Source organism: Canis lupus, chromosome 19, assembly GCF_048164855.1.
Source record: "Canis lupus baileyi chromosome 19, mCanLup2.hap1, whole genome shotgun sequence".
NCBI lineage: Eukaryota > Metazoa > Chordata > Mammalia > Carnivora > Canidae > Canis > Canis lupus.
Window position 1 is genome coordinate 18,909,845 of NC_132856.1, and position 72,089 is coordinate 18,981,933.

At 35.0% G+C, this 72,089-nt stretch overlaps 1 long non-coding RNA gene across 1 annotated transcript; it reads left to right on the forward strand.

Annotated features, from left to right (window-relative positions):
• Positions 1–14,777: 14,777 nt before the first annotated feature.
• Positions 14,778–35,530, forward strand: LOC140609959 (uncharacterized). The gene is made up of 4 exons (XR_012011730.1): positions 14,778–14,858; positions 25,300–25,417; positions 35,117–35,275; positions 35,366–35,530. It is a non-coding gene; the product is annotated as an uncharacterized lncRNA (long non-coding RNA).
• The last annotated feature ends 36,559 nt before the right edge of the window (positions 35,531–72,089 follow it).

Here is a 72,089-nt window from a genome sequence, read left to right on the forward strand (position 1 = left end):
CTTTGAATGACACACACCAGGTGGATTTAACAGATAGACTCAAACATTCTTTTCAAGGGCACATGAAACATTCTCCAGAATAATAACATATTAGGCTTCAAAACAAGTCTCAACAAATTAAAAAAGATCAAAGTCATACAGTGCATATTTTCCAACCATAACACTATGAAACTAGAAATTAATCACAAGGAAAACTCTGGAAAGACCACAAATACACATAGATTAAATAACATGTCACCAAGCAATTAATATGTCAAATAAGAAATCAAAAAGAAATAAAAATTACATGCAAACAAATGAAAATAAAAACACAGTGGTCCAAAATCTATGGGATGCAGCAAACATGGTTTTAAGAGAGAAGGCTATAGCAATATAGGGCTACCTCAAGAAGCAAGAAAAGTCTCAAATAACCTAGCCTTACACCTAAAGGAGCTACAAAAAGAAGAACAAATAAAATCCATAACCAGCAGAAGGAAGGATATAATAAAGATTAGAGCAGAAATAAAAACAATAAAACAGATCAATGAAACCAAGGAGCTGGTTCTTTGAAAAGAACAAAAAAAAAAGATAAACCTCTAAGCCAAACTCATTTGAAAAAAAAGAAGAAGAAAGAAAAGACTCAAATAAATGAAATCACAAATGAATGGGAGAAATTACAAACAATACCACAGAAATAAAGACAACTTTAAGGGAATATTATTAAAACTATATGCCAACATATTAGACAGCCTAGATGAAATGGATACATTCCTAGAAACATATAACCTACCAAAACTGAAATAGCAAGAAACAGAAAAATTTGAACAGACTGATTACCAGCAAGGAGATTGAATCAACAATTAAAAAAGTCTTAACAAACAAAAGTTCAGGATGAGACAGCTTCACAGGTGAATTGTACCAAATATTTAAAGAAGAGTTAATCCCTACTCTTCTCAAACTATTCCAAGAAATATAACATGAAGAAATACTTCCAAATTCATTCTATGAGGCCAATATTACTCTGATACCAAAACCAGATAAATACATCAACAAAAAATAGAACTACAACCCAATAATGTTGATGAACATAGATGGCAAAAATCAATCAAGTACTAGCAAAATGAATCGAACAATACATCAAAAAGATCATTCACCATGATTAAGTGGAATTTATTTTTTATTTATCTTTCCCCTAAGGTTAGGAACAAGACAAGGATGTCCACTCTCACCACCTTTGTTCAATAGAGCATTGGAAGTTCTAGCCACAGCAATCAGACAACTAAAGAAATGAAAGGCATCCGAATGGATAAGTAAGGACTAAAACTTTCACTATTTGCATATATCGTGATACTATATATAGAAAACCCTAAAGACTACATCAAAAAACTGCTAGAACTGATCAATGAATTCAGTAAGGTATCAGGATACAAAATCAATGTGCAAAAATACATTGCACTTCTACACAGTAATAATGAAGCAGCATAAAGAGAAATTAAGAAAACATTCCCATTTACAATTGCACCAAAAAGAAGAAAATACCTAGGAATAAACTTAACCAAAGAGGTGAAATACCCGTACTCTGAAAACTGTAAAATACTGATGAAAGACATTGAAGATAACACAAAAGAAATGGAAAGACATTCTATGTTTATGTATTGGAAGAACAAATATTGTTAAAATGTCTATACCACTCTAAGTAATCTATACATGTAATGCAATCCCTACCAAAATATCACTAGCATTTTTCACAGAACTAGAACAAACAATTCTAAAATTTATATGGAACCACAAAGGACCTCAACTACACCCAAGTAATCTTGTAAAAGAAAATGAAAGAAACTGGAGGTGTCACATTTCCAGACTTCAAGTTATATTACAAAGCTGTAGTAATCAAAATGGTATGGTTCTGGCACAATAACAGACACACAGATCAATAGAGCAGAACAGAAAACCCAGAAATAAACCCACAATTATATGGTCAGTTAAGCTTCGACAAAGGAGGTAAGAATATGCAATGGGAACAAGATAGTCTCTTTAACAAACAAAAACTAGAGAGCTACATGCAAAACTGGCCCACTTATACTACACACAGAAATAAACTCAAAATGGATCAAGGACTTAATTGTGAGCCATGAAACCATAAAAATCCTAGAAAAGAGCACAGGCAGGAATTTACAACAAAAGTTATAGAAACATTTTTCTAGATAGGTCTTCTGAGACAATAAAACAAATGCAAATATAAGCTATTGGGACTACATCAAAATAAAGTGCCCAGTGAAGGAAACAATTGACAAAACACTTGACAAAACTAAAAGACGACCTATGAAATGGGAGAAGATATTTGCAAATGACATATCTGATAAGGGGTTAATATCCAAAAGGCATAAAGAACTTACACAATTCAATACCAAAAAACCCCAAAATAATCCAACTAAAAATGAGCAGAGGGCATAAATAGACATTTCTCCAAAGAAGTCCTAGAGAAGGCCAGCAGACACATTAAAAGATGCTCAACATAATCTATCATCAGGGAAATGCAAATCAAAATCACAATGACATATCACTTCACACCTGTCAGAATGGCTAAAATCAAAAACAACAGAAATAAGAAGTGTTGGTGAGGATATAGAGAAAAAGGAACTCTCTCGCACTTTTGATGGGAACGCAAACTGGTGCAGCCACTGTGAAAATGGTATGGAGGTTCCCAAAAAGTTAAAAGTAGGGGATCCCTGGGTGGCTCAGCAGTTTAGCACCTGCCTTTGGCCCAGGGCATGATCCTGGAGTCCCGGGATGGAGTCCCACATCAGGTTCCCTGCATGGAGCCTGCTTCTCCCTCTGCCTGCGTCTCTGCCTCTCTATAGAGAAGAGACATAGAAATAGAAATACCCTATGATCCAATAGTTGCAACATGAGGTATTTTCCCCCCAAATACAAAAATACTAAATCAAAGTGACACATGCATGCCTATCTTTACAACAATGTTAATTATAATAACCAAAATATGGAAGCAGCCCAAGTGTCCACCAATAGATGAATGGATAAAAAAAAATGGTACACACACACACACACACACACACACAGGGATATTATTCATCCATAAAAAAGAATGAAATATTACCATTTCAATGACATGGATGGAGCTAAGGGGTATAGAATGCTAAGTGAAATATATCAGAGAAAGACAAATACCATGTGATTTTACTCATGTGAAATTTTAACAAAGCAAATAAGCAAGGAATAAAAGAGAGAGAAAGAGAAACACAAACCAAGAAACAGACTCTTAACTATAGAGAACAAACTGATGGTTCCTGGAGAGGAGGTGGGTGAGGGGATGGGTGAAACAGGTGATAGGAATTAAGAGTACACTTACCATGATGAACGCTGAGCAATGTACAGAATTGCTGACTCATTGCATTCTATGCCTGAAACTAATATAACACTGTATGTTAACTCTAGGGAAGTAAAATAAAAAAACTTCATAATTAAAAAAAGATTTCTGTAGGCTGACAGCTATTCAAGTTGTGTGATGGTTACTTGGGGGTTTGTTATACTGTTTACTCTTGTATATGTTTAAACGTTCCCCCCATAAAACTTTTATATGTCATAAAAAAAAGTCATACAAATTAAAGGGGAATATATTTTTTCTCAGTAGAAAAAAATCACTTTAAAAATGAAATTATCATGGGTACTCACCCCAATTTTTTTACACAAACTCTTATTTTTTTTTCCTTAAGAGAAACCACAGAAGAGGTTGATGACATTTTATGCCCAATTGCTTACGCTAGAATATTATTTTTAATATATTATAAAAAATCTTTAGTATTTTGTGTAAATATTACATATTTAAAATCTTAGGGTTTTTTTTAGTCTTCACCTACATCAGTGGATTTTTTTCTCACCTCCTCCTACTCTCCTCGTTAGAACTCATTTTTAATGATCACAGTGTTCTTAGTATTTCTAAATCTTATAAAGTTATTTAGACAAAAGCAATGAAGTTCTGACTTAAAAATCATAACAAATAAGTTTGAGAGAGGTGTATGTGTGCATATGTATTTCTGTTTTTTCCCTTAAATAAGAGTCCAGATACTACTGATAACAGGGGTGGAAAGGGTCCTATTTGGGAGTAAAACCTTTGACCTTTGACCTTTGAGATTGAAATAGTATCATTTATCTTTCTAGGAAAAATATGGAATCTGATATTTACAGAAAACCTCACATACGTCAAGCATTTCATTTATCTTTACGTCCCTTGGGTCCATTTTTTTTTTAAATTATCCTCTATTTTGAAAGATAAGTAGAGAATTTTCAGTCCTAGAAAATAAAGTCCTACCTTCTTTATTCCTTGTTGATTTAAGGCAACTGATTGGCTAGTTTCTCTAGACAACTCATTGATGAATAGCAGCTACCTAGGACATAATGATGAAAAAGCTACTGAGGTTCAAGCAGGTTCTACAGAAGGGAGCTGATTGCTGATGTATCTGTTCCTTAGAGGAGCAGACCACATGAGTGTGTATTTATTGTTTCTGACTTAGAACTGCAAACAAAGCAGAGTATCTGTTTCTTATGCTTCTTAATTCCATACAGTAAGTCCAATGAGCAGATGACATATACTTTGTGAACAATATAAGGTTTCACAAACATACAATTTCATGTTACTGTTTCTCCACATGCCCACTCTTATCTATGTATTTAGTACTTTACTGTGGCATTTCGAAGATGTGTTTTAAAAAATATAGAGAGAAATAAATAGGAAAAAGGCAGATGCAAAAATTATTCAATAAGGAATGAGAGACCTAAAAATTAAAAATCAATATTTAATCAACTTACTACGTTACCGACAGGTAAGGCCGGGTTTACTATTTCTGAGGGCTTTCCATAGGACAAAAAGAGGCTCATAATGGACTCAGATTCATGATTTATCATAGATCACAAGAACCCATAACTTGTTTCAGCCTCTATATTCCTACTAACATGAGCACTTGTAAAATACCGGACAACTTCTGGCCATTATGGTCACTTAAATTATACGGATATGAGAACTTAGGGAGCTCACATCCTAAACTCTAAATTTTTGTTGGAAATTACATACAACCAAAGAAAAATAGGTCTCTAACATAAAACTGTTACTTCCACTGCCTCTCATTCTGAAGTAACCGAGAATAAACCCAAACACCTTATCATAGCATTCAAGGCCTTACTGGAGCCAGTCTTGCCCGCCACCCTGATGTCAGCACCCACCATTCTGCCCTTTCTCCCTCTATGCTCTACAAGCTTTGAAGTCACCTCATGTGTCTTGGCTCCTGGCAGCTTTTTCCAGCTTTAAGGCCTGTGAACTTCTTACTTCAGCTGCCTGGATGGCTCTTCACCCAAATTTCCATGAGACACCATATCTTGTCATCTAGTGTTCAGCTCAAATCACACATCCTTTGAGATCTAAACTGACTTCCTCTTGTCTGCAATCACTCTCGATCTTATTCTCTTGTTAACTTTAACCACAGTCTAAGCCTCTTCATTTTTTGGGATGGCTGGGTGGCTCAGCAGTTGAGCACCTGCCTTCAGCCCAGGGCGTGATCCTGGAGTCTCAGGACCGAGCCCCACATTGGGCTGCCTGCAAGGAGCCTGCTTCTCTCTCTGCTTATGTCTCTGCCTCTCTCTCTGTGTGTCTCTCATGAAAAATAAAATCTTTAAAAAAATAAACCTCCTCATTTTTCAATTATTTTGGTTATCATTTGCCCTCTTCCCTAAGAGAAGAAGTTCCAGGCAGGCATGATTTTCATCAATGTTGCTTATTCCTGTACCATCAGAAGAGGAGAGACTCCTGCCTGGACTAGGGGCTTGGAAAATATTTATCCAAGGTTAGAATTAGCAAATAAGAGAAAGAACCACCCAACAGGAATATTTTTTCCATCTCGGTTTACAACAAGGTTTTCATTTATTCTGAGAAAGTGATGCAGCAGACAACATTTCCAAGACAAAAGGAACACTGGGTTGTACAGGTTCGGTTTTTAAATAACTTTATGATGCATTTTCTTCTCTTGTTTGGCATTTTAGCTCTGTATCACTGATACCTTTTGTTGGAAGGCAATTGTAGACAGGCTTCCCTCTTGATTTGGTTTGTACTAACTTTCAGAAGATTCCCTTTGTAATGCTGTGTCACAATAACCTCAATTAATTGAACAGGAGTGTGCATGACTATTAGAATCTGGATTTGTATAGTAATTGCTGACATGTTCTTTTACTATAATAATACCAGTTAGGGTTGCTGTAATAAGAGATGACATTAATTCAGGAAGGAGACCTTTCTTTAAGGAAGCTTTTTCTTTTCTGTCAGCATTGGGACTGTGCCCAGCAATGTATGTATAAAATAGCATCTTAAATCAACTCTATTATGTGTTAACATGGAAGAAGTGACTAAAATGGCCACAAAATAAACCTTGGCCTGATAAACTATCCATCTGAGGGTTTAAAGTATACTACAGTTTTGGATTTATGTATAATAGATGTAGAGTGATCTTCATGATTTTAGGCCTGGGAACATATTTGGAAATCTATAATCACCATGAAGCAATCTGATGTTTGTTAAGTACTTTTTAAATGTTTGGAATACTTATACTTACGAAGACTCTCTGCCCTCCAAAAGTATATAAGGTAGGATTACATTGGATTTAAGAGAATAAATGTCCAAAATAACAAAAATATGAATACAATAGAAATTTAGTTCTCTGAAGTAAAATAAGCCTGCAAAGAGCTGGTTTAGGGCTATTGAGTGAAGCACAGTGTCAAGGAGCCAGGGTCCTTTTCACTGCTTTTCTACTATCCTTAGCATGTGGCTTCCATATCATATTCTGAGATGACTGGTTCAGAGCCAGTCCCTGGACACCAAACTCTCTGGGAGAGTAAAGAAAGGATCATGGATGACATACTCTTCTCCTTTTTAAGGAGAATTTTCATCAGCAACTCATTAGACAGGCTTAATCAGACAGATGCATGGGAAATTTAGGATACAGGATTCTTATTCTTGACAGCCATGTGCCTAGCCAAACTTTACAGATTCTAATTCTGAGGACAAAAGAAAGAAAATATAATTGGGGGAAAGAACTCTCAACTACAAAGACAAAACACAGAAAAGTTCAAAGTTAAAAATATAATATTTCAATGGTAATATTGGGTAGCAAAGCATAGGTATTAAGTAATTATAATGTTGGAGTTAGGCTGCATGAATTTAAAATCTGGGTCTATTTTTTATTTGCAGTATAAACTTGGGTAAGTTTTTAAACTTTCCAAGCCTCAGTTTCTCATCTACAAATAGAGGATAATAGCATGTATCTTACAGAGGTCTATTGAGATGATCACTCATAGAGCGTAGAGCTTGCTCACTTTCAGCGCTCAGTAAATATTGATGATGAAGAAGATGATAATATTGATGTTAATGGCCAATAGTAAAAATAATGGTATTAGTAGTAATATAGGAACTACCAAAACATTATGATTACTATGATTGGTGTCAGAGAATTCTTGGAAGGCCCACAGAGCAGGGAGTGCTAGAGACAGACCAGGTGAATAGGCTGGATTTAGAGTTAGAAAGAAAAAAACCTTTCCAGATGAGCATATTAGTAAATCATGACCAAGTAAAACAGCAACCTCTGCACTCTTCAAACCTCTATAACTTCATTGTGAATAGATTTAAAGCAGTTGGGAATTGGAAGTTTACTGAACTTTGGTATAACCAATATGTAATTATTTAGTTATTAATACACACAATATTCTATTAGAGACCAGTATATGAGTTGCTTCTTAGGAAAATACGAATTATTAAGTGTATTTGCTAGAATCCAGCTAAGTGAAATACTTAGATAGCACCTTTGAATGAAAAAATTATTACCCTGATAGTAGACATCTCAATGTTACAAAAAAGAAAGAAAAAACAGAAATCTTAAATATCCTACTGATGGTAAACCACTGAGCAAAAGTAAAATCATCGTATCTATTTTCTACCCAGAAGTTGGGAATACACACACACACACACACACACACACACACACAATTTTTTAATATGAGGAGTTGTGGGTATACCTTCAATTACTATAATTAATTTATTCTCGCCTGAAACACTCAAACATTCACCTGAGCATAAATGCTTCATTTTTCACCATTGGAAATCACCTGAAAAGTTCTACCCCCATTAGAAAACCTAATTTAAAATTAATATGTATGCATTTTCTTTCATCTTTTAAATATGCAAAAATAAGCTGCATCTCAGTGATGAAGAACTAAACAGTGGTTTGAAATGCCACTTACTTGAATTTCATAAGTCAATCTTCCCCTATATCCTTTTTTCTTCCTTTAGCTGTCACTCAGAGAACTGTAGGCAAACAGTTGAGAACTAAGCAATGTTCTCTACAGGGTATGAATCTCAGAAAGCTAATTCTTTTACCACTTTTTATCGGTTTACTCAACTTATGTTATTTAACTATTATTTTTTTTTAGCCTTTACTATGTGCCAAGCACTCTTCTAAGATCCTTTTTTTCTTCATTTAATCCTCACAAGAACTAGATTAGGTGAACACTATTATTGTACCCATTTCAGAGCCCAAACAACTGAGACACAGAGGGGTTAAGTACTTTGGCTGAGGTTGTACAGGTGATAAACAGTGGAGACAGGGTTAGAACTCTAGTCTGCCTCTACACAGAAACACTTAATTCCCTGTATTATTTTTTCTCTTATGTAGATAGGTCCCCTTTTAAGCTATTGGATAAATAGAAATATTCCTGTCTTTAGTTGGAAATTATAACACTTTATTTCCACAAAGATAATTGTTTTGTATGGCATCTATGGCTTCACTTCTCAGTTCTACAAATGACTGGCTGAAAGCATTATATATATAGTCTTGCTATAGAAAACATGATGGTGAACCCACATTTATACTATAGAATTCAGTTGTATTCAGAAAAATGACACAGTAACATGTTTGATTCTCCCACAAAAGAATCTACCTTAATGTCTACACACCTGTCTGAGACATAGTGAACTCTTTTTTAAAGCAGAAGAGGGAAAAAAACACTGCGCATGGGAAACTGGCTGCTTTATGTGGTTATAAAGCTAGCTGGATCTTTACAAGATAAATGCTCCATCTGATAAAAAGCTATGAGAGCTACACAAGCACCTAGCAGAGTGCATGCATAGCTTCTTAATAATTCCTTGTTGTTTTAACAAAAACACATCAACATAGCCCATTTTGACAGCCACATAATGCTACCACCAACTTGTTGTGATAAAAAATAAACCTGACTGAATGTAAATGAGGAAACCCATTTAAAATATGTTATTGGAATAAATACATACCAGTCTAATCAAGACAGTAAGTGGGTTTTCAGTTAGCTCAAATTCTTTATGAACAGAGGACATGAACATAGATTAAAGGAACAGATTTTTTTCATCATAGGAAAGAAAAGATTACACACACTCACATACAAGCAAGCACACTGTTTAGATAAAGGACATACTAACTTTATCATCCAGCTCCCAACCCTAAATGATTCTGCATTTTTTTTCCAGGTGAGTTGCAATGAGATTTATTATAAAGGAGGGGTTACAGGTAGTTCCAAAGGATGGAGTACTGGAGACGGAATAGAGTCACCTTGTATTTGCTTCATTAATGACAAACTCTCCTGTTACTGAGGAGGCAGGCTTCCTCAGAGAGCAGTGAATTTAGAAAAGCCTGTAAAGTTTGCTTTCAGGAAGATCTTCTCCAAATAGATATTCAAAGTAATTTCTGAAATATAATCTGATTGTGTTATCCTCCCCACCCCCACCCCCGACTCTTTCAAAGGCTTCACAATGCTTTTATGCTAAAAACAACACTTACAAGGCTCTATATACCCCTTCTTCCACCTACTACTAGTTTCCAACGCTTATCTCCTTCATCCCATGCTCCAGGATCACCAATCTTTTGGTTGTTAAAAAATCCATGTACCTTCAACTTCAAGGCCATTTTCCAAGTCTCACTGTGGCTGTTTTCCCAGTACCTAGGACAACACCTGGGATTTCATCAGCATTCATACAAGTATTGAACACATGAATGACTGAATACATGTCACTTCCTTTTCTTGTTGTCTCTCATTCCATCCTTAACTTAGGGAAGCCTTCCCTTAGCTTGACATCAAATGGCACCAAGTCCCTCTCTCCACAGCACTGGTCAAAGTTGCAATACTCCATTTATTCCTGTGATAGTGTAATTAGAACCCACTCTTCTTCTAAACTTCTAACTCCATAAAACTAGGAGCAAGTCTTTGTGGGTTTTGCTTATTTGTTTGTTCTTGGTTTTCCTCACTATTCTTTCCCCAGTGACTGATGTAGTAGCTCACACATTTGGCAGCCCAACATAGGCTTGTTGCATATATGAATGAGGGACTGAGTGAAAGATCCTAGGAAGAGTGAAGTCCTTCAACATTTTTATAAAGTAACCCAGGTATCACATTCTCTTTGGCAAACAAAGTAGGTGGGAAGAATTATAATCCACTGGCTAATGATAAAGAACTCTGGAAATATGGAACTTAAAATCTGCAATGAAATTTCAATATTGTAAAATATTTCTCTACCAATAGTTTAAAGTAAAATATTTGGTTGCCACATATTAATGGTTGTATTTCTGATACTTCAACTTTGGGCTAAGGAAAAAAAATTGCATCTATTTCCATAAGGAGCATTATAGACTCTGGGTCAAATGGGATTAGTTTAAAACTTATATGGATTCTACAAAAACATATTAAAAAATGGTCCACTTCATTTCATTCAAATATACAGGTGAATCAGTGAAGTGATGGCTAATTTAACCATTGTTTTTAAAATAAGGTCTTCGTGCAAACATACTGGTGATGCTTGCAGTAGTAGTAGCGAGAATAATTTCTTTATAAATTAATGAAGTCAATGAATCAGAGACTTTAGAATTGTAAATGAATTTCAAAATATCTACATGAGATAAAATCTCATATGAATTCTATAAGAACATCTTTGTTTTCCTTCTTTATTTTGCATACTTCTGTGTTTATCTGTCTAGGAGAAATACAAATATTTGAAAAGGGCAGCCTTTATTTTATTGTCTTTTTGGCAGCCAAATTGCAGAGTTACTGATACCAACAATATAGATGTTAGAAGATAACTTTTTTTAAAAAAGGATTGTTTGCCATATGTTGTCAAATGAATTGTTTGTATTTGTTTTGTAGGGTTTCTATGACAGTTATTAATTAAAGTTAGAGTGAGCTCGTTATAAGGGTTTATATTCCAGAGCAGTGTTTCCATCTGAAGTGGGAATCTGACCTTTACAGAGTTCTTAATGACTCCACTCAAACAAAAACATGTTGATATCAAGAATGGATGTTTGCTGATACTCTCAGATGTGTCAGTGATACCATTTATCATGAAGCAGGACATATTTCTTATATTTAAAAGATTGTGGGGTTCATAGCCAATTGGGGGGAAACAGAAGATAATTCAGAATTCTACAAGTTTTAAAATGAAGGAGTATCAGGAGCATACTATTGATTGCTTCCATTTGTCATTTTTTCTTTATTTAGTTTAAACTTTTATTTCCACCTCCTATTTCCAACAGTCTTTTGAAAATTCAACTCATTTCAACTTTGAACTCCTAAGTTTTTTGTCAAATTTTCTATAAAGATACATTACCTTGAGAGTTCTTCCAGAGGTAAGAGAAAGGGTTTTTTAAAGAAAAAATTCGGAACTTAATGACCTTCCAACCAGTGAGATTTTATTTTTATTTACTTATTTTATTTATGTATTTATTTTTGGTAGTGCAGATATTCATTTAGAGGCTCAAAGAAAAGAATAATATTAGTATATGTCTGAAGAGCATCCCTCCTAATCTAATTTTTTAAATGGAAAGTAGACCAAAGTCGTCATATTACAGCTGCCTCAAATAATGTCTACATGCAATATAGGAATGAGAATTAATCTGGCATGATTTTTGCACTTGAGGCTTTAGTATTTTGTCTGGAATAAATGTTAAGCAATAAGGGCAGCCTCTGATAATCAGTAATTTCTGTGTTGTCTTGAGGGGTCAGGAAATGGATTATTCTTGTTGTACAAGCATTCAGTTTAATTAAGCAATCAATTATTCATTCAATCTCTATTTAGGCTCAGCACTGTGCTAGGTGATTTGGGGGAAAAAAAAAACAAGTATAAAATAGTGCCTGTGATTAAGTCTCAAACTTAGGACCCAAGGACTCATATTAACAAAGGGGAGAAAAGTAGGGACACAGAGGCTCAAGTAAGAATGAGGACTATGGTGATTATGAAGGGCCCCCAAGAGCAGTTTGCCTATGATGTGGGTAGGTGAGATTGAACTAGAAGGAATTTTGATGGAAATGTATTTCAAGGAAGGAGAATATGAGAGTTATTATAAACCTAGGTTCCACAATCATACAATAAGGATACAATGAATTTATGCTTACTGTTGAAATATGGGGACGACATCAAAACTTGTTAGATAAATTAATAGGTTCCTACGTCTTTATGTATGCAAATGAAAGTCATCAGCTTCAAAGTATTTTAAAACTCTTCAGATCCATTGGAAGAATTATTTTCTTCTTTATAATTTTAATATCTTTTTAAGATTAGATTTCTCTAAAGCCTACTGTTGTCAAATCTTTCAAGATATGTATATACTTTTAAAAATACACATTGGTATTTCCTGGACGGGCTTTATATCTGTTCATAACTTTATTTAAAAAAGTAAAATATTAATGCTTTAGCCAAAAATAGTTACACAGAATGTTAGCATTTTTGAATGATCCTGAATTAAAGTCTAGGCCATATCCATTTTGTGAAGAGCTGAAGCTCTTCTTAATGTTATAACCTACCCAACTTTTGTCATGATGTTACTCACTTGTCATTATGTAATTTAAAATAAACATTTAAAAAAATAAATAAAATAAACATTTAGTTGTTTGTAGATGTGAAATTTTAAAAACTGTTTATTTTGAAATAGTTGTATACTTACAGAAATGTTGAGAAATAGTATAGAGAGTTCCTATATACCATTCGCCCAGCATCTCCCACTGTTAAGGTTATTATCATGGTACACTTATCACAAATAAGAAACTAAGACTGGTACAATTCTGTTAATAAAACTACAGACATCATTTGGATTTCCTTACTTTTCCCACTAGCATCTTTTTTTTTTTTTTTTTTTTTTTTTGCTTCAGGACCCAGTCTAGGCTACCCCACTCCATTTAGTCATTAGTCATATCCCCTTGTTCTCCTCCAATCTGTGAATATTCTTCAGTCTTTTCCTGTTTTTCGTGAATTTGACACTTTAAAACAAGACTGGCTACATATTTTGTACACTACCCTTAACTGGGTTTATCTGATACTTTCTCATAATTAAGCTGAAATTATGTAATTTCGGGAAGAGTACCATAATGCATCCTTCTAATGGCATTATATTAAAGGATATATAATATCAATAAACTTTATTGCTGGTTATATTAAGCTTGATCACTTGGCTCAGGCTCTTTCTGCTAGAGTTCAACCACAAAGTTACTATTTTCCCCTTTCCATAGCCTCCTCTTCAGAAGTAATTTATTAACTCTATCTAGGTAACCATGTCCTGGAGGTAAGAATTTCAAAGAATTTGTGGACATTATCACAGTGATTAATCAATACATTTAGTGTGATACTTTAAGACTATACACTCATCCTGATGATCCTTAAAATTTCACTCACTAATTTTAGTATTCACCAGTGGGCTTTGCTTGCAATTATTAATATTGTAGTCTAATTGTAATTTCCTATTTCCTTCATTCTGTCTATATTTACCAATTATAATTCTTTCATAAGGAAGTGTTGTCTTTTCTACTCCATTTACTTATTTAGCCAATCCCTTATTTATATCATTGTGAATTCGTAAATATTCATTTTATTTGTTAGGTTATAATCCAATACTATAATTATGTAATTGGATGCTCAAATTGCTCCAGGCTTGGCTATGGGAGAATTTTAAAGTTGGCTGCTATGCCCATTTGATATCCTCCCATACTCCATCTTCTCCTCCTCCTCCTTTTTTTAGCACCTCCTTTTCTGGCATCTTAAGGTATATCAAGTACATTTAATATTTTTCCTGCTCAGGCCCTGAAATCAACCATCTCTGCAAGGAATCCTGGTTCCTTTTATTGGAGGATAATTTTTAGAGTCCACGATCTGGTGCCTGGGTGTGTTCATTGCTATGTCGTGTCAGTGCTGTGGAAATCAATGAAGACCACAGAAATGAGAAGAAGCAAAGGTTATTTATTCACAGTTCGCTATAGCAATGGAGTCATCCCTTTCACTTGCATTTGACAGAGACTCAAAGGCAGGCAGAAGAGAAAGAAAGCTTTTTAGTGGAAGGAAGAGAGAGCTTCAGATGTGCTCTGATGGAAGGCTGTTGGCATTGGGAAGCTATAGGTCAGTGAGCCAAAGACAAGAAGGGCATCCTGTGTAATTGGTTAGGGATAAATACTTATCTATCTCTGGTTGGTCCTAAATTAGAGGCACGTAACAAAAATTAAGAAAGATGCCTGTTTTTATTCAAATCCTAGGCATTTTGAGCCAATTGTTACAAGGGTTATTGTTTGGCTTCCTACATCAGTTGTAAGGGATACCAACCAGACTTCCTACTAGTCTGACTTATAGGTAGTAAGCTGGCTTCCTTACAATGGTTACTGTAGATAATGGGGTGGTTTCCTGGGCTGGTTGCTGCAGATTATGAGTCAGAGTTCTATTTCCACGTGTTTGTTCTGGCCATTGTTCATTTGCGTTTGCAGTCCCTCACTGTTTCTGAGCTGTCTAAAAGGAAGGTAGGAAATGCACATACTTATGGATGCAGGTACATACACGATCTCTATTCATTTCTGTATCAATCTATCTTTTTGTAGATAAATATGAACTCACATTCAGGCCTTCAACTCTAATCTAATCCAACACCAAAAAGTTTATTCTAGCATCCCCTCTTAGCTTATTTGTAACCATTTTTATCCAACAGTGAAACACCTGGCTCTCATCTATGCTGTACTTACTTGTTTGATAGACCCTGGTACAGAAGTAAAGTTGTTTTTTATTTTCTTTCCTACAATTCCTAACCCATACCCTTGGGAGAAACAAATTTACCAACCAGAGCACATTACATACTGTTAGTTTCATTTTATATATGTCCCTAAAGTATCTAGTCAAAACACTGCTTCCAAAAGTTACTTAGTCACCTCCTTTCTTCTCTACCTCCTTTGGTGTAACTACGTTTTAGGTTTATTAGATTGATTTGTCATAGTCTGCATTCCATCCGGGTTCATCAGATATCAGGCTGATTTTTTGAAAAATTAGCATACAATAAAATTAGCTACTTGTGGTTTATGGTTCTTCAGATCTGACACAGTTGTATCACTTCCAAATTCTGTTGTACTGTCTCTGCGGAGCCAACGCCTACTTAGACTTCAAGTTAAAAAAAAAAACAAAAAAGGAATCTTTTGGGGTCAGGACCAAGATGGTGACATAGTAGGTTCCCAAGCTTATTTCCTCCTACAAATGTGCAGAATGTACAGCTACCCATGGAACAATTCCTTCCGAAAGAAATCCGAAAACTACCTGAGTGACCACTACACATCAAACACATGAGAAAATGCAATGAAACAGGTAGGAAAGACTAGGACATACCCTCACCATAAACCCCACAAAACTCTGACACAGCTCCATACAATGTGGAGGAAACCCCTAAGCTGTAGCTTCTCCCTGAGGAGAGAAGCATTGGGACCCTATACCTGATACCTCAACTTTTAAGACCATGCCCGAAGGGATGGGCTCTCAAGATATGTAGCTCTGAAAGCCAGCAGGGCTGTGTCTCTGAGGCCCATGAGACCTCAGCAGTTCACAACAGGCACACAGCCCTCACTCTGGCTATGCCCCCAGCACAGAGGGGGCAGCCAAAATCCAAAATCTCCTGTCTCCCAGCTTTCCCTGAATGAGCTTTATCTGCATGGCTTAAAAGCTGCTGCCTACTTGTGATGAGCACCAGGTGCTATATGCTAAGTGGTGAATCACTAAATTGTACACCTGAAACTCATATTACACTGTATGTAAACTAACTGGAATTTATTTTTTACTCTTTATTTTTTTTATTTTTATTTATTTATGATAGTCACACACAGAGAGAGAGAGAGTTAGAGACACAGGCAGAGGGAGAAGCAGGCTCCATGCACCGGGAGCCCGATGTGGGATTCGATCCCGGGTCTCCAGGATCGCGCCCTGGGCCAAAGGCAGGCGCTAAACCGCTGCGCCACCCAGGGATCCCACTAACTGGAATTTAAATAAAAACTTGAAAGAAAAATAAAATAAAAGCACTGCCTTAGGGCCAGGCTTCTGATCTAGAAGGCACTAGGAGTAGGCTGTGAACCTTTCAGAAATGAGGGAAAATAGAGGACTAATCTCCTGCCTTCTTTTTTTTTTTTTTTTTTTGTATATTTTTTATTGGAGTTGATTTGCCAACATAAAGCATAACACCAGTGTTCATCCTGTCAAGTGCCCCCTCAGTGCCCGTTACCCAGTCACCCCAACACCCCCCCCACGCCCACCTCCCTTCTACTACCCCTTATTTGTTTCCTAGAGTCAGGAGTCTCTCATGTTCTGTCTCCCTCTCTGATATTTCCCACTCATTTTCTCCTGCCTTCTTTTAATCTTCCCTGTAACCAGCGTCGCCCTGAAAGGAGCTTGTGCACATGTCTGTGCCTCAGCTTTTATAAGCTGCTGCCCAAGAGATGGCCCCAGGATCAGCTGGTTAAGATGGCTAAAAGGGCTATTATTTATGAATCCCATAGGACTATAGCAAATAAAGAAGCAATTTTTAACCGGCTATCCCCAGAAGGCTCAGCACAGAGGGAGCGGACAAAATCATTCATCTCCTAGACTTTACCTTAAAGAGGTTTACCTGCATACTTGGGGCACCTGGGTGGCTCAGTCAGTTAAGCATCTGACTCTTGGTTTCAGCTCTGCTCATGATCTTGGGATTGTGATATTGAGCCCACCGCACTGGACTCTCCACTCAGTGGGAATCAGCTTGAAATTCTCTCCCTCTGTCCACCCCCCCGCCCAGCACTCACTGGTTTGCTCTCTCTCTCTCTCTCTCTCTCTCTCTGTGTCACATGTGCATGCACACCTCCTCTCTAAAATAAATATTTTTTTTTTTAAAAAAAGAGGTTTATCTAAATACTTTATTTTAAAAAAGATTTTATTTATTTATTCATGAGAGACAGAAAGAGAAAGGCAAAGGCAGAGGGAGAAACAGGGAGCCTGATGCAGGACTCAATCACAACCTGAGCCAAAGGCAGATACATAGCTGCTTAGCCACCCAGGCACCCCTATCTGAATATTTTTAAAAGCCATTGTCTGAGGTACATAAGTTCCCCATAAGAGAACATTCATAGGACCACAAACAGATTTTTCAGCAGAAATCATGCAGGCCAGAGGGAATGGAATGACATATTCAAATGTTAAAAGAAAAATGAAACAGGGACACCTGTGTGGCCCAGCGGTTGGGCGCCTGCCTTTGGCTCAGGTCGTGATCCCAAGGTCCTGGGATGGAGTCCTGCATTGGGCTCCCCGCGAGGAGCCTGCTTCTCTGTCTGCCTATGTCTCTTCCTCTCTCTCTCTCTCAGTCTGTGTCTTTCATGAATAAATAAATAAATCTTTCAAAAAAAAAAAAAAAAAGAAAAAGAAAAATGAAACAAACCGAATAAGAAAGCTCTACCCAGCAAAGCTTGCCTTCAGAAGTAAGGGAGAAATAGTTTTCCAGATAAACAAACAAACAAAAAACGAAAAGAATTCATCAATACTAGACCAAATTTACAATAAATGTTGAAGGCAGTTCTTCATATTGAAACAAAAGGAAGGTAATTAGGAATAAAAACATATGCAAGTATAAATCTCATTGGTAAAGGTAACTATTTGGTTAAATCCAGAATATATTAGTGATGTAATGGCGGTAGTTAAATCACTTATAACCCTAATAGAAAGGTCAAAAGAGAAAGTATTAAAAATAACTATAATAATTTGTTAATGGACACATAATGTAAACATGTAAATGGTGATATTAAAACACAAAATATGGGGTTGACAGAGTTTTGGTATGCATCAAAGTTTAAGTTATTATCAGCTCAAAATAGAATGTTATAAATGGGTTTTATTTAAGACTCACGGTACCTATAAACAACAACAACAACAAAACCCGTAGTATATACACAAAAGATAAAGAAATCAATATATAATAATACATAAGAAAAATCAAATCACCAAAAGGAGAGAATAAGGAAGGATAAAAAGAACAAGGGAATTAGAAAACAAACATAAAACAAGCAACAAAATAGCAATAGTTAAGTCCATACATACCAATAAATACTTTAAGTATAATGAACTAAATTCTCCAACCAAAAGACATGCAATGCCTAAGAAAAACAAAAACAAAAGAGAGGACCCAACTATATACTGCCTATAAGAAGTTCACCTCAGCTTTAAGGACACATAGACTGAAAGTGAGAGGATGAAAAAAGATAAACCAGGCAAATGGAAACCAAAAGGAAGTTTGAGTAGCTACACTTATATCACACAAAATAAATTTTAAGGCAAAGACTGTAGAAGACATAGAAAGCCATTACATAATGATGAAGGGGTCAATCCAACATAAGGATATAACATTTATAAATATTTATATACCTGACATAAGAGCACTGAAATATATAAGCTAAACATTAAAAAGATCTAAAGGGAGAAGTTGATAGCAATGTAATAATAGCAATTTCAATACTCTAATTCCAACATTATATAGATAATCTAGACATAGAATTAATAAAAAAAACATTGGATGAAACTACTTATTAAACCTAACAGATATATACTGAACATTCCATCAACAGCAGCAGAATGCACACTCCTCCATAGTGCACATGGAACACTCTCTGGAATAGATCTTGTGTGAGGCCACAAAACAAGTGTTAATAAATTTAAGAATATTGAAAACATATTTAAACACCTTTTCCAGCCAAAATGGTATGAAACTAGAAACCAATTATAAGAATACTAAAAATTAACAGATATGTGGAGATTAAACATGTTACTGAACAACTGAAGTGTCAAAGAGGGAATCAAGAGAAACCAAAACTATATTGAAACAAATGAAAATGGAAACAAAACATCCTAATGCCTATTAGAATCAACAAAAGCAGTTCTAAGAGGGAAGTTCATAGTAATAAAAGCCTATAGTAAGAAAAATGAAATACATCAAATAAACTAACTTAGGCACCAAGGAACTAGAAAAACAAGAATATACTAAGTGCAAAGTTAGCAAAAGGAAAGAAATAACAAAGATAGCATGGAAATAAATGAAATAAACTATCAATGCTGAAATTGGAAGAAATAGAAAATTTGAACAGACCCGCGACCAGCAAAAAAATTGAATCAGTAATCAAAAATCTCCCAACAAACAAAAGTCAAGGGCCAGATGGTTTCCCAGAAGAGTTCTACCTAACAATTAAAGAAGAGTTAATACCTGTTCTTCTCAAATAGTTCCAAAAAAATAGAAATGGAAGGAAAACTCCTCAACTCCTTCTACAAGGCTAGCATTACCTTGACTGCAAAACGAGATAGAGACCTCACTCCAAAGGAAAATTACAAGCCAATATTCCTGATGAACACGGATGCAAAAATTCTCAACAAGATACTCGCCAATAGTATCCAATAGTACATTAAAAGAATTATCCACCACAGTCAAGTGGTATCTGTACCTGGGCTGAAGGGATGGTTCAATATTTGCAAATCAATCAACATGATAAACCATATTAATGAAAGAAAGAATAAGAATCATATGGTTCTCTCAATAGATGCAGAAAAAGCAATTGATGAGATACAGTATCCATTCTTGATAAAACCCTTCAACAAAGTAGGGATAGATGAAGCATACCTCAACATCATAAAGGTCATATACGAAAGACCCACAGCTAATATCATCCTCAATGGGGAAAAATTAGAGCTTTTCCTCCACAGTCAGGAATAAGACTGTGATGTCCAATCTCACCATTACTATTTGACATAGTACTAAAAGTCTTAGCCTCAGCAATCAGACACCAAAAAGAAATAAAAGGCATCCAAATCATCATGAAAGAAGGCAAACTTTCACTATTTGCAGATGACATAATACTCTATGTAGAAAACCCAAAAGACTCCACCAAAAAATTGCTAGAACTAATACATGAATTCAGCAAAGTTGCAGGATATAAAATCAACATAAAGAAATCTGTTACATTTCTATTCATCAATAGTGAAGCAGCAGCAAAAGAAATCAAGGAATTTACATTTACAGTTCCATTTACAATTGCACCAAAAACCAGAATCCTAGGAATAAACCTAACTAAAGAGGTAATAAAAGATCTGTACTCTGAAAACTATAGAACACTTATTAAAGAAATTGAAGAGGATACAAAGAAATGGAAGAACATTCTGCACTCATGGATTGGGGGAAAAAAAAAACATTGTTAAAATGTCTATACAACCCAAAGAAATATACACATTTAAAGCAATTCCAGTCAAAATACCAACAGTGTTTTTCACAGCTAGAACAAAAATCCTAAAATTTGTGTCGTATCACAAAAGACCCCAAATAGCCAAAGCAACCCTGAAAAATAAAAGCAAAGTTGGAGGCATCATGATTCCAGAATTCAAGCTATATTACAAAGCTGTAGTCATCAAGACAGTATGGTACTGGCACAAAAACAGACACATAGGTCAATGTAACAGAATAGAAAACTAGAATGGACCCACAACTCTAGGGTCAACTAATCTTCGATGAAGCAGAAAAGAATATCCAATTAAAAAAGGAAAAAGTTAGTCTCTTCAACAAATGCTATTAGAAAACTGGACAGCCACATGCAGAAGAATGATACTGGACCACTTTCTTACACTATACACAAAAATAAACCCAAAATGGATGAAAGACCTAAAATGTGAGATAGGAATCCATCAAAATCCTGAAGGACAATGCAGGCAGCAACCTCTTCGATCTAGGCCACAAAAATTTCTTGCTAGGCATGCTTCCAAAGGCAAGAGAAACAAAAAGCAAAAAGTTAACTACTGGGATTTCATTAAATAAAAAGCTTCCACACAGCAAAGATAATAATCAAAACTAAAAGGCAGCCTATGAAATGGGAAAAGATATTTGCAAATGACATATTTGACAAAGGGCTAGTATCCAAAAATCTATAAAGAACTTATCATTGTTAACAACCAAAATCAAATAATGTAGCTGAGAAATGGGCAGCAGACATGAACAATCATTTTTCCAAAGAAGATATCCAGATGGCTAACAGACACGTGGAAAGATGCTCAACATCAACTCCTCATACAGAAATACAAATCAAAACCACAATGAGATACTAAACTCACACCTATCAGAATGGCTAAAATGAACAACTCAGATAAACAACAGGTGTTGGTGATGATGAGGAAAAAAGGGAATCCTCTTGCACTGTTGGTGAAACTGCAAATTGGTGCAGCCACTCTGGAAAATAGCATGGAGGTTCCTCAAAAAGTTCAAAATAGAACTATCCTACAACCCAGCAGTTGCACGACTAGATATTTACCCAAAGGATACAAAAATACTGATTTGAAAGGGTACAATGACTATGGAAAGAGCCCAAATGTCCAATGTCCAATGACTGATGAATGGATAAAGAAGAGCTGATATATGTATATGTATACCAACAGCGTTTTTCAGAGCTAGGACAAAAATCCTAAAATTTGTGTGGAATATATATATATATATCAAACATTATATATATTATATATATATATAAATATATATTTAACATTGTTAAAATGTCTATACTACCCAAAGCAATCTACACATTTAAAGCAATCCCAATCAAAATACCAACAGCATTATATATACATAATATATAAGTATATAGATATATACACATTTTATATACACGTATATATATACATGTTTTATATACACACAAATATACACACACACACAATGGAATATTAATCAGAAGAATGAAATCTTGCCACTTGCAGCAACGTGGATGGAGCTAGTGTGTATTATGCTAAATGAAGTAAGTCAGTCAGAGAAAGACAAACACCATATGATTCCACTCATACGTGGTATTTAAGAAACAACAGATGGACATAAGGGGGGGGAGAGAGACAGAGAGAGAGAGAGAGAGAGAAGGAGAGAGAGAGAAAGAAACCAACCATAGGAGACTTTTAACAATAGAGAACAAAATGAGGGATGATGGAAAGAGGTGGGTGGGGGATGAGCTACATTAGTGATGGGTATTAAAAAAAGCACTTGTTAGGATGAGCACTGGATGTTGTAAGTGATGAACCACTGAATTCTACTCCTGAAACCCATATTGCACTCTATGTTCACTAACTAGAAATAAAAAGGAACTCTTTTGCACTGTTGGTGCAAATGTAACCTGGTGCAATTGCTGTGGAAATCACATGGAGGTTCTTCAGAAAGTTAGAAATAGAATTACCTATGATCCAACAATTGCACTACTATGTATTTACCTCCAAATACAAAAACACTCAAAGGGATACATGTAACCCTATATTTATAGCAGCATTATTTACGATAGCTAAATTATAGAAACAGCCCAAGTGTCCATTGATTAATGAGTGGATAAATAAGAAAATAAGACGTGGCATGTACGTGTGTGTATATATATTCATTTAGCCATAGAAAGAATGAAATCTTGTCATTTGCCACAACATGGATAGAACTAGAGAGTATAATGCTAAGGAAAATAAGACAAAGACAAAAACCATATGATTTCCCTCATGTGGAATGTAAGAAACACAACAAACAAACAAAGGAAATAAAATGAGAGAGAGAGAGAGAGAGAAACACAAACCACGAAACAGACTCTTAAGTATAGAGAACAAACTGATGATTATCAGAGGGGAGGTAGGTGAGTAGATGCTTGAAACAGGTAATGAAGATTAAGGACTGAACTTGTTCTGATGAGCACCAGGTGATGTATGGAGTTGCTAAATCACTATATTGTACACCTGCAACAAATATAACACTATATTAACTATGCTGGAATTAAAATGAAAGATTTCATTAATTAATAAAATAAATTTTAAAATAAATGGTGTTGGAAATTGGACCACCACATGCAAAGGAGAAGAATGAAAATGGATTCCTATGTACACCAGACACAAAAATCAACTCAAATGGAGTAAAGACTTGAATATAAGACCTGGAACTGTATATATCCTAGAAGAAAATACAGGGGGTAAGCTCCTTGACAATGGTCTTGGCAATGATTTCTTTTGGGTTTGACATCCAAAGCAAAGCCGACAAAAGCAAATATAAACAAGTGGAACCACATCAAACTTAAAAGCTTCTAGACAGCAAAGGAACCCATTAACAAAATGAAAAAGCAACCTATCAGATGGGAGCAAGTATTTGCAAACCACATATTCAATTAAGGGTTAATATCCAAAATATACAAGGAACTCACAACTTACTAGAAAGAAAACCAAATATCCCAATTTTTTAAATGGGCAAAATCCTAAATAGATGTTTTTCCAAAGAAGATATACAAATGGCTAGCAGGTACATAAAAATGTACTCAATGACATTCATCATCAGGGAAATGAAAAATTGAAACCACAATGAGATACCACCTCACATCTGTTAGGATGACTATTATCAAAAAGACAAGAGAAATGCTGGAAAGGATGTGGAAGGATGCGGGGGGAAAAAGGGCAAGCTTTGTGCACTGCTGGTGGAATTTACACTGGTATACTCACAATGGAAAACAGTATGAAGCTTTCTCAAAAATTTAAAAATAAAGTACAATATGATTCAGTAATTCTACTTATAGGTATATACCCAAAGGAAATGAAAGCATTATCCCGAAGAGATATCTGCATTCCCATGTTCAATGCAGCATTATTCACAATAGTCAAGGTACGGAAACAACCTAAGTGTCCATTGACAGATGAATTGATAAAATATATACATATACATAGAATATAATACTACTGAGCCTTAAAAAAGAAAGAAATCCTGTCATTTGCAACAACATGGCTCAGCCTGGAAGGCATTATGCTCAGTGAGATAAGTCAGACCAAGAAATATCACATATCAGTCAAACTCAGAAACAGAGCAGAAAAGCAGTTATCAGGAGCTGGGCAGTGGGGGAAACGGAGAGGTTGGTAAAAGGGTATAAACTTTCAGTAACAAGTGAATAAGGTCTGAGGATTTAATATATAACGTGACTATAGTGACAATGGTCTATTGTATAAATGAAATTTGCTAAGAGAGCTTAAACTTTCTCCTCCTCTCATTAAAAAAAATAAGGTGATTATGTGAGATGATAGATGTGTGAATCAACTGGATGATGGGAATCCTTTCACAATGTATAACTATATTGAAACATCACATTGTACATTTCAAACAGCTCACGAATTTATAAATTATGTATCAATAAATTGGAAAAAATAAATATGAAATACTTTATTGTAATAATTATGAGTTAACATTCCAAAAGATTGGGGGATTTCAGGGTTAATATATGGGTTTTAAGTGAAACCAATATTTTGTGTCCCCAGAGCAATCTCTAGATGTGACTCTTTGTTCTTATCATCCTTAGCCTTTTGAGCACCAAGCTCATAACTATTAGAGAAGAAAGATCCTTTTTTCTTTTTATAATTCTTATGTGTGATTTTCTCCTTTAGTGAGCCCCTTTTGTAATGTCCCTGTAAATTCTTACTGAAGGAGTTAGAGTGGTCTTTTCTTGCAAATAAGGATACAGTTGCAAAATCTGAATTAAAATTTTTGGATTTCCTCCTCCCTAAGTTTAAATACACAACAAATTTACTGTTTCCCAGGCCCATATACCTAGTAGAGATTTCTATTACCCCTTTTTCTTCAAATATTGATTTGAGTCTTATAAATATAGTCTTCTCAGAAACTGAAATATTAATTTAATTTCACCAGGATATACTTCATTATTTCCTCTCTAGTTTATTATGTTTCTCAATTTTGTTTGTAAATGAAAGTTTAGATAATTTCAGATTGAATGTGTACTATTTTACTATCAACTTTAGTTTGGCATTAACACAGAAAGAGATCTCAGAGCTTTTGGGTTTTTTTAAATTTTGTATATAATTTACTTTATTCTTTTCTATTTTCTGAGCACAGTTGATACACAATGTTACATCACTTTCAGATGCAGAGATCTCAGAGTTTGTTTGTTTTTTTTCTTGTCCAGACCACTAAATTTTCAAGACCAGAATACAAAGTAAAAGTCCAATTATGTCAAGGGAAAAATAGAAGTTTAAAGAAAAGAACTGAATCCGGACTTTTTAAAAGAAAATCTGTAATTAAATGTAAGTTTTAATTATCTATTTGCTTATCCTTTCACATCATTATTAGTTGAAAATCAACTGTATTGATGAATCAAAACCTGTGTAAAAATTTAGTCTCATTTTATCCCTAATATTGCCCATTAAGGGTAATAAAGATTTTTAACTCCAGCAAGTTTTGTTTTTTTTTTAAGATTTTACTTATTTATTCATGAGAGATATACAGAGAGAGGCAGAGACATAGGCAGAGGGAAGAAGCAGGCTCCCTGTGGGGGGCCCAATTTGGGACTCTATCCTGACCCCCAGACTCTGGGATCACGCCCTGAGCTGAAGGCAAACACTCAACCGCTGAGCCACCCAGGTGGCTCTAGGGAGGTTTAAGGAAGTATTTCTAAAAAGCTTTATTTCTTGAAATAATGCTTAGCACATAGTAGGTATTTAACAACTTTGTGTTTGATTAAGTTGAAAGAATGAAGAGAATTTATAACTTTTGCTATTTCAGCTAAATTATGTACATATTAAATAAGACTATTCATGAATACATTTAAAAATGAATACCCACAAATTATACTCCAAATTATTATTAATATTTACCACGCTATTGTGAACAAATATATTAAATGTTAGCCTTATAATTCAATTGGAGTATCAAGAAAAAGACTATTTTAGAAAACCAAAGTAATGAGGTCACAAAAATATTTTTTCTATTTGCACATTATCCACTTAACATGTTAATATGGAAATGGAAAATTAGTTTATATCATGAATTTATTATTTAGTTTTAGTAAAATTTAGTAAAATTTACATAAATGAATTAAAACTACTTAAACAGATTTGCTGTGAAATTAACATTCTTTACTAAAGTAATTATATGAAGATGATATTCATGTTACATGTTCTTTCTTTACCCCTCATTCACCTCTAGCCACCCATTCAAATAATTACAAATCTCATGTGTTTCAATTGACAGGTAGCATTTTATCATCCTCATTCTTGAAGACAGACATTAATTATTTTTGATTTGTCTAAATGACAAGGTTACTTGAGAAAAATTGAAATCTTTATTTAAGAATAGGTTCAAATCTTTATTCCAGCTTTTTCTAGCTATGTTTCCTTAACCGAATTATGTAACATCTCTGAAACTTCGTTTTACTTCTCTTTATAAATAAGGGTCCTAATATCGACCTTATAGCCCTGTTGGGGTGTACAATTATCAGAATCATCATTATTTTAATGCTGGAAATGTTTGATTCTGGTTTTCATTTTCAAACTCCCGTGGCAGCTACAAACATCAGGAACAGTAACTGATTAATGGAAAATATTTTTAAATGTTATAATCCTGCCAGATAAGTTAATTGTTTTTAATAATGATGGTACAAAACTTAAATTTAAAATCATGATGAAGGGGATCCCTGGGTGGCTCAGCGGTTTAGCACCTGCCTTTGGCTCAGGGCATGATCCTGGAGTCCTGGGATCGAGTCCCACATCAGGCTCCCTGCATGGAGCCTGCTTCTCCCTCTGCTTGTGTCTCTGCCTCTCTCTGTGTGTGTCTCTCATGAATAAATAAATAAAATCTTTAAAAAAAAAAAAAAGAAATCATGATGAAGGGGCACCTGCATGGCTCAGTTGGTTAAGCATCTGCCTTTGGCTCAGGTCATGATCCCCAGGTCCTGGGATCAAGCTCCGTATTGTGTGTGTGTGGGGTGTCTCTGTTCAGCAGGGAGCCTGCTTCTCCTCTCTGCCCCCTGCCCCCTGTCCACTGCCCTCTGCCCCCAACTGATGCTTCCTCTGTCTCTCTAGTGTCTCTCAAACAAATAAATAAAATCTTTAAATATTTTTTTAAATCACGCTTAATTGGGATCCAACTTGATAGCTTATCAATATTGTCCAAAGTAACAGATTGCCTCTTTGAAAGCTTACTGAAATATGGCAAATCAAGGTGATGGTAAAGTTCTTTTCTTAAGAGAATGACAAAATTATGTGATATCCTGGTTCTGAGGCTATATTTCCACTTATTAAAATATAAATGTTTCTTGTTATTATGAGGGGTAATTATCAATAAGAATACTAATGAAATAATACTGAGAGAAAACTTTCTGTTTTATTATAAGGGGAAGCAGCTTGATATAGGAAAATACATAGGTTTTGAAATCAGAAGGAAGTATATTCAAGTCCAAATCTCCACCGATTAATATGAAATAGCTACACCTCTGACTCTTAGTTTCCTCATCATTGATAAAAGATAATAAAGTTTCTCTGTCAGAGTTGTTATGATGGTAAGACATAATACTTATGAAGATATTAGTGTGCTATTTGGTACCTAACAGGCCCTCATTCCATGATTATGGTTCCAATGATGAGAATGTGTTCTGTTTCTATAAGCATCCCTATCGAAAATGTGGGCAGACACTTTGACAAGTATTCATCATGCATTCATTAGATGTATTCATTCACTCATGCATCCATCCATCTGTCCATCCATTCATCATAATTTCAAGGCAAGATCAAGGCAGTGAGGACAACTAAGTGAAATAAATCAACAGAACTAACTACAATGCAAAGCAAAGAGATCGATTATTGAAGTAGAAACAGTCACCAGAATGTGAGAAAAGGAAACTATTTCAGGAAAGTACCACTGAGAAGCTAGAACTTAAGATTGGTCATGGAAGAGATGAATACCGTTCCTAAAATTTGAGAAGTTGTAGAGAGGATATACACTTTGAAAACAAGAGTGAGTTCCACATATAACCTGAATATGAGCCTCATGTGACCCATTCTTCAGCAAACAGACCCCAGTAACAAGAAGAAAGTAAGTCCAATCTTATAATTTTATCTCTCCAAGAACATCAAAGGCTATGCAATTTAAAACCTACTTCTGCCGTTCTTTTCATTCTGTATTTTTTTTTACCCCCTTCTGCTTCCCCTGAAGCATCTCTTCCCATTTCTCCTTCTCTATACAGCATCAAAATATACTTCATCCCAAGAGGTCTTTTCTTTTCCATTTCTTTTGCTGTATTTCTCTTTATTCTTATTTCTTATAGGAGTTACTCTTGACACAATTCAAATTCCCTATTCTGATTTTCTCTCCACTGATTAGCATGATCTGCATAAAAAGGAGCAAGAACTAGGGCAGGGGTTCTTTTCCAAGGGATTCGAGGAGAGGACTGTATTTCAACATAATTGGTTTCTCTGATAATCTTATGCATTTTATTTCATGCATTTAGAAACACCATTTTGAGAAATAATCCATAGGTTTCTCTAAATTGCTAAAGTCAGGGCAAAAAACATGTTTAGGAACCCTTGAAGTGAGGCTAAAGTAGAGCAATTGAAAATGGCAGTGAATATTTACTCATTCAAATTTTTGTCCACATTTCACTTGAAAGCCCCTGCAGTTTTGTGGAAAGCAGTAGGCAGTCACTGTGGCCAAAACTTATCATGAGGATAGGAAGTGAAGGGAGATGAGACATTGATTTCTATGTGAACAAAAACAGAAATGACACACAAAACAGCCACTATGCTGTGCATAAACAGTAGCAGTCTCTTCATAAAAACAGAAAGGACTCATTTTCTGTATTTTTCTTTCCATGCTCTTTTAGATTATCCTGCCACTTCTCTCATTAGCTTTCCTAAAATTATCCATAGTCCAAATCTAGCAAAGAGATAGTCAAACTTACTAAAACTTCTAATTTCAAAGGAAATTAGTTGCTACCTCAAATTAAACGGAAATCAGCTGTCATAGTTCAAATATTTCACAGCAGTTACCCAGCCACCTAATTCCCGTCCTGTCTCCCGTTATACCCTCCACACCTCTTCTAATACCTTAACTAGAAATTTTCAAGGGAGTAGATTTCTGAAAGACATTCCTGTCAGCTTTTAGTGTTGCTAAAAAATCAACCCACCTGCCACCAGCTGTGTGACAGTTTATATAGTGTTGCCAGGCCCATAATGGTTCAGAGTATTTGTGAATATATTATTTTTGACAGGTTCCTCTCCCAATTAAGGACCACACAGAACTCTCCATTCTCAGTCAAAATTCCTAGAAGTGTTATCCCTTGGGCAGCTAAGCAATTTTACAGATAGGAAAAAAATAAAGTCTGTAGGTTTTCAGGAGGATATGGGAAGGGGCACAAATCAGCAGGCAGTTCATTCTTTTACATCAGTGGGCAAGTCTTCAGGGGCAGCGCTGACTGCCAATTTGCAGGATGTTAAGTCACCTTCTGCCATCAGCTCTGTGGCAATGGCAAAACTATCCCATAATACCCAAACTTACACTTTTGTGAAGGCAGCAGAATGCCAATTATTCTCACAAGTACAAGACTCAGAACAGACCAAACCACATTTTAAGTTTTTCTCCTGAGGACAGATTGAATATGGTGGCACTTTTCAAGTAATGGCCACTTAAAAGATGAAGCTATTGTATAAAAATATAGGGATGTCATAAATAAGTTTAAATCGGCTCTCCTGGTTTACAGTCACCAATCAATGGGAAGTGATTTTCTTTTGCAATTTAACACACCTGACAACTTCAAATGTATTAAATAATGTAGCTGACCAATGATTATACTAGCTAACATGTATTCTACTGCCAGCAACAAAATGTATTGAGTGCTTGGTATGTATCAAGTACTTTATACATATGTGGGTGAATCCATCTAATTTCTATCCCACAAATCATCTCATTTAGACACTAAGACTATCATTTTAAAGAAAATAAAACTAAGAAGGTAAGGCATTTGCTGAAGCTAGTATTAGGGAGAGCCTGGATTTGAGTCCAGACAGTCTGAATCCAGAGCCCACTTGCAATTTTTGCTGTTGTGCAGGACCCCACATGTGAAAGGGCCCCCTACTTGCATTAATGCTACCTTGTCATTGTCTTGAATAATAACAGTAATTTTGTTGTCTCATTATACTAGATTGTAAAGACCAAATACATGGAGTTGCTATTCTTGGATATTTAGAACTAAGACCCTCAGAAAATTCAACCTGCCTATCCCACCACAAGTTGCCACAACATAATCTGTGTATTATCTATCAGATGCAGTTATGATCCAGGCCCTCCACCAGACTAAGTCTATAGCAATAGCATAGTGCCAAAGGAAAAGTACTGGATTCACACAATACATGCATCACTTTAAACATAACTGGAAGCATAGAGCTTCTCGATAATGGAAGGTAGTAGGATACTAATAATTTAAAATAATTTGGTCCCTCAAGAACCCAGATGGGCAATTCATAGTCACTGAGATTTGGAAGGCAACTTAAAGATAATCTGTTTAAACCTCTCAGTGGCATCTGGTCTACTCAGAAGACTTTATTACTAATTTTTTTCTTTTCTATGAAGACTCTCAATATTAAGTTTATTACTATTATTTTTAAGGTTAAGATTAGAAATTGAGAGCAGATGTATTTAGTATCTTCTGGCTGGTTTAGATTTAAGCTGGATTAAAGGTTTATTTCATCAGATATCCTCTTTGACAAATGATCCAAAATATCCTTAGTCATCATCAGAATGTAGGTTGAGCCTTCGTGTGTGCAAGGATATTTTTCTCAATTTATTATAATTTCTGCGACTTACGCACAACAGTGATGGAAACAGCCTGGTATAGATTTCCAAGGCACAGTGTGGGAGGCACTGTGTGTGCACAAATCCCGTTATTTGTTAATAGGATTTGTCCACATACCTTCTGCCCAGTCCGTTCAATGCTTTGAAATATTGCAGCTGCTTTTCATTTTCTGTTAAATCCGATTGGCAGCAATGTCAATGCTACAGCTCAACCCACAAACAGAAGCACAACTACAAGTAAGAATACACTGGTGGAAAAATAGCCATAAATGCCACCATGAAGCAAAAATATTCCATGGCAGGATGCCATCTGGGGAATTTAGTTACCCTACTAGGCCCAATCCTAAGTAAGATATTTTATCTTTAACTGGTTATTGTTCTATAACATTGATGACTCCAACATAGTGCATTCTTAACTGGAGGCAATTTTGCTTCCCACAGGATATCTGGCAATGTCTGGAGACACTTTTGATTGTCATGACTGAGAGGTACTATCCATCAAGTGGGTATGCTTCTAAATATCCTACAATGTATATGAAAACCCAGCATGGCAAAGAATTATCTAATACTCAATTTCAGTACTTCAAAGGTTAAGGGCTCAGGCCCCAAATATTTCAAACCAACCTAGTAATCATAAATGATGGTTTTCCTTTTTTTTTTTTTTTTTACCACCGTTTAGAATATAAATAGTAGTGTCAATTGGGGAACAAATTCAAGTACCATATTTTTGTGTTGGTGACATTTAAGGATACATCTCTTCCTAAGTATTTTGAACAAGATAAGAAGAAGTACTAAAGATGAAAAGAGCAAAAGTATATTCTTAGAAGTATGACAGCCAGAAGGGACTTCTAGTCTAGCATTTGCAAACTCTATTCCCTACATACCAGTTCAGCAAGACATATGGGTATCCCATGAGTAGGTATCCAGATCAAATGACACAGTGAAGTGTTGGGCTCAAGCAGAGTGAAATATATTTTGATTCTGAAGAACCATTCTAAGAGCTTGGAAGTGCTCACAGGCACCAGGTGGCTCTCCAAAGGTGACTACAGTAAAATAGAAAAAAGTTTTCAAACTCACTGAACCATCAAATATTTTACGCCTGTAACATCTGTTAATATTGCCTTCAACAAAAGCTCTAGTCCACCTAGCATGCTCATAAGTATTGTACAAAGATCAAGTTACTTGCTCAAAATTCTTCCAATAAGGACCAAGCAAGGACAATATCAAAGCCTATATTACCCAGTCCATTCTTCTTTCCACCATGCAGTGTTTGTTTTTTTTTTTAATATCTATAGTTATTATTTTTTTTAAAATGGGTTAATTATATTATTACATCATAGCATATAGTGCTTGGAATACATTTATTTATTTATTTATTTATTTATTTACTTATTTATTTATTTATTTTAGAGGTGGGGAGGGGCAGAGGGAGAGAGAGAATCTCAAGCAGACCACCCCCTCACCCCACTTTAGGCACAGAGTCCTGAGATCATAACCTGAGCTGAAATCAGGAGCTGAAAGCTTAACTGACTAAGCCATTGAGGTGCCCCAGAATACACATTATTTTAGACAGGGCATTTCCAAATCCATTATCATCTTTAACCCTCATAACTCACATCAAGTTATTTTTTTTTCCTCTTCTTTTTTCAACTTCATGATTTTTCCTTTCATCATCACTACCACCATATCTTCAATATGAACTCAGCTACTAGAACTTGCTTTGAGGTTAGGGCCTTTGCTATCCCATGTTGAAAACAACTGATGGCACAGTGGAGCCAATGTCTGTTGAATTAATGAATGCTCCATTTTATAGATAAAGTGTATGAAATATAGAGAAGTTAAACTGAAGGTACAGGTACATGTTTTTAAGCACCTGTTATCCTGAAGGCAATGTGTTGGTTATTTATTATTTTTTTTGTATTATCTCACTGAATGAGTGAAATTTAATAGCAGCATCAAAAGACAAAGCAAAACCGGCAAAGGGAAGAAAAAAATAATACTTTCTTTAGGAAAATAATAGAAACTACAGAATAAGTGATGGAAAGCTGAAGTAATGTATTTTTTCCCTTGCTTTTGTGTTCCAAGATAGATAAAACCAGCCTGGACTTTATACTTCAGCATACTGACTCACACTCATTTGGTCTTATGCAAAAGGCCAGCAATTTTACGGAGTAAAATTTCTCAGCGGAGCTTCCAGAAGAGACACAATGATGAGCAATGAACTTTTCATGACTATCTAGTTAAACTAGCTGGAATTAAACACTTGAGTAGTTCCACTTAAATTTTATTTTTATTTCTTATGGTCATGGAATCTAGTCAACTTAATGTTTAACACATAATTCTCAAAAAAACAAAACTAAAAGGAACTCACTTGGAAAACAAAGAGATGAAAGATCTCCTTTAATAACTAATTCTCAAACACATGCAATTATCTAGTAGATTAGCTTACTGAGGACACTTGTCAGTTTTTCTCTACCAATGTAGAATCCAGTAATACTAATAGTCAACTCAGAATACACCCCAGAGAATTATTTTGATGAAAGAACTTTTTACTAGTGTGAAAATGCTTAATACTGAGATGTGTGCTCAACTTAAAGATGTGCAAACCTAAAAGGGCATTGCAACTCTAAACAGATAAAACTAGCTTTTATTTATTTCATTTCTGATCCAGAATTATTTTAATTTCCAGCAACAGTCACATGCTTTCAAAAATCTTAGATGATCATGAAACACATGGCAAGCCAACTGAAATATCTCCACAAGATATTTGTTCATTGACAAATCCATTTTTCTATCACTCATTCAAACATCAATGTGCGCCAACTGTATAGAAAGTGCCAGTCTCAGTGATGTGAAGAGTTAAATATAAACACCCTGTACTTAAACAAGTCATGTCTCAATAAAGAGAATCAGATATAAAAAAGGAGAGCACATGCACAGAAAAAATTGGGTAGCAATGATGATCAATGTACCATTGTTTATATAAAAACTATATGGAATATAAATGTTCATCAAGAGAAGTGGCTAAAATAGTGAATTATTCACAATATGTAATAGCATAGCAGCAGTAAGTAGCTCAAAAAAAAATCACCCCAATGCCCAGAGTTTGAGTGAATAACGTAAGTTGCTGAATAAATACGGCTACATAAATATTATATATTTATGGGTATGTAAGATATATAGAAATGCTTAGGGAAAAGGCCTGGAAAGACATAAATGAAATGAGAACAGTGGTTCTCTCTGGGTAAAATACTGGAACTGGGGAGATAGTCATAAAAAATTAGTTTTACCTGTAATGCTCATATCTTAAAATCAGAAACAATTCATGTATTATTTATCAAATGTATGTACATAGACAGAAAGCTGTAGATACAGGTATATATTAACACAATCAATACCATAGGGAGGAACACATAAAGTGATACAGAGTTTTGAATGAGTAAAACAGTTCCCTACAGGAGAAATTATGCAATATTTTATGTAGAAGAAGCCATACTTTATTAGTTATAAAAAGAATTTGGAGGTGGATAGAAAGTAAAATTAACTATAAAAATACTATAATGCACAAACATTAACTAAAATGGCTGGTGGGGTTTTTTGGGGGGAAGGATGATGGGATGAATAGCTGAAGCACAGAGTTTTTCCTTGAAACTATTTGGTGTAAAGTAGAATGGTGGCTACGTGACATTAACCATTGGAAAAAGTCTAAAGAACTATACAACATAAAGCATGAATCCTAAAGTAACCTATGGGCTTAGTAATAATGTATCAATATTGGTTCTTCAATTGCAATAAACTTACCATATTAATGGAAGTTATTCATAATAGAGGAAACTGTTGGGAGGAGGGTTGAGAACGCTCTGTTCTTTTTGTTCTATTTTTCTATAAGCCTAAAACTGCTAAAAAATAGTCTTTTAATTTTAAATTGTTGTAATAGAATGCAGAAACAAGAAGAACATAAGTAAAAGAATAATTAATGCTTTTGGTGGGAGACTGGGCCACTGGCTGTATTGTACCAATGATGCTGAGTTAATACAGAACACAGAAAGCTCCGTGGTGGGCTAGTACACAGAATATTTAATGTTATTGCTGTTATTTATTTATATGTTTGTTTTCTGTGTAATTTTTGATGTCTTAAAAAAGAACAATGGCTATTCCAGGACATATAAAAGTGGAAGAATATTACAAGAAGAGAGAGAACAGCTAAATGGATGACATACAGAAGTGAGAAACACCCTTGCTGGAACTGGAACAGAATCTGGTGCAGCTCAAGTGCAGACTCACATCAAATAGCCTGGAGGTGAAATCAAAATGTGAAGGTGAGAGTAGACTGTGAAGTGTACTGGATGCCTACCCAAGGGATTTGGATATGAGTATGCGAATCCATTTTTTTTTTTTTTTTTTTTAAGAGCATGACCTACTCACTTCTGAGCTTCTGTGAGACGGATGGCAATGAGGAGAGAGGCAGGGGGACAGGAAAGGATCGGTGAATGTGTAATGAGGGTGATGGTTTGGGCATTAAAATGAGTGAGTTCAAATTCTGGGTCTCAACCTTCCCAGATGTATACGTAATAAACCCAAGGCCTACATCTTAAATGCTTTTAATCTCAATTTTCTCATGAATAATAACAAATATAACACTCTAACAGGTATGTGGTGGTATTAAATAAGAGAATAGATGCTAATAGAATAATAGTAAGTAACATTTTGGAGCAAAAGGCCAAGGAACTCTATGTGAAACTGAGGCATTCTTAAGTGATTCTGAGGCAGCTGGACATTTCGGTAAAGGGGGAACAGTCAGGATAATGCCTGTGATGAAGGCAGAAGGTAGTAGAGGGACAAATGAGAAACAGTGGGAAATGAGTAGCAAGATAACAGCGGGTTCCACTATGAAACTATGAAACTATGAAGAATTCTATCTGAAAACCAGTATGCTTCCACTGGTCTAGCTATTGTTTTACAATTCCTCTCCTACAGGCCTCCACACAGAAGCCTTCAAGGTATATCTTAGTCAGATTAGGCTGCTTTAACAAAATACAATAGACTGAGTGGCTAAAACATTTCTCAGAGGGGCACCTGGGTGGCTCAACGGTAGAGCCATCTGCCTTCGGCTCAGGGCATGATCCTGGGGTCCTGGGATGGAGTCCCGCATCGGGCTCCCCATGGGAAACCTGCCTCTTCCTCTGCCTATGTCTCTGCCTCTCTGTGTCTGTCATGAATAAGTAAATACAATCTTTAAATAAAATACAATAAAATGAACACCAATAAAAAATAAATTTAATAAATAAATAAATAAATAAATGACAAAAAAATAAAAAATACAATAAAATAAAAAAATACAATAAAATAAAACATAAAACATTTCTCAGAATCATGGATGTTGGATGTGCAAGATCAAGATGTTAACAAGGCAGGTTTTATTCTGAGGCCTTTTCTCTTTCCTGTGGACAACCACCACATTGCTGTGTGCTCACTGAATCTCTGTGTAACTTTGGAGAGAGAGAGTACTTTCTCGGATGTCTCTTAAGGGAACTAATCCTGTCATAAGAGCTCCTCCCTCAGGGCGTAATTACCCCACAGAGGCTCCATCTCCAAAAACCACACATGAGGGGTTATGACTTTCACATACAAATTTTGAGGGGGACACAAATCAGTCTATATAGCAAGGCACCACATGCAATTTCTTAAGTATAATCAGGACTCATAATTTTCTGAATAATAATTTTCTAACTATCCCTTAAATTTTTGTATTCTCTGTTACTAAGAATAAGAGAAAATGAAATATTGAGAAATATTTGAACTACTCTACTAAAACCATTATATGGATATTTACAAACACATACCCAGGGACACACATAACCACAGTTTTTAAAAAATTGTTCTAAAAACAATTTGTAGTGGAAATTTACCTTGTTTAAGATGTACTGTTGTTACGACTTTAAAATTTTGTACTTGATATCTTTAAAAGAACATTAACCCCCAGAGTCAATACATCTGTTAGGAAATATTTTGTTTTACAGGCAGGAATTATTTCATATTATGAATAAAAATACTTATTTTAATATGCTGCATTAAAAAGATTTTGAAGAGTTATATCAAGAATGGAATAACATTGAGGGGAAAATAAGAGTGATGTGAAAAATGAATATTTCTTTATTTTGATTTTCTTCTTTCTTATAAAATTTGACCTTTGTTATATTAATTAATATTGTTTTCATTATATTATTTCAATTACTAAGTCAATGGACAATTACCTGAAATTGTTTTGTTTTCTAATCATCTTAAAACAATCAAACAAAACAAAACAACCACCTTTACATGAATTTTGCTCACTGGCATATTGTGTCACTAATTTTTTAATTCAATGCGTAATATTTTACCACCACTATAGAAGGAACAAATTGAATTACAGTCATAGAAACTCAGTCTTGCTATTGTTCAATTATCAAATATTTTATTATTCTACTAATTCTAACACCTACCATGTTCTGGGTAGAGGTGAGGTTACCGAGGCATTAATATTGGTTTCTAGGAACTTTAAAGTTAAGTGATTCACTCTTTTCCTCAAAACAATCTCATTGTTTCTCCATTAGACTCAAATTGTGTCTTACAGTTTTATTCAGTGACTAATTATGCTATTTACTACAATAAATCTCTGACAGTGGTGAAAATAAAAGCCTAATTTAGAGTACAAAAACAATGGACATTGTGGTCATGACCACTGACTTTTACTCAAAAGTCGATTCCAGCTAATTACAATGCTTGGAAAGTTGCACAAGGGACCAATGACAACTTAATTCTCTTCAGGTTCTTCCCATTAATAACCCAAATGTCCACCAGTACAACTGTCATCCTCCTAAGAAAAGACTTTAGAATGCAGCAAACAAGATGAAAGCAATAATAACTATAAAGTGCTTAGCACAGTGTTGGGTAGAAAATCAATGTTCAAAAATTGCTAGCTAATGATAATAAGAGTATTATACTACCAGCTTTTATGAGGACCCTGGTTCAAGATCAGAGAATACACAATACTAAAAATTAAAGAGATTCTAACATGTAATATATCTGAAAATGGTACCTGTCTAGTAAATAACCATTTATTGAATGAGCACATGAGTAAATGCTCTTCAGAATATAGAACTGTGTATCTGAGCAAAAGAGGAGGCACAGAAAATGAATATTTTGTATAATGACCATTTTGAAAGGCTGCTCTAACTTGGGTGAGCTAAGTCCAGATAACATCATAGGGACCGTACAAAATCTGCACCATGCCAGGCCTGCAAGTCCAATATCATCAGGACAGCTCCTTAGCAGTAAAAATATAAAAATAACTTATCAAATAAAAATCTGGATAAAAAATGTGACTAACTTTTTTTTAAAATTTTTTTAATTTTTTATTTATGATAGAGAGAGAGAGGCAGAGACACAGGCAGAGGGAGAAGCAGGCTCCATGCACCGGGAGCCCGACGTGGGGTTCGATCCCCGGTCTCCAGGATCGCGCCCTGGGCCAAAGGCAAGCACCAAACCGCTGCGCCACCGAGGGATCCCCTGTGACTCACTTTTATTATATTTTTTTCCCTATAGAATATACTAAGCCAAATTGAGGGAGGGAGAGTGTAAATCCTGAGATCCTGCATTAAATGCCTCTGATATAATAAATATTATTTATTTGATTTCTATATTAGCTAAATTCTATAGAATATATATATATATATAAAATTTTAGAACCAGGCTTGGCAGCATTATAATTAGAGAGAAAACAAGATTTTCTAAATTATATCTCTAAAAAGATTATGTTCTTTGTCATCCCTTCACTAGATTTGCACTGGCTATTTAAAGTTTTATCCTTCTGTATATATAACTATTTTAACTTTATGTTTTCCAAGCATCCTTAAAAGTGTACTTCTGCAATGTCCTCAGGGAAATTTTGTTCTAATTGCATTTTTAAATTATTATATATGTATGCTGAGTAGGACTTTCAGCTACTGTCTCTGCCTATTAGGTAATTCTACCTTGAAGTTTGAAATAATTTGTTATTATACACTGTTTTAAAAATCCCATGACAACAATACAGCCATTAATATGTGTAGCTATGATTATTTATTCATATATAATGTCTATCACAGATGAGTTAATGATACAATAAGCTAGTCACTAACTCAATGTTAAACCAAAGATCCAAGTCTGCTGCTGTGGTCAACTTCCCTTTACAATGTCTTTTCTTTCTTTCTTTCTTTCTTTCTTTCTTTCTTTCTTTCTTTCTTTCTTTCTTTCTTTCTTTCTTTCTCTTTCTTTCTTTCTTTCTTTCTCTTTCTTTCTTTCTTTCTCTTTCTTTCTTTCTTTCTTTCTTTCTTTCTTTCTTTCTTTCTTTCTTCTTTCTTTCATTCTTCCTTTTCTTTTTCTTAAGATTTTATTTATTTATACATGAGAGACACACAGAGAGGCAGAGGCCTAGGCAGAGGGAGAAGCAGGCTCCATGCAGGGAGCCCGATGTGGGACTCCATCCCAGGACCCGGGGATCATGTTCTGAGCCAAAGGCAGATGCTCAATCACTGAGCCACCCAAGTGCCCCTACAATGTCCTTATGAGGAGTGCCTGTGTAGCTTAGTCAGCTGAGTATCTGACTCTTGGTTTCAGCTCAGGTTGTGATCTCATGGGTCATGGGATCAAGCTCCGAATTGGTGTTGTGTTCGGCATGGAGTCTGCTTGGGATTCTCTCTCCCTCTTCCTCTGCCCCTCCTGCCTGTGTTCTCAATCTCTCTCTCAAATAAATAATCTTTTTAAAAAATAAAATGTCTTTCTGAAAGTGTTATTTCAGCATTATGTAAGTAAAAGTAAGCTGAGTTTACAGAATTATATACAAAATTATGTTAACTCTAATGGGAGGCTTCAGTCTTGATAAAAGTTATTAAGCTGTATATATAAAACTTCATGGATACCAAGGCCTATAATTTTCTGGATTTGTTAGCCACAGAGCCTTCTCCGTCCCTCTATTTTAAAAATAGAATGTAACATAATATCTTACACAGAATTTAAAGACATAAAACAGATAAGACTCTGGATGAAGCAAATGAATAGATCCTCTTCTATCCATCCCTGCTGAGCCATATGTGGGACATTCCTATACCCCTTTCTGTGAAACCCAGGGCTCCATAGAAAACTGCAGAGAATATGTCTTTTCTAGAATCTAATGTGGTAAACTAATGACAATGTTGGGGAATCTCTGGTACAATATTCATTGTGTTCAATAGGTAGATCTGGATAGAAAACTGGATAGAAAACTCCAAAGTGTTCTTTAATAATCTTTATTGGAAATGGTAACAAAAGTGCAATGTCACAAGAGTTCATGTATCAGGCCCTCTCTGTTCCTGGACACAAATGCATTAATAGGAGATTCCAATAAATTGTACAGAATATAACATAGCTGTGTGATACCAATTTTGTTCAATTTGGCTCATCATTCAAATACCTCCTCATTGTAGATCTATGCCACTTTTGAAGACTTTTTAAAAAACAACTGTAATATATATATATTCTATTTCTTAGTATCCTGCTGCTTTTAAAAAATAATGTGACATTTGTCCTGGGAGGAAACAAAGGCAGGGACTTGTTTTATTTGTGACCAGTTTCTCTGTCAGGATTTATTTTTCTCTCTCTTCCTTCCTGCCCACTCATCTTTTCTGTTTCTGTCCCTTTCCCTCTACCTTATTCCGAAAGAAGTAGTGAAGTTTATAGGAAATGTGCATCTGTCTATAAACTACCACCACCTCAGATGTTTTTAGTTCCCTTAGATACCTGTGCAATGAAACACACCAGTCTAAATCCTTCCCCACTTCTGTACATACAGCATTCTATGTATCCTGGAACTTTATAAGTAATCCTATTTTAAGATTCTGGACATTTTCAATGGAAGCTCTTATCACACATATTAATATTTATTTTTTCCTAAGAAGATTCAACTTGCATAAGTTCTTTATCCTTCTATTTCAAATTAACAAAAACAAAAGCTTTTTTAATATCCTAGATCCAGGTCAATGATTCTAAAACTAAAACTACCTGGATTTAAGATCAATCTAGCATAGTTTAAAGTATTTTTCAGTTTATTTAACATGTTTTGCTGAAATATCCTTATTTTTTTTCCAGCAGATTGTACCTTTGTCAAAAACCAAATGGCCATATTTGCACAGATTTATTTCTGGGTCTCTATTCAATTCCACTGATTTAGGTGTCTGTTCTTTTAGCAATACCACACAACTGTGATTCTTGTTGCTTTATGAATTCTGAAATGGACTATTGCAACATGCATCACAACTGAATGCCTATGAAAGCCCATTAGAGTTAAAACAATTTTATGTGTAACTGAGAAAATAGGCTAGACTTGGTTTTACATAATTTTTGACATTGTTTTGGCTATTCTAGTCTCTTTGTCTTTCCATAGAATTAGCTTGTAAATATCCATCAACAACAATTAAAAAAAAAAAAGCCTGCTAGAATTCTGAGATTGTATTGAACCTATACACCACATTAGGCAGAAAAGATATCTTAATTATACTAAGTCCTCCAATTCATGAACATGGTATATATTTGCATTTATTTAGGTCTTATTTTATTTCTTTCATTCATGTTTTGTGATCTTAGCATACAAAATCTGTTCCTATTCCATTAGATGTATATTAATTGCATCATGGTCTGCTGCTTTTAAAAAAATATACTGATTTCTAATTTTGCAGTGCATTGCTGGTATATAGAAACAAATTATTTCTTACCTGCAAACTTGTAAAATTCACTTATTAGTTGTGGGTATTTTTGTAGAACTGTATTCATTAAAATAGAAAATCATATCCTCTGAAGAGAGTTTATTTTAGTTCTTTCCCAAACTGTATGTATACGCCTTTTATTTATTTTGTAACACTTAGAACTTTACTTAAAAAATGATTTTGAATAGGAATGATGCGATAAGATGCCTTTGCCTTTTGTCTTATCTTAGAGGGGAAAAACTTCAATCCTTCACGGCTAAGTTAGATGTTAGCGTAGGCTTTCTGATGTCCTGATAAGTCTTTTTTTTTTTTTGATGTCCTGATAAGTCTAACTGAAACAGTATATGGAATTTTCTTCTATTCTTAGCTTGCTGAGATTTTTTTTTGTTAAAATGAATTTATTTACTTATTATGATGAATCACATTGATTGATTTTCCAAAGTCGAGCCAGGCTTACATACCTGGAATAAAACCCACTTGGGCAGGTTGTATTATCCTTTTTTATGTATGCAAATTTGATTTGCTAATGTTAGGTGGATAATATTTTTTTGCAGCTCTATTCATGAGGGATGTTGATTTGTAGTTTTCTTTTTCAGCAATGTGTTTGTCTGGTTTGAGGATTACAGATTCCATCCTGGTCTCATGAAAATAAATTGGGTAGTTTTCATTCTCTTCTGTTTTTGGGGGAAAAATTGTGTAGTACTGATATTGTACATATCTGAATTATTTGGTAGAATTTATTATTTAAAACATCTAGGTCTTAAATTTCTTTTTTGGGGAGAAGTTTTATAATTAAGAATCCAATTTAATTTGTAGATATAAGATTATTCACATAATCTATTCTTCATAAGTGAGTTTTGATAATCTTTCAAAAATGTGTTCATTTCATCTAAGTTTTCAAATTTATGGGCATAGGCTTTTTCATACTATTCCTTACTATCCTTTTGATGTTTGTGGAGTCTTACAATGACATATCCTTCTTTGGTGACATTGGTAATGTATCTGATTTTTCTTGGTCATTCTGACAAGATATTTATCAATATTATTCATATTTTAAAATATCAATCTTTAGTCTCATTTTCATTGATTTTTTTCTATTATTTTTGAGCTTCCTTTCATTGACTTTTGCTCTATTTCCTGCCCTCTAGTTTCTTTGCATTTAGTTTTATCTTCCTTTCTAATTTCTTTTTTTAAAAGATCTTATTTATTTATTTATGAGACATACAGAGAAAGAGGCAAAGACACAGGCAGAGGGAGAAGCAGGCTCCATGCAGGGAGCCCAACGTGGGACTCGATCCTAGGTCTCTAGGATCAGGCCCTGGGCTGAAGGTGGCGCTAAACCGCTGAGCCACCTGGGCTGCCCCCCTTTTCTAACTTCTTATGGTAAAAGCATAGATTATTGGTTTTAGATCTTATTTTCTAAATTAAGCTTTCAACGATAGGAAGTTTTTCTCTAAGTACTACTTTAGTTACATCCCATACATTTTGATATACTTTTAAAATTCTTTCATATAAAATATTTGAAACTTGTCTTTAAACTTTCTTTTCAAAGTTCATTTAATTTCACTTGGTTGTGGTTTTTCCAGATGTCTTTGTTATCAGTTTCTAGTTTTATTCCATTACGGTTCAAGAATATACTTGCTATGGTATTATTTTAAATTTGTGGTAATCTGTTTTATGGTCCATATTATGGCCCAGTATGGTGAATCTTTCATGTGGACTTGGAAACATAATGTATTCTGTGTATAGTGTATTCTCTCATCCCCCCTCCACAGTGGAGTCTGTGAGCTCTTTCCAATCTTTTGTGTATAAGCCTGTTGGGGTTTATGAGGAAAGATACAGATTGCAAAAAAGTTACTGATTCTGCCCTGATCTGTAGTCCATAAGGGCTCCCCTTGTCCTTATTTCCCATAGTTGGTCTTCATTAGTTTGTCAGCTATACTTGGTGACAACTCTGTGTCCTAGGACAGAAAGTCTTGTGATTTATTTACCTTCATTGTCTAAAACAGGCACTTGTAAGATTTATTTTAAAAGTAAATTCAGGGGATCCCTGGGTAGTTCAGTGGTTTGGCACCTACCTTCGACCCAGGGTGTGATCCTGGAGACCTGGGATCGAGTCCCATGTCGGGCTCCCTGCATGGAGCCTGCTTCTCCCTCTGCCTGTGTCTCTGCTTCTTTCTCTCTCTCTGTGTCTCTCATGAATAAATAAAATAAAATCTTTAAAAAATTATAAAAGTATATTCACTGCCTATCCTATATTAAATCGAACAAATGTCATTTGCAACACAAAATCCACATGATGTCCAATGATTATGAAGACACAAAATACTATCAATTTGTGTATAGCTGGAAACTTTGTATTTATTTATAGTTTCTATAAAATGAGATTAAATTATAATCCCAAGATAAACAATAAGAAAATTAAAGTCAATTTATGCTTTGTTATATTTTTGCTTAACTGCATAACAAAAAAATCCATAAACACGTGAAGGAAGCAATAAAATAAATGAATATACCCTTAATGAAATGTACAATCATGAGGAAATAAAGCAAATAGAAAACAGAAAAGGAATTGCCTGCTTTCATCTACCATTCCACATCTGGGAGCAAAAGCCTCATGGAGAATCTCATGCCACAGTTTAACAACAGTGACCTTTGCAATCGGGCTTCATATTTCAGATATTTAACACGACATTATAACATGACTATCAGAAGAGAACAGATTTTGGAGTCAGATAGATTTGGCTCCAATTCTGACATTTAACTCCATCAGTTAACCAAAAGTTGCTTTGAGGATAATGAAAGAGTTAGACTTTCTAAGAAAAGAAACATATTAAAATATTTCATGATCGTTTCTAGATAGCATGGAAATTAATGGCCTAATTAGCTCAAACTGTTAATAGATACTCAGAACAAAAAAAAATCCACTGTGATCATGTGTTTGCAATTATTTTGGTTAAATCTGGAAAGCAAGCAACATATTCTTTGGCATGAAATCCTAATTTAGTGAAAAAGAATTTCTTTCTTTTCTTTCTTTCTTTCTTTCTTCTTTCTTTCTTTCTTTCTTTCTTTCTTTCTTTCTTTTTTCTTTTCTTTTCTTTTCTTTTCTTTTCTTTTCTTTTCTTTCCTTTTCTTTTCTTTCTTTCTTAAATTTTCAGCCAGATACAATTGGGATCTAATTCTAGCCACATACTTACAAGAAAACGAAATATTGTAAATCTCTAACCTGATATAAGCTACATATTCTTCACCCACAAAAGGTAATTAAAAATATCTTTCAGAACTATCACAAATAATGCATGCAGAATGCCTAAATCTCTATTATTTCTATCATCATCACCTTCACTTTTGATACTATTTTTGTTTTCTTTTTTGTTTTTGTTGTTTCTTATTTATTTATTTATGATAGACACAGAGTGAGAGAGCGAGCAGAGACACAGAGGGAGAAGCAGGCTCCATGCCTGGAGCCCGATGCGGGACTCGATCCCCGGACTCGAGGATCGCGCCCTGGTCCAAAGGCAGGCGCCAAACCGCTGAGCCACCCAGGGATCCCCGTTGTTGTTGTTTCTTAAGTGACTTCTAAATTCAATTTAGTTTTCAATTTCAGCTTTCCAAAATAATTGCCAGGAATAAATTGGATTTCAAGTACTCTGACATTGCTATTATCAAATATTAAACAGCTATATAGCTGACTGGAGGTCATATGATAGTCCATATTTAGCTTTTATGCTGCCAACATAAGCATTGATATTCCATGGTCAGAGATGTTCTTATATCTTTAGACTATTTGAAACCTTTTTTACTTCTGTTAATTATTTACTGCTCATTTATTGATTTGCCTTTCCATAATAAGAACTAGAAAAAAGTCACCCAGGTTTAAGCTCATTCTATTTAACTTTATTTTCTTTAACAGCTTGATTGAGGTATAATTGATATACAAACGCTGCACATATTTAATATATACAATGTGATGAATCTGGACATATGCATACACCCATGATAGCATCACCACAGTCAAATTAATACATATTTTCATCACCTCCAAAAGGTGTGTTAATTCTAATTAACACTCTGACTTTCATAAACAATATAATGAAGGTAAGGAATATTTATTGGAAAGAGATTTTACTTGAAATGATATGTCAGTTTCTGCCATGATGCTTTCTAATATAAAATCAAATGATGGAATTTATTTTCAGGTATTTTTTTTTAATCTGTTAATAGTGAGGGGGAAAAAAATCAATGCTCATGTTTTCTAGTTCTCTGTTACCAAATGAGAATTTTTTGTTAAATACCAGATCTTTAAGTACAAATACAGTAACCTTCAGAGAAACAACACAGACCTACTGTCTTTCCAAGTATAGTTAAAATAAATCGTCAACAAATATCTTCAATAGCTATTTCTTTGCCTTTGGTTTTCAATCTAATCTTGACTCAATCCAACTGTTAATTTCCCATTCTGTTTTCTGATAATAACAAAATACCTATATTTCTCATTCTGCCTGCCACTGGTCACTGATTGACTTCTTTTTGGCTCCCTTGGACAGGTTCTTTGTGTAATCCATGGTTTACGTATCAGTGAATTGTGGGGAAATATGAGGAAAAACTTGTTCAACTACATGTTAATTCTTGGTCTTTAGTCTTCCTAAAATCAGCCTCATTCTCCTGAGCATCTCATCTTTCACATTTAAAGCATTTTAGCTTTTCTATACTTGATGAGGTTTGTTTTCTCCATGCAGGATGCTGCCATATTTGGTACACAACATAAACTCAGTGCAATGTGAGTCTCTTTGCTTTCCAGAGGACTTTCAAAAAAAAAAAAAAAAACAATAAACAGAAATATTTTCCGTATTGTCACTGTAAGTTTAGTCTATGGGGAGCATTTCACATTGTTTTTAAAGTTATTTCAAAATATTGAAACAAATAACCATCAGGAATAATCATTTAGGGAAAAATATTCTTATTACTATAAGCCAAAGCATAGTTCTGATTCTAGTTCTAATCAATTTTATTTCACCCAAGAAACTAGTCATCCACATATTATGGTACATGAGTTTCATCAGAAGAAGGAATTCCATTGCTATATTTCACTATTAGAACAATGACAATTTAGCTATTTTTCAAGTAAGCACAGTTTTCACAAAGATATATAAAAATAAACTGGAGGGTATTATGCTGAGTGGAGTAAGTCAATCGGAGAAGGACAAACATTCTATGGTCTCTGATGTATATTCATACAGGGAATATAAAAAATATTGAAAGGGATTATAGGGGAAAGGAGAGAAAATTAGTGGGAAAAATCAGAGAGGGAGACAGAACATGAGAGACTCCTAACTCTGAGAAACGAACAAAGGGTAGTGGAAGGGAGGTGGGTGGGTGGTTGGGGTCACTGGGTGACGGGCACTGAGGGGGGCACTTGACAAGATGAGCAGTGGGTGTTATGCTATATGTTGGCAAATTGAACTCCAATAAAAATACACAAAAATTAAAAAATAAAAATAAGTATTTCAAGGAACATTTATCTAAATGAAAAAAAAAAGTATTACCCGATCTTTGGCTGAACCACAAGATCAAGAAAAACATCACAAAGCAGGAAGAACAAAGAGCTATGTGCAACACAGAATGATGGACCACATTGTTAACTATTATATATTCCCAACAAAATACTTCTTTATCCATCATTTTTAGAAAGTGTCACTCTGCCTTTTGTTTCTTAACCAGCTAAATAAATCACTGACCATTTCATCCAGACAACTATCTATTCATCCCTTCATCCTCCTATTTATAAATCTATCTATTCACATTTAACTGGTTATTTTCCATAAGTCCTCATGCTAAAGCTGAGGGAGAGTCAAAGATGGTTAATGTAGAATTGATTGGTTTACCATCCAGTTGAGTAAAGGGATTTTTTTTCTGTGTAAGAAAGTAAACAGAGTCACAATGATCTTAATTCAAACCTCATCTCTGCTAGCTACTAGCTAGGAGTTATTTGTACTTTCCTTAAGCTCCCTTGCTTAAATTTACTTATTTGTAAAATGAAGATAATAAAATCTACACTCTATGGTTGTAGGATGTTTAAAAGTGATTATCACACAATCTGCTTTTTTTTCCCCTCAGAAATGGCCACTATCATGATTCAGGGGATAAGAAAAAACAGTTACACAAATGAGAGCTAAGAAATTATCACACAGTATTGATGAATACTGTGGACATCTGCATACAGGGACATCAGCAGAGTAGAGTGATGTAGAAAGAAAGCATGGAATGAATTTAAAAAAATTTTTAAGGTAATATTGAATGCTAGGGAAAAAAAAAATGAATGATCTGAGTATTTCTGTCCATTGGCCCTTCCCAGAAACCTGTGAGAAAGTATGACTGGGTTAAGTTATTTTTTATTTAATGCTGTTCATGCCTGGGAGCAATGGCATGATATAAATAAGTGAAAGAAATGGGATATACAGACAGATTCAGAGATAGATTCGGAACTAGAGATAGAGAGATATAGGGATATAGGCATATATTTGAGCATAATTCAAAGATACTGAGGGTTTGGCTCCAGACCTCTGCAATAAAGTGAATGACAATAAAATGATCTAAATGAATGTTTTGGCTTCTTAGTGCATATAAAAGTTTGTTTATACTATATTATAATCTGTTAAATATGCAATAGCATTATGTCTAAAAAAAAGTATACACCGTAACTTAAAAAAAGACTTTATTGCTGAAGAAGCTGCTAACCATCACCTAAGCCTTCAGCAAGTTGTAATCTTTTAGGCTGTGGAAGGTCTTGCCTCAATGTTAATGGCTGTTGACAGATTAAGGTTGTGGTGTTCAAGTTTGGGGTGGCTTATGGCAATTTCCTAAAATAAGACAATAATGAAGTTTGCTGCATCAATTGACTTTCCTTTTACAAATGATTTCTCTGTAGCATGCAATGCTGTTTGATAGCATTTTCCCTATAGTAGAACTTCTTTTTCAAATTGGGAGTCACTCCTTTCAAACTCCACTGCTGCTTTATCAACTAAGTTTATGTAATCTAAATCCTTTGTGTCATTTCAACAATCTTCACAGTCTTCATCAGAGATATATTCCTGCTCAAGAAACTACTTTCTTTGCTTATTGAAGCTTCTCATCATTTAAAATTTGAACATGAGATTGAAGCAATTCAGTCACATCTTCAGGTTCCACTTCTACTTCTAGTTCTCCTGCTATTTCTCCCACACCTGCTGTTACTTCCTCCAAGGCAGTCTTGAACCAAGGCAGTCAAAGTCACTCCTGAGGTTTGGAATCAACTTCTTCCAAACTCCTGTTCATGTTGGTATTTTGATGACTTCCCAAATGTTCTTTATGGTATCTAGAATTGTGAGTTCTTTTCAGAAGGTTTTCATATGACCTTGCTCAGGTCCATCAGAGAAATCATGGACTATGACTTGAAAGTCAAAATTTAGAAAGTCAAAATGACTCCTTGAGCCATAGGCTGTAGAATGGATTGTGGTAACAGGCATGAAAACAACATTAATCTCATTGTACATCTCCGTCAGAGCTCTTGGGTGCATTGTCAATGAGGAGTAATATTTTGAAAGGATTTTTTTTTCCTGAATAGTTCCCAACCATAGGCTTAAAATATGTAAACCATTTTGTAAGCAAGTATGCTGTCATCCAGGCTTTGTGGTTCTATTTCCAGAGTATGGACAGAAGAGATTGAACATAAGTTTTAAGGACCCTGGGATTTTCAGAATGGTAAATGAACACTTGTTTCATCTTAAAGTTCCCTTCTGCATTGGCCTCTAAGAAGTCAGCCTGTTCTTTGAAATTTGGAAGCTAGGTAGGCATTAACTTCTCCTTGCTAATTATAGAAATCCTAGATGGCATCTTCTTCCCATATATGGCTGTTTTGTCTACACTGAAAATTTGTTGTTTTGTGCAGCCACCTTCATTATCTTAACTAGATCTCCTGGATAATTTACTGCACTTTCTATGTCAGCACTTGTGGCTTCACCTTGCACTTTTGTGTTATACAGATGGCTTCTTTCCTTCAACCTCATGAACCACCTCTGCTAGTTTCACACTTTTCTATTGCAGCTTGCTCACCTCTCAGCCTTTGTAGAACTAAAGAGAGTTAGGGCTTTGCTCTGTACTAGGCTTTGGTCTAAGGGAATGTAGCTGGTTTCATCTATCCAGACAGCACTAAAACTTTCTCCTTATCAGTAATAAAGCTATTTCCCTTTCTTCTCATTCATGTGTTCACTGGAGTAGCACTTTTAATTTTCTTCAAGAATTTTTCCTTGGGATGCCTGGGTGGCTCAGTCAGTGAAATTTCTGCCTTTGGCTCAGGTCATGGTCCCAGGGTCCAGGGATCAAGCCCCATGTTGGGCTCCCTGCTCAGTGGGGAGCCTGCTTCTCCCTCTCCCTCTGCCCCTGCTTGTGTCTCTCTCTCTCTCTCTCTCTCTCTCTCTCTCTCTCTCTCTCTCGATCTCAGATTAATGGATAAAATCTTGGGGGAAAAAATCAGAACTTGTCCTTTACATCCACAAGTTGGCTAACTGTTTTGTGCAAGAGGCCTAGCTTTTTGCCCATCTTAGACTTTGACCTGTCTCCCTCACTAAGCTTAATTATTTCTAGCTTTTGATTTAAATGAGAGATATGTGGGGCACCTGACTGGCTCAGTCAGTAGAGTATGCGACTCTTGATCTTGAGGTTGTGAGTTCCAGCCCTGTGTTGGGTATAGAGATTACTTAAAAAAAATAAAATATTGGGATCCCTGGGTGGCGCAGCGGTTTGGCGCCTGCCTTTGGCCCAGGGCGCGATCCTGGAGACCCGGGATCGAATCCCACATCAGGCTCCCGGTGCATGGAGCCTGCTTCTCCCTCTGCCTGTGTCTCTGCCTCTCTCTCTCTCTCTCTGTGACTATCATAAATAAATAAAAATTAAAAAACAATTAAAAAAATAAATAAATAAATAAAATATTTTAAAAATAAATAAAATGAGAGGCATGTTACTTTTCCTTTTCCTTTCACTTGAACAGCTAGTGGTTGGTTCAGGGTTATTAGGTGGCCTAATTTTAATATTGTTGTTTCAAGGAGGAGGGAGACCTGAGGAGAAGGAGAGAGACAGGAATGGCTGTTTGGTGGAACAATCAGAACAGACACATTTATCAGTTAAGTTCACCATCTTAGATGGATACAACTAGTGATGCCCCAACACAATTACAATAGTAGCATCAAAGGTCACTGATCACCTATCACCATAACAAATATAATAATAGTGAGAAAGTTTAAAATATTGCAATGACCAAAATGTAACACAGAGACCTGAAGCGAACAAATGTTGTTGGAAAAATGGCACCAATGGAGTTGCTTAATTGAGGTTGGCTACAAATCTTCAATTTGTAAAAAAAAAACATAGTATCTGTAAAGTACAATAAAGCAAAGTGCAATAGAGCCAGGTATGACTGTATGCTTGCATACACACACCTACATACATGTTCATGTACTGTGCCCATCCCATACATGCATACATGCTACTTTGACTTAGACAACTGTGATACACTGAATATTCACTTAGAAAAGTCTGAATACTGAGAATCTTCAAATGAAGAAGTGTTGTAAACCTTTGCTGGTATTGTTTCTGATGAACATAAAATGTACAATTCTTTATTTTTCAAGTAGTAAATGATGGTAATTACTTCTCTAGGATTCTCATGTTACATATGAAAGAACCAGAAAATAAGCACAAAAATATAAAGAAAGCAGAGACGTCAATTGGGAAGAGATCTATATGATATCATTTTTATGTAGAACCTTATAAAAAACAAACAGCAAAACAACAAACCACTGACCTCATGGACACAGAGAACAGATTGGTAATTGCCAGATGTTGGGATGAGTGAAATGGGGGAAGGAGGTAAAAAAAGAACAAACTTCCATTTATAAAATTAATATTTCCTAGAAATGTAATATACAGCAAGGTGACTATAATAATATTGTATTCTATATTTGAAAGTTGTTACGAAATATTTAAAAAAAACACAAGGTCAACCATTAAATATCTCTTACCATAATGCATTTAGAGCTACCTGTTATAACCTATCAACTTCAGTGAAAATATTTAAAGTTTATTATATAATTTACTTGAGCTGTTATTTAAAAATGGAAAATCCAAAAACAGAAAAATATTTAGTTCCAGGGGGTGGTCTCCGAATCCAATGGAAAATGTGTAGAATGTAAAGTTAGAGAAATCTGGAAATCCAAATTACCGCTTGCCTGAGTCACTGTGCATAAGTTACCTTATCACTTTCAGTTTATAAGGAGCAAGATAGTGGTTCTGAGAAAAGCACAGGCTTTTGGATTCATATCTGGCTCTTCTATTTATTAGAAGAATGGCCTTGGACATGTAACTTAATCTTTCTAGAGTAAAATGTGAATAGCATCACACTAATGATTAGTGTGAGGCCAAACTCACTAAACTCATTAGTGTGATGCTAGGAACTGTAACAAACCTCAACATTTCAACATCTTAATGCACTAGAAGTTTATTTTTCTCTTAAGTAACAATTCAGCCAGATGCTCCTGGAGGGCAGACAGTTTTCCTACATGCAGTCCATGCACTCAGGCTCCTTCAGTCTTGTGGCTCCACTAGCATCCATGGTTTTGGCAGCCAGTCAGGAAAAGAAATCCTGAAGAAAGTACATTCCATTTTCAAAAGATTTGGCCCAGAGCAGAACCTGTCATTTCCACTAAGACTCTGTTTATGACAAAATGCCACATGGTCACACCCAGACGCAAGGAAGCTGGGAATGACAGGCCTAGCCTGGGCACTCACTGTCACCATGGTTTTCTATTATGGAATTTGGTACATAAATTGTGGCAAACAGCTAGTTGCTTTCCAATCTTGATCTTTTATGGCTGATAGAAGGTTCAGGGATCACATATGTAAGGCAGCAGCCCTATACATGTCACACCATGAGCAACAAATAAATGACATCTGCTAATTACTAATTCCTCCAAGTTTGCTTGAGATTTTCCTGGCTGTAGCACTGAAGATCTGTGCTCCAGGAAGCCATAGAGCTCTAGGCAACCTGGCACATTTGTCTAGGACTATCTCAGTTTTAAAACTAAAGTCTCACATTCTGGGAGCCCCTCCAACGACAGGCAAAATAGAACCAATTATCCTACTACTAATGCTAAAATAATTGTCATTATAGCATTGATTAAATGCTTTTTATTTACATTTGCCCAGTATGTATGTACATATATATATATGTATATATTTATATATACATAAAGTAAAAGTGGTTTTGCTGCTATGAATAAAATGGAATATAGAAAAATACTGTACAAAAAAATTCCTATTTTGAAAATGATTTGCTGCAGATGACCTAAGGATATGTTTGAGATGTTTGCAAAAGTGATAATTGTCTTCAAATGCAAAAAGGCAGGCATGTGCACGTGTTAGATATACTTTGATGGGTTCCAGAGGGCTGAACTGAGACCTACAGGTAGAAGATTTGAGACATAAATGACAGCTTAATATAAAGAATTTTTAAAAAACAGATCTGTTCAATCAGAAAACAGACTAATGTAGCAGTCCCAAGGCAGTTTTGAAAAGCAAAATACACATGGTAACCGCAACCCAGAAGGCTTACATTATCATTTAACATACTTTAAATGCAACATTATCCTGACTCCTTTGAATGGAAAAGTCAGCCTTTTAAAACTGATCCTGGTTCTCAGGCAAAATAGATTTTGAGGCCATTTTAGCAATAGAATAAGGGTACTATACACTATGATGACAGGTAAAGAGGAGGTTTTCTCTAAGGCCCCCAGACGTGCTGCAACTAGAACTTTCTCTTTCTTTGACAGAAATAGCATGCCAATTAACAAATACTATTTTTTTTTTTTATTAAGTAACCAAAGGTTGGAATTGGTACTTTTGCGTTTGGCAAATCCAAAGATAAAGAGATAGTCCCAAGATCTGGAAAGGGGAGAATGAATCAAATAGTGAAAACCAATATATTAGTAATCCTGCATAACTGGGATGTAAGGGCCTGTGATTTTGAAATGAGGCTCCCTTTTAGGGGTCAACAAGGAATACCCTGGCCTTGTGAAACGGTAAATTTCAATCACTTGTTCATCAAATATATATGGTGTGTCGACGATGTGACAGGCAATGTATTTTTATACTAGGCTTACTCAAGCAGAAATCACGGAAGAATATCAGAAGATAGTTCAGGAGTTTCTTTCATGGGACAAGACACTTTCGAAATCTAAGGTCTTATGATTCTCAGTATACTCATGGGATTTCCTTCTCATTATAATGTATTGCATTATAGTGAATAATATTCCAATAACATACTATATACCTTCCCATGATTCCCAAGAAGACAGTACTCAACACACTTTTTGATAAGTTAATGAGTGCTGTTTGGATGAATGATATGACCTCTAGAGACGCAAGATAAAGAATTAACAACCAAATAGATTAAATTTTAGTAATTGTGCAAATAACTTTAAAAAATAAGGTATCTATTAAATTCTATTTGGCTCACAAAATATTAATTTATCCTAGGACACCAGGGTTTTTACTTTCTAATTAGTTCATCCTCCCTACTTTCCCATATGACTAAAGATGGTACAAGAAGAAATAGAAAACCTGAAAAGGCCAATAACCAGGGAGGAAATTGAAGCAGTTATCAGAAACCTCCCAAGACACAAAAGTCCAGGGCCAGATGGCTTCCCAGGGAAATTCTATCAAACGTTTAAAGAAGAAACAATACCTATTCTACTAAAGCTGTTCCGAAAGATAGAAAGGGATGGAATACTTCCAAGATCATTCTATGAGGCCAGCATCATCTTAATTCTAAAACCAGACAAAGACCCCACCAAAAAGGAGAATTATTGAACAATATTCCTGATGAACACAGATGCAAAAATTCTCAGCAAGATACTAGCCAATAGGATCCAACAATACAGTAAGAAGATTATTCACCATGACCAAGTGGGATTAATCCCTGGGATGCAAGGCTGGTTCAACACCCGTAAAGCAATCAATGTGATAGATCATATCAACAAGAGAAAAAAACAAGAACCATATGATCCTTTCCATAGCTGCAGAGAAAGCATTTGACAAAATACAGCATCCATTCCTGATTAAAACTCTTCAGAGTGTAGGGATAAAGGGATCATTCCTCAGCATCCAAAAGTCATCTACGAAAAGCCCACAGCAAATATCATTCTCAATGGGGAGACACTGGGAGCCTTTCCCCTAAGATCAGGAACACGACAGGGATGTCCACCCTCACCACTGCTATTCAACATAGTACTGGAAGTCCTAGCCTCAGCAATCAGGCAACAAAAAGAAATAAAAGGCGTTCAAATTGGCAAAGAAGAAGTCAAACTCCCTCTTTGCAGATGACATGATACTGTACATAGAAAAACCAAAAGTCTCCACCCCAAGATTGCTAGAACTCATACAGCAATTCGGCAGTGTGGAGGATACCAAATCAGTGCTCAGAAGTCAGTGGCATTTTTATACACTAACAATGAGACTGAAGAAAGAGAAGTTAAGGAGTCAATCCCATTTATAATTGCACCCAAAAGCATAAGATACCTAGGAATAAACCTAACCAAAGAGGTAAAGGATTTATACCCTAAAAACTACAGAACACTTCTGAAAGAAATTGAGGAAGACACAAAGAGATGGAAAAATATTCCATGCTCATGGATTGGAAGAATTAACATTGTGAAAATCTCAATGTTACCCAGGGAAATTTATATATTCAATGCAATCCCTATCAAATTACCATGGACTTTCTTCAGAGAATTGGAAGAATCATCTTAAGATTTGTGTGGAATCAGAAAAGACCCCGAGTAGCCAGGGGAATATTTAAAAAGAAAACCATAGCTGGGGGCATCACAATGCCAGATTTCAGGTTGTCCTACAAAGCTGTGGTCATCAAGACAGTGTGGTACTGGCACAAAAACAGACACATAGATCAATGGAACAGAATAGAGAACCCAGAAGTGGACCCTCAACTCTGTAGTCAACTAATATTTGACAAAGCAGGAAAGACTATCCACTGGAAAAAGGACAGTCTCTTCAATAAATGATCCTGGGAAAATTGGACAGCCATGTGCAGCAGAATAAAACTAGACCATTCTCTTACACCATACCCAAAGATAAACTCAAAATGGATATAAGATCTAAATGTGAGAAAAGAATCCATCAAAATTCTAAAGGAGAACACAGGAAACACCCTTTTTGAAATCGGCCACAGCAACTTCTTGCAAGATACATCTATGAAGGCAAGGGAAACAAAAGTAAAAATCAACTATTGGGACTTCATCAAGATAAAAAGCTTCTGCACAGCAAAAGAAACAGTCAACAAAACTCAAAGACAACCTACAGAATGGGAGAAGATATTTGCAAATAACGTATCAGATAAAGGGCTAGTATCCAAGGTCTCTAAAGAACTTCTTAAACTCAACAGCAAAGAAACAAACAATCCAGTCATGAAATGGGCAAAATACCCGAACAGAAATCTCACAGAGGAAGACATAGACATGGCCAACAAGCACATGAGACAATGCTCCGCATCACTTGCCATCAGGGAAATACAAATCAAAACCACAATGAGATACCACCTCACCCCAGTGAGAATGGGGAAAATTAACAAAGCAGGAAACTACAAATGTTGGAGAGGATGTGGAGAAAGGGGAACCCTCTTGCACTATTGGTGGGAATATGAACTGGTGCAGCCACTCTGGAAAACTGTGTGGAGGTTCCTCAAAGAGTTAAAAATAGAACTGCCCTATGACCCAGCAATTGCACTGCTGGGGATTTACCCCAAAGATACAGATGCAGTGAAACGCCGAGACACCTGCACCCCAATGTTTCTAGCAGCAATGTCCACAATAACCAAACTGTGGAAGGGGCCTCGGTGTCCATCGAAAGATGAATGGATAAAGAAGATGTGGTTTATGTATACAATGGAATATTACTCAGCCATTAGAAATGACAAATACCCACCATTTGCTTCGACGTGGATGGAACTGGAAGGTATTATGATGAGTGAAATAAGTCAATCAGAGAAGGACAAACATTATATGGTTTCATCCATTTGGGGAATATAAAAAATAGTGAAAGGGAATAAAGGGGAAAGGAGAGAAAATGAGTGGGAAATATCAGTGAGGGAGACAGAACATGAGAGACTCCTAATTCTGGGAAACGAATAAGGGGGAGTGGAAAGGGACGTGGGGGCTTGGGGTGACTGGGTGATGGGCACTGAGGGGGGCACTTGATGGGATGAGCACTGGGTGTTATGCTATATGTTGGCAAATTGAACTCCAATAAAAAATATATGCACAAAAATATAAAGATGGTACAGTATTATTCCTCTAGTCTTCAACTAGGATATTGGTGAAAATTGGAAGAGATGGGACTAAATACTTTAGAAGGACAAAAATGATGACTTTTTGCCAATAAGATAAATGTCATTTTGCTGGGGAAATAGGCTAGACTCATGAGAGAATGTGAAAGTTCTAGTACTTATAAGCATGGCACTTTAAAGTCCCTGAGCCTAAAAATTTGTAATGATAGAATGGTGTAAATATTATGTCCAAGTTATTTTTTAATAAAGATTTTATTTTTAAGCAATCTCTACACTCACCATGGGGTTTGAACTTCCAACCCCAAGATAGAGTGTTGCATGCTCTATTGACTGAGCCAGGCAGGCACCCTACCAAGTTTTTTATATCCCTTTGTATTATAGTCCTTTATTTGTATGTTTTCTCTTAGACTCTGAGTTTCAGGCAAGTTCAGTAATGTCTTTTTCATTTATTCATATTCATATTGTCAGAAGTAAAAAGGGAATTTAGTGGTGTAGAACGCAAAGCCTAGAGAATCACCAGCATCACTCATAGCTGTTTCCAGGAACTCAAGCAATGTCCCAAGACTCAAACTCTTTCTCTTGGTTCCATTTTTAACTTTATTTTTTGGCTGTCTTTCTCCACATGTTGACCCCTGACAACTGTAGGCTCATTTTCTCTATCAGTCCAGTAACTTTACTGAACAGACCACTTTCCTTTAACTAGTACCATCCAGATGAATTTCATTACCTTGACTTGGGGCACCTGCACCTATCATAACCAGTTCCTGTGGCTCATGAAGTCAAATATGCTGACTGGCCAGATACGGTTTATTTACACACCCTGGGGACTGAAAGTATGGGCAGGGTAGATTAAGCCCCATCTAAATTGGCCAGAATCACTTGGATTAAGAGTGACAGAGGATTATTTCCCTAAAAAGGAATAGAGAAAAAGTAATGTACCCTAGGTAGGTATTCACTACACTCTCTCTCTCTCTCTCTCTCTCTCACACACACACACACACACACATATGTGATATAATAATCTGACTTGCATGTTGGAGAGTAACTGTATTTTTTTTTTTGAGTAACTGTATTTTAAAGGCAGCTTTCAAAATAATGTCAGATAATCCCTTTGGGCTATTATGTATCCACAGAATTTGGTTTTTAAACTATTGTTATTAGCAGCATAATGGTAAGGGTATTTGTCAGAAAATATTTAGTTTACACAAAATGTAATCTAAGATAACTAGGTGAGTTTAAAAAATGAAAGCAATGATAGCCAACATCCTGTGTAATTATGTTTCTCTTGTGAATTTCACATTCTATTGAATTTTTCCTCTTGAAGATCTTTATGCTTCAAATATTACATTAACACAGGCTTCGTGCAAATCATTTTTAGCCCGAGTCTTTGCATTTTCTTTCAAATGAGAACTCTTTTAAAAACTAGTTTTCTGCTAAATTATAAATTCTACTAAATTATAACTTTGAAACTAAACAGGTTTTAGAAGTGTAAATATGCATACATACTTTCAATCTTGAAAATTATGGTGAAAATATGAATATTGAAGAAATGTAATAAAGATAAAGAGTACAAAATAATGAAACACTCCAAAAAAAGTTAAAATAAAGTCTGAAGTGTTCTACTAGTCTCTATCTGGGGTCTCCCTACTTACTACATTCCCCTTGCAATTAAATAAATCTGAATAAAAAAGAATATGGTTACAACTTACAATATTTAAAAATAGGTTATTTCAATAATAATTATTTTTAAGAGACCCATATATGAGTTTGAACTATATAAAAATTCCATCAAGTGAAAAACCAACAAATATTAAATTATAGTTTGGCAAAACAATCACTACATATATATTCATATCATTGTCAGAGGATAATTCTACACATTAAATTCACTCTTCATTACAAAGATACTTTGTTGCATCCTAAACATCACTGTGAAAGTATATTTTCTGGTACATCTTTTCTTAGGCGTTCATCATAAATCAGGAGTACTAATAGAACACTTAATGATTTTCTTTCTTTTTTTTTTAGAGTATTCAAACAGGGCAAGGATGAGGAGTTGGCATCAAATTATGCCTATTTTACTTAATTTTCATTTCACCCCTAAATTGTCCCTGTCTTAATGGAAGAACTGAGACAAATCCTCATTTTTAATTCCAGGTACCCATTCATAATTCAATAAAAATGCCCTACCACTTATTTTTCTTATTCCATTCTCTTTGTGCCTTATGACAAAATCCAGGTATCTCTGAGAATATAGTACTTTGAATAGTTTTAAGTACCTCTTTGGCATATTGACCTCAGAATGTGCCTGTATATCCTAGAGAAAAAGAATGGCCTTATTTTTATCCTATGCACAGTGCCTAAAACATGAGCATGTTAAATTAAATTACATGCCTTAAAGCAAACCCCCTAAGACAACGCAAAATATTAAGTATTTTAAAACATATTAAGTTTAGTCACAAATGGAAATTTTTGGATGCCTATGTCCCTACTAGCAGTACATTATTTATAAGAATTCAGCTATATTTACCTACATAAAGGAAAACTTCATAAAATATCATTTGCTAAAATTAGTTTGTAGTGAAACACCTTTAGGATATACTCACTAAGGATTTAAATTTCCTTGGTGTAAAACATATATGAAAAAAGGTTTGGTTTTGTGCTGGTATTTTTTGTTATTTCTAACAAAGGTATGAATGCATATAATTAAAAATATCCAACACTGCAGAAGGGCTGGCTTATAATGAAACACTCTCTTGCCATAGTTGTACTGCCTACAAACTTCTCCACTAAAATCAAAAAAACTTTTCTGACTCTTTGGTTTGAGATTCTTCCTCTGGTTGCCTACAAAAGTGTAAATTGTATGCTTATACAGCTGTACTAGATGTACAAGCTATACCAATATATAAGATATCATCCACTGTCTTTCTGCTATGATTGTTGAAATTTAGCTCAAATATTCCAATACCATCTCTACTCACAAGATTCTGACGTACCACTCTAGTTCCTGCCCGAAACTTGAAACATACTTAAAACTCAATTTTCCACTTCATTAACCTAGACAGAGCATCCTTTGGTTCTGCCATTTTGTAACATGAGGACACGAGCACTCATCCTAACCTCACTCCCCTCCTCTGCTCACCATCTTCCGCCTCTTAGCTTTTATCTGTGTATCTTTAGTCGTACGAGATTCAAATTTCATGTGCTTTTCTGTAACTGTACTCACATGTTCTGTGTTTAGTCATAGCTATTGATTCTGGAAGATAAAAACCATTAGAACTGCTTATATGACTATGATTAGGGAAATAATATATACAATAGAGTCAATTAGTATGCTAGAAATACATTGTCTTCTCTCTTATAATGTTCTATTTAATTTTTTTTATTTGCGTGCAGTTGACACAATATTACATTGGTTTCAAGTATACAACATAGTGATTCAACATCTCTATGCATTATGCTAGGCTCACTGCAAGTGTAGCTACCATCTGTCACCATGTAATACTATTATAACAGGGCTGAATACATTCTCTATGCTGCATCTTTTATCCCTGAGACTTACTCACTCTGTAACTGGAAGCCTGAACCCTCTCACCCATTTTTGCTCAAGCATCCCCCCCACCCACCCCGAACCCTTCCCATTGGCAACCATCTGTTTATTCTCGGTTTTCAGATCTGATTCTGCTTTATATCTATGTATTTTGGTTCTTTTAGATTCCATATATAAGTGAAATCATATGATATTTCTTTCTCAGTCTGACTTACTTACTTACTTACTCAGCATAATACCTTCTAGGTCCATCCTTATTGTCAGAAATGGTAAGATCTCATCCTTTTTTTTAATGGCTGTGTGATATAATGTCCTAATCTTTGATTCACTTAAGTTCAAATTTATTCAACATTATTATAATTCATAAATTACTGGTTATCTCCTCAAGGTTTTCCAGGTTCTCTATCATACTATCAATCTCTTTGATTCTCATGAGGTTTCTGTCTTTGATGTCTTTGTGCTTCTACTCTACTCTTGACTGTTCCTACACAGTGATTATTGCTTTCTTCACGAAAATTCCCCCTTGCTGCTCTTCTATGGTTTCTAGATTCCAAAGTTCTCCAGCTCTTGAATTAATTGTCTATTTTGCTGAAACACATCTACAAAAACTTCCAAAGAAAGAATTTGTAAGGTAGCTTCTGAATCTTTGCATATCTGATATCTGGTTTCTTTTGTACTCCTATATGAATGACAGTTTACCTAGATAAAAAATTCAAGATTGAAAATACTTTCTCAATGTTTTCAAAAGGTGGCTCTGTTGACTTCCAGCATATAGTGTGTTGGAATGAATTTCATGCTCTTTCCCATTTTTTTTAAACTGTGCTTTCTTTTTACTCTCTGAAAACTTTTTATTTTATTTTTTAAGATTTCACTTATTTATTTGAGAGAGAGAGAGCACAAGTGGGGTAGGAGGGCAGAGGGAGAGGAAGAAGTAGATTCCCCACTGAGCAGGGAGCCCCATGTAAAGCTCCATCCCAGGACCCTGAGATCACAACCTGAGCCGAAGGCAGACACTTAATCGACTGAGCCACCCAGGTGCCCCTCTCTGAAAGCTTTTAATCTCTGACTCTGTCTGTCCCCCTTCCTTTTTGGTTTCTGAAAGTATGCAATTACTTGTCAAGTAAAGAAAGGTCTTTATTCAGTGTGACTAGGTACATGGTGGTACATTTTAGTATCTGCTCTTCAATGTTTCTATTATTCTTTATTTCATCAGCCCCTATTTATTCTGTTCTCCCTCTGAAAATTCAAGGAATCAGACGTGGCATTTTATTTTCTGGTTCCAGTCTCTATTTTTAATTTTTATTTTTATTTGTCCTTTTGTTCTAATTCTTAGAGATTTATTCAATTTTATATTCCAGTACATATTAATTTCTTTGAAATCATATTTTTAAATTTCAAGGGCTATTTTTTGTTTACTAATTACTTCTATCTCAATCTACTTAGATTTTTGTTTATTTGTTTACTTGTTTAACGAAATATATCCCCTAACCTTTTTGGCAATAAAAACTGGGAGTGGTTTTGGATTTTTTGTTTTGTTTTGTAATTGTTATTGTTTCATTTTATATTTGTTGCGTGTCTTTAATTTTCCCTGCTTAATCCTTATTTAGGTTTTCTGTTTGATTTCTTGGATCTATTGCTACTGTATTTGTTGATGCTTATTTGTTTGTTGTTTGGACATATGTAAGAATAAAGCAAAAATGTGAAAAAAAAAAAGACAAAGTGGAAAGAATTAGTATTTAATGACCCTACAGGCAAAAGAGGACCCATATTGGGAAGTTATATGGCCTAGTAATTGAGGGTATAGGGTATAGAATCAGCCTACAGTTCATATAGGAGCTATGTGATTGTAGACAATTTGTTTTCCCTTCCTAAAACTTGGTTTCCTAATCTCTAAAACATAGGTAATGATTATAATACTTACTTATAGGACTACTGTGAACATTAATATATAAGATATACAAATGACACAGTACGATATGTAACTGCCATGAAACAGTGTCTGCACTGTGAGAAAATATTCTGAATAAAATCCAAAGCTGTCCACAGTCTCCTATACAACTAAAACAATTAATTACTACCACAAAAAGTGACATTGATTTTCTGAGGTAAGGTTTTTCTAATCAACTACCTCTGTATAAAGTATTAACTATGAAGAAATACATGTTACATGAATTTATGTTACTAACATTGTGCTACTGGTTTTCTTTCAAGTAGACTTTAATATTCTGTTTTTTAAATATACCTAGAAACTCCATTTTTATTTCCATTGTTTTTTTGTTTTAGTATGAATTTCCAAATGAGATTTTACCTTCAAAATACCTGGAGAATTTATGCCTTCCAAAAATGTAAGTCAGAAAAAAAAAAAAAAAAAAAGAAAGAAAGAAAGAAAGAAACAGCATTAAGATTACTTGGGGAGAGCACACAGGGACAAAATAAATAGGTAAATAAATAAAGCCTTGGGAATATATGGGAGATATGGTGCAAAGAAGCAAGGACTGCATGCTCAGAGAATCTGGACCCCATTCATCTCTCTCACTCTTGCTCTTACATACACACTTACAAACTGAGCTTCACCTCCTCATTTGCAAATCATGTTCAGATGCCCCAACAACTCGAAGATTCTAGAATCATTTATCTATAAGTTAAAAGTTTCTTTTTGTAGGATCTTGGATAAAATATGCATATAGGAAGTCTATTTTTATATCTTAAAAAACTTCATCCGGTACTGAGATTTCTTAATATAACTGCATATATATATATATATATATATATATGACTTTTTTCTTCATCAAATTCTCTAAGATGATCTTTTAAAACCAACTTTATAGAGGAATGATAAATTCTTCCTTACATGTGCCTCTATGAAAGGTTGTGAACTTACACCTATAATTTTTCTACAAAGTTTAGAAATGGTTTTATTAGTCAAACAAACTGATGGTAACACACTGAGACTATACTTGTATCATCTCCACAAAAAAGTGACTTCCAGAGTTCTATTCAATTCAGCTTCATGAGAGTTAAATCTGCTTTAAGGTATATTAACTATGATGATATTCAAGTTAATCATGAATAACTAAATAGATTTATCTTGCTGTCAGTCTCAGCCCAGTTGAATACATTGAGCATGTAAAATTTAAGGAGTTTAAAAATGGTAAGCTATGCTAATTAAAAAAGTCATTTTAGGTGTCAGACACCTTCCAGTCCTGTGGAGGTTTATATGGATAGAAACTTTTCCATTTGACTTGAGATTATTGAAAAAAGGTAGTAGTGCCGAGTGATTGACAATCGAAGTACCAGTAAATAAAGTTTTGAAGTTTAGTCAGAGGACAGCTAGTTTAATGGGTTGGAACTATTTTCTACAATAGGATATTGACTTTGTGGTTTTGTGTTTCTGGAAAGTCTCCTGTTCTGGTTCCTCCATTGGCTTCTATTTTCCATCTCACTATCACTTTCTCTAGTATTGTAATAACTTTGTAAGGTGACAGATAGTAAGGACATTATGGTGAGTACTGCATAATGTATAGAATTCTCAAACAATAATATTATACACCTGAAGCAAATATAACCTTGTAGGTCAACTAGAGTTCTAAAAGAAGAAGAAGAAAAAAAAAAAAGGTGCACCTGGGTGGCTCAGTCAGTTAAAAGTGTCCAACTCTTGATTTCAGTTCAGGTTGTGATCTCAGAATTGTGAAATCCAACCCTGTGTCAGGCTTCATGCTGAGCAAGGAGTCAGCTTCAGAGTTTCTTTCTCTCTCTCCTTCTGCCCCTCCTCCTTCCCTCTCCATCTTTCTCTAAATAAATTTAAAAAAATTTTTTAAAAAGCCTTCCTTGATTCCTCAGTCATTTCCCATCATCTTACTCCTTTAGTTTCCTTCAAAGTAGTAATAATACATAATACATAATCAATGATTATATCACTTATTCCCATACTTCTTAACTGCCTCCCTCCCACAGCAGACTACAAGTTCTATGAGTTAGGGTATTTTATTTGTATAATTCTCTAGCTTATCCCTAGTTATCTAGTTTTGCATAATGCCTAGCACACAGTATGAGCTTAATACATATTTTAAATGAATAAAGGAAAACCTGGTCACACATTTAATCTATTTGGGAGCTATTTTCATATTCTTCTCTGACCTAAGAAGGAGTGCAAAAAATTCTATCAACTTCTGTACATAACTTCCATTATAGTCAAGATTATAGTAGTTAAGTGAATGTTATTCCAGAAGCTCAGTAGCTTAACACATAGAAGTTTATTCCTTGTTCATATAAAGTCCATAATGGATCCCTTGATTGGTGGATGACATAGTTTTTGGGACTCAGGCTTCTTCCTAAGACTCTGACATGTTTAATACTTGGCATCGTCTCTGGAAGAGGAAAGAGCAAGAATGGTACATAGCAGGTTCTCAGCACGGCCAGTGGACTTCCACAGGCCAGAATTCAGTCACATACCTGCCTGTAACTACAGGGAAGCTGGGAAATGTATTCTAGTTGTGTGCCCAGGATAAAGAGGAAATGGATTGTGTAGATATATAGCCAGTCTCTGCCACAGGGATTAAATAAATTTTATATATATTTACATATATAAATATCATATAAATAATCATTTTATAAAAGCTTTGGCTTTATTCATATGTCTAGCACCATGACTGATATAATTGGTCTGCAACCACAATTTAGTGAATACATTTTGTTGAGATAGATAACTTAGATTTAAATTTTAAGGATGTCTTATAAACTCATAATTGTATGTCAAGTCTACAGTGTTTCAGTTTTTTTGTCTGATAGCAGCAACAAGTATAAATGTGGTTTTTATAAATTTCAACTTAGTTGACAGTCCTTAGTACTGATAATTCAACTCCACACATAGTACAAACCCCTTTGAGTCCTGTCTGCTTACAAATTTTGACAAAATTAGATCTTCACAAATGCTCTACTTTTCCATGCTTGCTTAGATGTTGTAAATTAGTAATTTCACAAAATTATTATTATTCACATTTGATAGATAAGAAAGTTGACTCAATATTAAAATGACATGATAAGTAAAAGATCTTTCTAGGTGTTCTGAACTCTTGCCATTTATTTATTTTTACTATTCCACTGTGCTAATTTTCAAAGCTGGTTTTATAACATCAAGTGAACAAGTGAATATACAAAAACATCTTCAGACCTCGGAATTAGAAAGTTAGTACTTAAATCTCACTGTGTGACACTGAAAATTACACAAACTGCATTCAGTTTTCTCCAACTGTAAAGCAGGGATCATAAAACATACTTAAATAAGTCAAGTTGTATGAAAACACTGTGGAAACATGAATTGTTATTCCAGTACTCAACATGATTATTCTTGGTGTACTTATTCATACTTCACCCCTGTTTTTCATCCTCATATCTGTACCTTTAAAAAAAAAAGATTTTATTTGCTTATTATTGAGAATCAGAGAGAGAGAGAGAGAGAGAGAAGCAGAGACACAGGCAGAGGGAGGAGCAGGCTCCCTGTTTGGAGCCTGACATGGGACTCGATCCCGGGACTCCAGAATCACACCCTGAGCTGAAGGCAGGCGCTAAACCGCTGAGCCACCCGGCTGCCCATATCTGTACCTTCTCAATAAAGTTGTAGAATAGAGCTTTAATTAGCTAAATATTGTATGTGTGTATATATATAACACACACACACATACATATATACTTTAGATTGTCAAAAGATCATATTTCTCAATTTAAAAAAATGTTCATTGGGCTTATTTGTGCAATCTCAAAATCTTAACCAAAAAAAGGAAACATTCTTAAGATTGAAAATGTAAAAATAAAAAATAATAGGAATATAAAGAAATCATAGCTATAAAAAGGTCTTATGCTAAGAATTTTAAGGGGCAATAAAGGAATTAGAATCATATTGATGTGAAGATTAATTTAATCCACTATTATTAAAAAAAAAAACTTGACCAAGTAAATTTTAAAAATCTGACTGGCTTTCTTCAACCATTAAGGAGTCAAGCAGCATCCTATCTTGCATAAAGTAAAAGGAGCTCTGAGGAGCTGTACAAAACGGAAAACTTTTTCAGGAAGAAGGGAGCCTGACAGGGAAGTTATGCCTGCAAAAAGTGGATTTGTTGTGAAAAGGTCACTTTGCTTTAGGGGACAGGAGGAATTTGTCAGGCAGATTACGTAACTAGTGCTGACCAGGTGATTCCTGACTGACAGGTTTCTCTTCTAGGAGAGGCCAAAACTGTAATCAGATTAAGTCTTGGTTTGGTGTCAAGTGGCTTAGCATAATTGATTCCATTTTGGGCCTGTTATCTTGTCTTTGACACTATAAAAATCAGATAAAGTGACTTTTATGTTTATCGAGATATTTCTAACATGAGAGAAATGGTGGGGATTTCTAAATAGGACAGATTTTGAGGTCACATTATACGGAGTTTGAATCCTTGCTCTGCCACTTGTTAGCTCTGAATATACACACCAGTCTGTTTGGACTTAAACTTTCTTATTCACCAAAATTAATGAATAACTTTATCATATACAGCTCAACAGTTGGGAACGATGAGGTGCTTAAAGTGCCTAGCACAGTGCCCTGATGTATGATAGATCACAAAACTAGGATCCTGACATATGGCATAACCAACATAAGTCCCCCAATCTCTAGCCAACAACACCACATATAAGTCTTATCATTTTCTCTTGTGACTTTTTTAGCCTCTCTATTCAGTCTGGACTTCATGTGATCAGGCCTTTCTTAGAAGAATTTAGCATTTGAATTTAACATTATCACTATCTTGCCAATTTTAAACTCTGGATAATCACTGTTGTTGAATTTATCCAATCTCATTATGGAAACTCGCCTAAGAATATCACATCCATTCTCAAACCCACTAAAATCACAGTGCTGTCACTAATACAGGAATGCCTCCTTACCCTCAACATCCAACATGCACTGCTGTCAGTATTGGTTTTATGTAAACATTTGTGATTTCTCAACAATGTTTTTTTTTTCTCCCCCAAACATAAATTTTACTCTTCCTATCTCCAAATACAACTACTGGACTGTAACAGTGTAACACAAAGGTAGTTCCTCAGCTTTCCTTGATACCCTAGAGAAAAATGATCTGGAACTCCCTTTCCCTTCTGGTTTGTTTTGCATTGTATGTGTGCACAAGTACATGTACATATTTGATGTGGATATTCTTATGAATTTGTCTGTATATGCTAGTGGGCATACACTTGCCTGTAAGGTTGTGTGGTCTGTTTCTGTGTGTTCACTTCATATGGGTGCATGCTTGTGTGTGTGTGTGTGTGTCCTTTTATCTCCTCTACCATCCAACAGCCCTTAAATAGAGTATTTACTTATTTTGCTACAAAACCCCATTGTGATACAAATTTTATAAATGCTCAGTAAACATTTGAATAAGTAATGGTATTTTTTATTCATTAACTATGTATTTTTCCTTATCACATAAATCCCAATGCCTAAACACAATAGCAGAAAGCATGATCACCCTGGATTAAATATTTTAATATGCCTTTTTTTAGTTGGAACTAGTATAACTGAGTCTGGAATTCAACATGTCATTTACATTTTTTGAACCTCATTAATCCAAGCTAGAAAAAAACAAGGCTACATTTTTTTTTCCAACTCGTGAATTGGAGCATGAATACAAGATCAAAATGTATTTTTCAAAATAATGAAAAAGATTCATGATACACACTGCTGGTTTTTCAAATACAGCAACACTTTATTCTTTATATATAAATGCACTAAAGCACAATTTCAAAAATAAAAGAAGCTTTTCTAAAGCAATACCTCTTTCTAATAGCACGATTAAACATACAGGGTATGATCATCAGAAGTCTTTAGTGAAAATAGAATATTAAAAATTAATCAAATCATAATTACTTGAATTCTGTTTCTTAGAGGCTGTTGATATTTTTTTAAAATTATATTTAAAATCTGCTTTTAATAAAATTACAGCTTTATAGAGATATAAATCATATATCATATAATTTTCCCATTTAAAGTATACATTTCAGGGGCACCTGGATGGCTCAGTGGTTGAGCATCTGCCTTTGGCTCAGGTCCTGAACCTAGAGTCCTGGGATCAAGTTCTGCATCAGGGTCCCCACAGGGAGCCTGCTTTTCCCTCTGCCTATGTCTCTGCCTGTCTCTGTGTCTCTCATTAATAATCAAAATCTTAAAAATAAAGTATACAATTCATTGGTTTTTAGCATATTCATAGTGTTTTACAACCACAAAGTCTAATTTTAAATATTTTCATTACTCCTAAAGAAACTCTGTATCCATTTCTTCCCACTTCTACCCCCTAACCCTACAAAACCACATATTCTACTTTCCATCTTTGTAGACTTGTCTATTTTGGAATTATATATGAATAGAACAGTATAATATGTGATTTTTTTTATAACTAGCTTCTTTTACTTAACATACTATTTTCAGGGTTTATACATGTTCAATCAGGATTTCATTCTTTTTTTTTGGAATAATAACATTCCATTGTGCAGATATACCACCTTTTATTTATCCATGGATCAATTGGTGGATATTTGAATTGTTTTTACTTTTGTTTTCTATGAATCATTCTTCTATGAACACTCAGATACATTTCTGTGCATGTGTAAACACATTTTTAAAATCTTCTTAGGTATATACCTCAGAATGGAATTTCAGAATCATGTATAAAATCTGCTTTAATGATGCCTCTTCCCAGTAATTATAAGTAGAATATTTTTGTAATGTAATTTTTAATTGGTGTTTTTGAGGTCATTTTATTTAGAACATCAAAATGTGTTTCATATTTATTTCAACATAATAAAGGTAGTTAATTCTGAAGAGTTAGCTAAAAATTTGATTAGGAGAGAAATTTTGCTCATTGTAAAATTCACGTTTCTGCTAATACTTAAAATTTGATTTAAAAATCATGTCTAAGTTATAAATTACACAATCAAGAAATCTAAAGATGCTCTGAAATATAAATCATACCAAATACTAATTTCCACAGACATATATTAGAGGATGTTGTGATGTCCAGATTGAATTACTTGTCATGGACAAGTGCCAAATAGTTCCCACTTCAAGCATAAAAATTGTTATCTTCGCCAGCATAGTGCAATTAGTGCTCTGACCTCTGAGCGATCTACCAACCACTGTGGTAGTATAGTCTCATCTCCTACATAGCCTATCCAAGAGACCTCATAATGAAGACAAAGGTTAAGAGAAGGGTAAGAGTACATGTGCTTCATTTCCCTCTGGAATTTAAGAAATTGAGGAAATATGTAATTCCCAGGTGCAACCATGAAATAGCACAGGAAATAGAAATGAAAATACCTCTGATAGTTAGAAACTGTACACAGATTCCAGGAAATACCCGAAAAGCTGAGGCAAGTTAAAAAGTTTTAGTACAACAGCATTACTTTTCTCCTTTTCTAAATATTCACAGCAGAATGGCCTCATTTCATCAGCTTCTAGAGCTGTTATTTTTAGTCTACTCTGAATTATACTGGCTGTTCACTGGATAGAGGAATAGATGGCATTCAAGGACAAATGGGGGGCATAGTAAGAGGACAGATTCAAAACTATCAAGCTAATCTATATCCAAGGAGGGTAGTATAGCACAAGATACTTCTTATTCAGTCATCTTATACCATGACATTTTACATTTGAATTGGGCTTATTTGTAACAAGGGAGCTATTCAAATTTCATACTTGAGTAGCAGATAAGAAAGAAAACACCAAGAAGAAATAGATAAAATATCTAATAAAAAGGAGGGTATGCTTTACTGCTTTCATATGAAAGACCCATGTCATTCCCTTATTGAGAAGGGCAGATGATGGTTATAAGAATCTGATAATAGCTTCATTTATGCCTCTGATGTTTAATTGAAGAGAAAACACAGACCAGAAGTTAGCTCATGATCAATGTGAACAATGAACCTACACATAGAGAATGACACTTCTGACATCAGCCTAGGACTTCAATGCTAGCTCAGAGGATCCCGGGCTGAGGCAGATCACCCTGAGGATGAATGGTAATGTGGATTTAAACTGCAAAATGGAGGGTAAGTGCAGTTTACCTAACTCTCTAGCACAGGAGAGTCTTCATAGTGGTCATAAAGAATATATGGTATACAGGGATATACTGAAATATTAAAGAAGTTTTTACAATTTCCTTATGGTTTTGTTTTAAATTGGTATCTTACCTACACTAATATTTTTAAAGAAAATACAGATTCATTTATTGATTTTAAGGGAGCTTATTGAAAACTGGTTCCTTGCAAAGAGTTAAAACACACACATACACACACACACACACACACACACACACACACACACACACGGTTGATTATCAATAGCACTAGAACAAATTACTATAATTACACCAGCTGAAAACTTTCATTTACTAGAAAAGTATTCAATGCATACTTTGGTCAAATTACTTAGCGGCAAATGTTTAACTTGATATTTGGATAAAAGAAAGGCCAAAATTAAATACTATTATAAACTTCTAGAATAAATATGATTTTTTTAAATCAGCTACTACTATTAGCATTTTTGTTATTTAGCCTTATTTAAATTTTAAAACATTTGGCCATATTTGAGAGGCCCTTTCTTGTCATTATTTATTCTAAATAACTCCTACAGTTAGGGTGCCAGGGTGGCTCCATCAGTGAAGCTTCTGCCTTCAGCTCAGGTCATGATCTCATGGTCTTGGGATGAAGCCCCACCTGGGAGGATTTGGGGAGGGGGTGTCCCTGCTCAGTGGGGAGCCTGCTTCTCCATCTTTCTCTGACCCTCCCCCCTGCTGGTGCTCTGCTCTCACTCTTTCTCAAATGAATAAATAAAAAATCTTTAAAAAGATAAAATAAATTGCTCCTTTAGTTACTATAATGGACAACTGTAATGCTAAGAATTTTCCTGTTTGCAACCTAGGACCATGCAGGAATGAGATACATGTGACCAGCTCTGCCAGTATTGATCATGCAGAGATCATTGTTTTTCCTTGCTCAATAATAATAACTGACTAAGGTAGTGATCTTCACACCATCTTCTGTACTATGAGATCATTGGGGAAGATGTCATTCTATTCAAGCAAGTCATAAATGTAAGTTTCAAATGCTTCCTCAAGAAGATGCTTCATAAAGCAGATTAAGATTTTTGTTCTCAGACTTATTTTTTTTTAATTTCTAATATTTTGGGGAAAACTTGCTGCTGTATACAATTACACAATTACAAAAATCACACTTGAATCCTGAATTTAGAAAAATGCTATGTCAATATTGAACTATGTCAATTCAAGGTAAACAAATACTAAGTTTTCATTGTCATATAAAATTTCATGTCATGTGTACTAATTTCAGCATCTTCCCTGGAGGAGATTGTTAGAATGCTTTTAGAATGCTTTACTAACAAACACTAACCAAAA